This window comes from Hibiscus syriacus, unplaced genomic scaffold, assembly GCF_006381635.1.
Source record: "Hibiscus syriacus cultivar Baekdansim isolate YM2019G1 unplaced genomic scaffold, ASM638163v2 tig00117005_pilon, whole genome shotgun sequence".
NCBI lineage: Eukaryota > Viridiplantae > Streptophyta > Magnoliopsida > Malvales > Malvaceae > Hibiscus > Hibiscus syriacus.
The window spans coordinates 2,538,785-2,610,873 of NW_024063519.1; the positions used below are offsets into that span (position 1 = coordinate 2,538,785).

A 72,089-nucleotide genomic window follows, 5' to 3' on the forward strand; every position below is an offset into this window, starting at 1 on the left:
TCATCAATCCTGGGCAAAGGATATTTGTTTTTAACCGTGAGCTTGTTCAGTTTCCTATAATCAATACAGAGTCTCAATGTCCCATCTTTCTTCTTGACAAAGAGAACTGGGGCTCCCCATGGTGATACACTAGGACTGATAAATCCCCTGTCCAACAACTCCTGGAGTTGGACATTCAGTTCCTTAAGTTCCTTTGGGGCCATACGATAAGGAGCCATTGAAACTGGGGTGGAACCAGAATATACTTCAATTTCAAACTCAACTTCTCTATCCGGCGGTAATCCATGCAACTCCTCGGGAAAAACATCAGGAAATTCCTTGACAATACGGATACCTTCAATATCAGATTGAGAACTCCTAGTATCCAAAATATAAGTAAGAAACGCCTCAGAACCCTTCCTGATCATCTTCTCAGCTACTAAAGCAGACACAACATTCGTCAGAAATCCACGGCGTTCTCCGATCATTACAATCTTTCGATAATCTGGGGTCTTCAGAATAGCTCTCTTGGTCTCAAAATCAATATTTACTCGATGTTTGTCCAACCAATCTACGCCGTGAATCAAATCAAACTCTTTCAAAGGTAACTCCATCAGGTCGGCCAGAAAAATCTCTCCATTGATCTCAATAGGGCACTCTCTATATAAATACGATCCAACACAATTGACTTGCCTAAGGGACTTTGAACTATCACCGAATGCTTAGTATTCTCAACAGGAATACTTAGACCCTCAGAAACAGAATGTGATACATAGGAATTGGTAGAACCACTATCAAACAATGCAAAGTAGGGAACTGAATGAATAGTAACAGTACCTGAAATCACATTAGGCCCATCGCGATCCTGTCGAAGTCTATTAGTGTAAACCAATGCAGGTTGTCTGGCCTCAGATCTGACTGGACCCCTACTCTTAGATACTCGGCCTCTATTAGCCGATCCTGGTGCTCTCTCCTGAGTACGACCCCCTGCTGGAGTCTGAACTGTACTATGAGAACTAACGGGAGTACGAGCTGGTGTCTGAACTGAATGAGTTAACTCTGGACAATCCTTTACAATATGGTCACTTGAACCATATCTAAAACATGTACCCAATTTCTACCTGTATTCCCCATAATGAGGTTTCCCACAATAATTACATGACTGCAAAGATTGCGACCCAGAAGATCCACCATGTCTAGAAGGCTAAAAATTTGAAGAACCATATGCAACAGGTCTGACACTCGCACCGCCTCTCCGAAATGACTCACCCCTGCCTTTCTTGCTAGGGTGTATAGAAGAATCAACAGAACCAGAAGGCCTCCTGAATCGATTTTGGGCTCGATCACTATCTCTCTTGTGTTCCATATCCAATCGCTCTATTTCCTCAGCAGTCTTGGCTATCTCAACCAATGCATCAAAATTCCTCTCCCGGTGGGTAGCAACTCGACTCCTGATCTCATACCAGAGTCCATTTTCGAATCTCAAGCATTTATCTGTCTCTGTGCCAATAAGTCCAGGAGCATAACGGCTTAATCGGATGAACTCAACCTCGTTGTCCATAACAGACATATTACCCTGCTCCAGATCCTGAAACTCCTGACGTCGCTCCTGCAAGTATCTCCAGATCCTGAAACTCTTGACGTCACTCTTGCAAGTATCTCTCTCCGATGTAGCGACTCCGGAAACGAGTTTTTAAAAAGATCCCATGTTAACTAATTTCTCGGAATACTACCAGAAATTGATTGCCACCATCTAAAGCTCTCTTTCTTCAACATAGTTAGGGCCCCTTCAACTTCTGCTCAGGTCCGAGGTTTATCTCATCCATAATCCTCTCTGTGTCCTCTAGCTAATACTCAACGTCTGTCGGGGGTCCACCAGTAATACCCTCAAATGGAACTACACCAACAACAACCAGAGAATTTGAAATCTCCACTGCAGTCATGTTACTAGGGGCTCTAGCAGCTCTCTGAAATATGCGGAAGATAGCTCTATTAATGGCGTCTTCATTCATCTCAGTATCCTCATCTTCAGTGACGGGAGGGTCTCTCACAGTAGTAAACTGATCATCATGAGAAAGAATCAGATCTACTTGCAGAACATGAGGATCACGTGGTGACATCGGATCGTCGATCGTAACAGAAGGTCGAGCAACTCACCCTTGACCACGTCCACATCTTGTCCTACGACCTCTAGCAGCATTCATCGTTGGATCTATAAGGCTCTACAGAAAGAACTTGAAACATATGTCAGATTAGCATCAGGGATCTCGAGAAAATTTTAAATCATAAAATAAGGTGACATTTTTTTTCAAAATTTCTTAAAAATCCAAAGTTTAGACAGTCCGAGTGTTTAAAATCGAAAGCTCTGATACCACCAAATGTAGCCCCCCAGACCCGGTCTGTAAGTTAGACCCAAACCTAAGTGGTCACGTATCCCATTCAGAGGTTTTTTTATATTACAATACATTATATTAATACAAACCAAAATATTAATAATACAGATAAATCCAAAACGATAGCAAATACATGTCACCAGATACAACGAAAAACATGTAGATATATATGTTCATACAAAATAAGTAGTTGATCTCTCCTGATGCCAAATCTGCTAGCTTACGGTCTGCTGTTATCTGAAAAATGTAAAAACTACAGAATGAGCTAAAAAGCTCAGTGTGCTCCATACAGTGTATAAAAACATATTAACAAAATATTTTAATAAAATTTGTTTATGCAATATGTTTTGAAAACATGAACACTACCCCCATCATTTCACAATCTGTTTATGTAGGTTCCCCAGAACCATACACCCCGCACAACCAGTAAGGCCCTGAGCACACAGCCGAGGAGCCTGCAAATAATCTTCCTCCAATAATATTCCCCCCAATGATAATAATGAACATGAATGTATGCGCGTAAAACAATGAATAATTCTTTAAAAACATAAGAATGTTTCAAGCTTGAAAACCATAAACAGAAATACAGAAATCAAAAATCAAATCAATAATGTATGGTAATTCAGATGTTGGGTAATCAATATTCAGAAAACGATATAAAATACCGTAACCAGAAATCATATCAGAAATATACAGTAAATCAGAAATCAGATACACATTATTCATATATTTATATACTTTAAAACAATAATATAACACTATCAGGAAAGACACCTGTAACAGTCTGAGAAATCAGATAGGGAAGCCTATCACTGGGTTTGTAGATCACGCTCTACTGCAACGCTAGATCCTACGAATTGGAAAAATCCATATTGGAATCCTAATATAAATAATCTTTATTTAAATAATATACGAAAACCTACGGGTAATTCTTGTAGTACGCTATTCAAGCTGATCTGACGAACGAACAACTCCAGACCTAACTTATCCTCGTTCAGGTGAAACACAGGTACCTTCATAAAATATTTTAATGAATCAATTCATTAACCAATTCTCAAATAAATAATCAAAATACTAAAATACTAAGCCTTTTTGGGTTCACATGCTTGATTCGGGGATTTTGAGTCAGAATTTGACAAAACGGACTTCGGAATCAGATTAAGGACGTCGAAAAACATAAAGTATGACCTTCCGAAATTCTGAATTCTTGGTCAAAATCAAAGTCAACGGGTTTGACTGAAGATTCGGAGACTTTCGGGTTTGAATTTTGTGAAACCGACTCCAAAAACAGATTCGAGACGTCGAAAAATATCATGATAGGTATTCTCGGAAAAGATTAACGGTTGTTTAATGACCGGTCAAAGCCGTCCAAAGTTCTGGTCAAAGGAGGTCAACAAACTGTAAATCATTTTACAGAAATATCACCCTTTTTAAAATAATTACCAAAATAGTACCCTTTTCGAAATAATTCCCAAAATAGCACCTTTTTTTCAAATTAAATTCCCAAAATAGCACATTTTCAAATTAAATTCCCAAAATAGCACCCATTTCGAATTAATTCCCAAAATATCACCCGGTCAACGGTCAACGGTCAACGGGTCGGAACCGGTCAAACCCTTTGAAAAATCGGTTAAATCGATTATTTTAGCCTTCCCCACGCGTAGTGGCGACGCGTGGGGGCGCGTGAGGACTCTTCTGACTGCGTAAAATTCACGGAAAAATTTCTAAAAATTATTTTGAGCGATTTCAAGATACTTAGATCGGTTTAAATTTTTGAACGGCGGAGAGCTCGATTTCATCAAATCGGAAACTTTGACCGCTTCACCACCACATGCGCCGCCGCCACCGGAGAAAAAAGAAGACACCGGTGGACTCGGAATGGCACAAGGAACACGATGGTGCCGGAGGTGTCGTAAACAGAGCAACGATCGGCGATGAATTTAAGATTTTCTCGACGATTGAGCTAAAAAAACGTCGAGGCTTTGACTGGAAATTCCCGACGTTTGGCAGCGTTTCGCTTCAATTAGTTTAAGGGAATTGTTCCTCACTCAATAACGAACACGATGGTGGTTTCAAAACGACAATCGGAATTCGGACGGCGTCGGGATCGTGGTTGGAAAATGGGCTCTTGGAAGGGAATTTGGGATGAATTGGTTTCTGATTTTCAGAAACCAATTCACGCATATAATACCACATACCTAACATTTTAGGGTAAATTCAGGGCTTGGTCCCTGAATTTCCTTTAACTCTAAAACAAGTTACAAAATTTTTAAAATCTTTCAATTTAGTCCCCAAATTTCACCAAATTACTTAATTAAAACCTCAAATTACAAATATTTTTTTCAAATTTCCGGGTTGTTACAATTCTCCCCCTCTACAAGAAATTTCGTCCTCGAAATTTACCTTATGCAAATAGATGAGGAATTGAGCCTCCATTGACTCCAATGTCTCCCAAGTAGCTTCTGAGGGGCTACGATTACTCCACTGAATTTTAACCATTGGAATTCGCCTATTCCGAAGAACTCGTTTATCTCTCTCTAAAACCTGAACAGGCTCCTCCTCATATGAAAAATCAGGCCTCAGCTCTACCTCATCAACTTGAATGATGTGATCTGGATCTAGATGGTATCACCTCAACATAGACACATAAAAAACATCATGAATACGACTGTGCTGGGGAGACAACTCGAGCTGATAAGCAACAGGCCCAACTTTCTTCAAAATACGATACGACCCAATAAATCGCGGACTCATTTTACCCTTACGTCCAAATCTCAATACCTTCTTCCATGGAGATACCTTGAGAAAAACCTGATCTCCAACCTCGAACTCGATATCCTTACGTCGCTTATCTGCGTATGATTTCTGCCTATCGAATGCCTCTTTTAAGTGATCACGGATCAATCTGACAATATCTTCAGTCTCCTTAACCAAGTCTGGACCCAAAGTTTTTCTATCATGCAACTCTGTCCAACATATAGGAGTACGTCATCTACGTCTATACAGAGCCTCGTACGGTGCCATGCGAATATATGCCTGGTAATTATTATTGTAAGCAAACTCAGCTAATGGCAAGAAATCTTCCCAACTACCATGAAAATCAATCACACAACCCCTTAACATATCCTCCAACACCTGAATTACTCACTCAGACTGTCCTTCAGTCTGAGGATGAAAAGATGTACTGAAATTCAAACGGGTACCCAAAGCCTCGTGCAAAGCCTTCCAGAACCTGGAAGTGAACCTCGGATCTCGATCAGATATGATTGACAACGGAACACCATGAATTCTAACGATCTCAGAAATGTACAACTTAGCCAGTTTGTCTAAAGAATAATTAATCCAGATAAGAATAAAGTGCGCTGACTTGGTGAGTCGATCAACAATCACCCAAATAGAATCATTTTTAGAAGGAGTCAGAGGAAGACCAGTAACAAAGTCCATTGTAATGCGCTCCCATTTCCACTCAGGAATCTTAATTGACTGCAACAATCCAGATAAGGTCGAAACACCCGATGCATCAAATCCATAAAAGCAGCAGGGGCATTCGTTAACCCGAATGACATCACTAAAAACTCATAGTGCCCATACCGAGTACGGAAAGCAGTCTTCGGAATATCCGAATCTTTCACTTTGAGTTGATAATAACCAGACCTCAAGTCTATTTTTGAAAAGATAGAAGCCCTTCGAAATTGGTCAAATAGATCATCAATCCTGGGGAAAGGATATTTGTTTTTAACCGTGAGCTTGTTCAGTTTCCTATAATCAATACAGAGTCTCAATGTCCCATCTTTCTTCTTGACAAAGAGAACTGGGGCTCCCCACGGTGATACACAAGGTCGGATAAATCCTCTGTCCAACAACTCCTGGAGTTGGACTTTCAGTTCCTTAAGCTCCTTTGGGGTCATACGATAAGGAGCCATTGAAATCGGGGTGGAACCAGAATATACTTCAATTTTAAACTCAACCTCTCTATCCGGCGGTAATCTAGGCAACTCCTCAGGAAAAAATCAGGAAATTCCTTGACAATACGGATACCTTCAATATCAGATTGAGAACTCCTAGTATCCAAAATATAAGCAAGAAACGCCTCAGAACCCTTCCTGATCATCTTCTCAGCTACTAAAGCAGACACAACATTCGTCAAAAATCCATGGCGTTATCTGTTCATTATAATCTTTTGATTATTTAGGGTCTTTAGAACAACTCTCTTGGTCTCAAAATCAATATTTACTCGATGTTTGTCCAACTAATCTACGCCGAGAATCAAATCAAACTCTTTCAAAGGTAACTCCATCAGGTCGGCCAGAAAAATCTCTCCATTGATCTCAATAGGGCACTCTCTATAAATACGATCCAACACAATGGACTTGCCTAAGGGACTTTGAACTATCACCGAATGCTCAGTATTCTCAACAGGAATATTTAGACCCTCAGAAACAGAATGTGATACATAGGAATTGGTAGAACCACTATCAAACAATGCAAAGTAGGGAACTGAATAAATAGTAACAGTACCTGAAATCACATTAGGCTCATCGCGATCCTGTCGAAGTCTAGCAGTGTAAATCAATGCAGGTTGTCTGGCCTCAGATCTGACTGGACCCCTACTCTTAGATGCTCAGCCTCTATTAGCCGATCCTGGTGCTCTCTCCTGAGTACGACCCCCTGCTGGAGTCTGAACTGTACTATGAGAACTAGCGGGAGTACGAGCTGGTGTCTGAACTGAATGAGTTAACTCTGGACAATCCTTTACAATATGGTCACTTGAACCACATCTAAAACATATACCCAATTTTTTTCTACATTCCACATAATGAGGTTTCCCACAATAATTACATAACTGCAAAGATTGTGACCCAGAAGATCCACCATGTGTAGAAGGCTGAAAAGTTGAAGAACCAGATGCAACAGTTCTGACACTCGCACCGCCTCTCCGAAATGACTCACCCCTGCCTGTCTTGCTAGGGTGTGTAGAAGAATCAACAGAACCAGAAGGCCTCCTGAATCGATTTTGGGCTCGATCACTATCTCTCTTGTGTTCCATACCCAATCGCTCTATTTTCTCAGCAGTCTTGGCTATCTCAACCAATGCATCAAAATTCCTCTCCCGGTGGGTAATGACTCGACTCCTGATCTCATACCGGAGTCCATTTTCGAATCTCAAGCATTTATCTGTCTCTGTGCCAACAAGTCCAGGAGCATAACAACTTAATCGGATGAACTCAACCTCTTAGTCCATAACAGACATATTACCCTGCTCCAGATCCTGAAACTCTTGACGTCGCTCCTGCAAGTATCTCTCTCCGATAGCGACTCCGGAAGCGAGTCTTAAAAAGATCCCATGTTAACTGGTTTCTCGGAATACTACCAGAAATTGATTGCCACCATCTAAAGCTCTCTTTCTTCAACATAGTTAGGGGCCCCTTCAACTTCTGCTCAGGTCCGAGGTCCATCTCATCCATAATCCTCTCTGTGTCCTCCGGTCAATACTCAACGTCTGTCGGGGGTCCACCAGTAATACCCTCAAATGAAACTACACCAACAACAACTAGAGAATTTGAAATCTCCACTGCAGTCATGTTACTAGGGGCTCTAGCAGCTCTCTGAAACATGCGGAAGATAGCTCTATTAATGGCGTCTTCATTCATCTCAGTATCCTCATCTTCAATGACGGGAGGGTCTCTCACAGGAGTAAACTGATCATCATGAGAAATAATCGGATCTACTTGCGGAACAGGAGGATCACGTGGTGGCATCGGATCGTCGATCGTAACAGAAGGTCGAGCAACTCGCCCTCGACCACGTCCACATCCTATCCTACGACCTCTAGCAGCATTCATCGTTGGATCTATAAGACTATACAGAAAGAATTTGAAACATATGTCAGATTAGCATCAGGGATCTCGAGAAAATTTTAAATCATAAAATAAGGTGACATTTTTTCCAAAATTTCTTAAAAATCCAAAGTTTAGGACCCATATACAGTCCGAGTGTTTAAAACCGAAAGCTCTGATACCACCAAATGTAGCCCACCAGACCCAGTCTGTAAGTTAGACCAAACCTAAGTGGTCACATATCCCATTCAGAGGTTTTTTTATATTACAATATATTATATTAATACAAACCAAAATATTAATAATACAAATATATCCAAAATTCTGAATTCTTGGTCAAAATCAAAGTCAACAGGTTTGACTGACGATTCGAAGACTTTGGGTTTAATATCGTCGAGGATGGGTATTCTCGAAAAAGATTAACGGTTGTTTATTGGCCGGTCAAAGTCGGTCAAAGTTTTGGTTAAAGTAGGTCAAGAAACTGTCAATCATTTTACAGAAATAGCACCTTTTTAAAATAATTACCAAAATAGCACCCTTTTCGAGTTAATTCCTACAATAGCACTTTTTCGAATTAAATTCCCAAAATAACACATTTCGAATTAATTCCCAAAATATCACCCGGTCAACAGTCAACGGGTCGAGTCGGAACCGGTCAAACCCTTTGAAAAATCGGTTAAACCGGTTATTTTAGCCTTTCCCACACGCAGTGGCTGTGCGTGGGGGCGCGTGAGGACTCTTCTTACTGCGTAAAATTCACGAAAAAATTTCTAAAAATTATTTTGAGCGATTTCGAGATACTTACATAGATCGGTTCAAATTTTTGAACGGCGGAGAGCTCGATTTCATCAAATCGGAAACTTTGACCGCTCACCACCACACACGCCGCCGCCGCCAGAGAAAAAATAGGACACCGGTGGACTCGGAACGGCACAAGGAACACGATGGTGCCGGAGGTGTCGTAAACGGAGCAACGATCGGCGATGAATTGAAGATTTTCTCGACGATTGAGCTAAAAAAACGTCGAGGCTTTGACTGGAAATTCCCGACGTTTGGCAGCGTTTCGCTTCAATTAATTTAAGGGAATTGTTCCTCACTCGATAACGAACACGGTGGTGGTTTCAAAACGACGATCGGAATTCGGACGGCGTCGGGATCGTGGTTGGAAAATGGGCTCTGGGAAGGGAATTTGGGATGAATGGGTTTCTAATTGCATATAATACCACATACCTAACATTTTAGGGTAAATTCAGGGCTTTGTCTCTGAATTTCCTTTAACTCTAAAACAAGCTACGAATTTTTTAAAATCTTTCAATTTAGTCCCCAAATTTCACCAAATTACTTAATTAAAACCTCAAATTACAAATATATATTTTTTTCAAATTTTCGGGTTGTTACATTGTTAATAGTTTAGGGTAAGAAAAAATTATAAAGTTTAAAAGATTTGAATCATTTGAATTATTCCCATGATCTTCGCCATAAGAAGGGTCTTCTTCTTCATCCCCTTCTCCATACCCACCATCATCATTGTCGTCTCCATCTTTCCCAGCATCAACTACTGCTTCAGATTCATATGCAACCATCTCATACTTGTATATTTAAGACAGATTACTGCAAACAAAGATGAGTAGGCCAAATTTTTATTTGTTGAAAAGCTAACATTTGTTTGTAGAAATAAAGTACAAGTTTAACATCAAAATAAATTGTCGTACCATATTAAAAAAACTTCCTAAGGTAATACATATTGGTCGGTTTCGATTTCAGTTCCGAACATTGTACACTTCACCAACAACAGCAGTGCAAACTACCAATCACAGATAAATAAATAAACAGACATAATCACATAGTGTTAACTTTATGGACTTAATTTGTAATTAGTAAAAATAAGTAATACAAAAACCTCAATTGAGATGAAAAAAAAGGTAGAGTGAAGCATAGCTGAGGAAACGAGATGGCTGAATAGAGTTCCACTCGGTTCTCGTTAGCAAGTCATGGTTAAACATCAACTCGACGTAACCTATTTCTGGCCTCCATTTGTACGGCACATGAAAAAAAAATCCTAGGGACAGAGAAATATTAACATCAATCAGTCATACTACCGTTAGATCTGGGACTAATGGAACTTGTAGTAATTATTAAAATACATTAAGACAAGGAGATAGAGTTGGATAAAAAAAAAATCATGTATCTTACCGGGAACAGTTAAAGTTAGTTAACAGAAAACAAGAAAAGCAAATATACCTGAAAATCTTTCTGGATGTTTGGAATTTTTTTCCTGGAAAGGAGAGCCGAACGTAAGAAAACGAGAAAGTTAAGCTAAGGATGTGTAGTTTTTTTTTTTTTTTTTGAAGGAAAGAATGGGGTAGTTGAAGTGCAAGAAAAAGTTTCTGAAAAGAGAGAGAAACGCAAGGGAAAAAGTGTTCTTTATTTATTTATTGTCTTGTTTCATAAAATGGAACGAAGTTTAGATCCAAGGACTTGATTTTGATTTGATGCAAACATTAATAAAAGTGAAACTTAGTGTGTTTTGAGTCGACTTTCAAGGTTGATAACTTCGTTATTATCAAACTAGGATTATGAAAAATTCAAGATATCAAATACACATGGCAAATGCGATCTTTTTCTGTATATACCTAAAATTGAAATGTGGTGAAAAAAAAGAAGATATATTTATCTAATATTAATAAAACATAATCTTAAAAATGTCATCCAAAAAACCTTAATGCAAAGGGTAGTCTTTAACCCAAGGGGGCTGAATGGCAGAAATTATAAACAATTGAACATTAATGGACCTAGCCTAAACAATATTTATGGTTTGGAATGTCACCAGGCCTGCTTTCGCGCCTGTTCTAGTATTTACCACAAAAGTTCAATTATGTTGCAGGAAATTCAGCTGACAAGCAGCCAACTGGCCTCTGAACACACTTAAAACCAAGAGTAAAAGATCAAACGAAACAACGTGAAAATTAATAAAAAAATAAAAAATCATCAGCCAAGAACGTGACTTAAATCCATAAAGGTTTGACCTATCAAGGTCATCATCAATGGATCATGAGTTATTATTGCAAATCCCAAACTTTCAACTTTATTTCTGGGATTTTTCTGAACACGAATTCAACTGGCCCTAAGGCAGGCACTAGGCCACCAAGGCCGAGGCAGTCGCAATGCTTTACCAATCTCTAGCTTTGCCATGCCTTCTCAAGTTTCTAACTGTGAAGGGTCCCTAACCCCATCAAAGAAGTTATTCTCTTGCCTTTACAGCCTTGACTGGACCATAAGCCGAAACCATAACATCTTGGACAATGGTCCCTTAAACCATAACCAACATTAAATAACGGCTGGCCAACTTTGAAGAGAGAATCGTCAGGCGTGAAAGATCATTCATCGCTTAACAGCTCAAGAAAAAGACCAGTTATATATATAATTGAAAATGGGGTGTTCATTAAAGTCAATGGGCTAAGATATGCTGTACAGGAACGGCTTCGACTCGCAAAGGATTGAGTTGAGTTGTATTTGGATTGGAAATAGGCATTTTTGGGATTTAACTCGTTAACTTGAAACTATTGAATTTTACAAATATTTGACATTCTGCCACTTGGAACATGACGAGGTAAGGTCTTTGATCAATGTGGAATTCCATAAAGGGAAGGAAATTGTAGTTAATCAAACCCATAATCATGAAATGAGAGATTATGCCCCCTACACGGATTTCAATGGATACACTTTCTTTCTAGAGCCTAATCCCTAAAAAACACTAGGTACTACCATTACAGTACTATAAATGCTAAGTTGATATGTTTTTATTATTATTCATGTACCATTATTTAAAAAATTATTTTTAACAATTAATTAGTTGATTCCATACTATAGAAAATACTATTTTTTTGAGAATACGAATTCGAGTAACTGTATACGGAAGGTATCTGTTAGTAATTTATTAAAAATTATAAATAAGTATTATTTTATAATGATTTTAAAAATATTATTTTTTAAAAACAATATTTATTTATAATTGTTTTAAAAATAATTTTTTTTACAAAATAACATATACAAAAATATGGACACATATTTATGATTTAAATTTTATTTAATAAATAAAATATCACGCCACATTAATGATAAAAAACATATTTAATTAAAATTACTTATAATTTGATTGATTATTATTATTTTTTGATTAATTTAGGTAAATGCATTATACAAGGTAGTATATGTTCAAATATAACTCTAAATTAATAGACATTAAATATTTATACTTATGGTATTCTTGATGCTCAAATCCAAGATCTCATGAAATGACAATAATTCATTTATTTTTGAGATCACTCTATTCATGGGATTATTATTAACTTATTATTATAAATAATTATTTGTATGCAATTTTAAAATGTTCCCTCTTTTAAGGGATGAGAAGGAGCTACAAGATATCCTGTAGTGGGAAAGAATCCAAAAGAGGAGGATTTTGGCGTTTATCCCGAAAAATCATATTTTCTATTTAATATTCCCGACCAGACACCGTTCAGACTATATTTCTCGATCTAACATCCTTTGCATGAAGGTACGCCTCCTGCACCGCGCTTTACGCCACGTGGTCAAAGGCGCGCCCCCGAGGGCGCGCCTTACCAAATGTGTAAAAAATCCGGGTGCTAGTTTTGTAAATATTTTTAAACGGGTGTCAAATACATCATATATTTCTATTATAGTGAAATTTGTGTAAAAATGTCAGCATTTTGAATTTGCAGACACCCCACTGCACGGTTTCAGGTGTTGGGTATTGTCACAAGTTAACGAAGTGGGCAGTGTGTATAGTGGTAAAGTTTATTAGTATTTTAGTGTCATAAGTTTATTTTTTATAATAATAAATTTTTTATAAATTTAAAAATTATAAATTTCATATATTTTGAAAAAAAAATATTTTCTTTTAAAATTAATTGTTTAAAAATATAAAAATATAAAAATAAATTTTTAATTACAATTAAGGGATTAAATGAATTATTATTCATTAATTTTTAGTTTTTAACAATAGTTAATAATGTTTATTCATTTTTAATAAATTTATTTTGATTTTTGTATTAAAATTACACAATAAGTATAATCTAGTATAGGAAAACTTTGAGGGTAAATATTTTGAAATATGAATAATTTTATAAAAGTTTTATAACTAGTATTTCTTTTACAAAATGATGATGATGATAAATATTTTATAATTTTAAAAATTATAAATTTCATATATTTTTGAAAAAAATTATTACCTTTTAAAATTAATTATTTAAAAATATAAAAAAATATTAAAATAAAATTTTAATTACAATTGAGGGATCAAATGAATTATTATTCATTAATTTTTAATTTTTAACAACAGTTAATAATGTTTATTCATTTTTAATAAATATAATCTAGTATATAAAAACTTTGAGGGTAAGTATTTTAAAATATGAATAATTTTATAAAAGTTTTATAACTAGTATTTCTTTTACAAAATGATGATGATGATGATAAATATTTTATAATTTAAAAAATTATAAATTTCATCTATTTTTGAAAAATATAAAAAATATTAAAATAAACTTTAAATTACAATTGAGGGATCAAATGAATTATTATTCAATATTTTTTTTTCAAAATATATGAAATTTATAATGTTTAAAATTATAAAAAAAATTATTATTATAAAAATAAACTCGTGACACTAAAATAATAAACTCAACCACTACATACACTGGCCACTTCATTAAAATCCCAACGAGTTCCCAACCTGGAATCCTGTCGTGTGGGGGTGTTTGCACAATTCAAAATGCTGACGTTTTTACACAAATGTCACCATAATAGAAATTAATGACGTATTTGACACCTGTTTCAAAATATTTATAAAACTAGCATCCGGGTTTTTTACACATTTGATAAAGGTGTTCGATCGGGAAATATAATTTGAACGGTGTCTGACAGGAAAATATATAGGGTTAGGGTGATATTCGGGAGAAACGCAGAGGATTTTGTTAATAAAAAATGTTTGGCTAAGGTAAGCGGTGCAAACTGATCCCTCATATTTCTCAACCATCAATATTAAGTAGGCTACAGGGCCTATTTTCCTAGAGGAATGTTAGCCTCTAGTTGGCCTTAAAAAAATTTCTTGGGATCCATGGGAAGATACAAATTTAAAAAGTTAAATTATACAGTTAACTAATTAGTTATTTAGTCATTTTATTTTTGTCGTTAATCTTTAATTTATGCCTCATTTTATTTTTGTCATCAGTATTTTAATTTAGTGTAAAATATTATTTAACTATTTAATTTGTTCAATTAGATCATTTATCGTTAATATTTGACAAAAATATTAACATGGAAGTTTATCAATCTTTCAATTTACACCTCATTTTATTTTTGCCATCAATCTTTCAATTTAGTGTGAAACATCACTTAACTATTTAATTTATTCAATCAGATCATTTATCGTTAATATTCGATAGAAATATTGACATGACAGTTAAAAGAATTGATATATTTATACATTTAATCCTTTAATATTTATATATTTTCTCAATTTTGTTCTAATTTAAATTTAATTTAATAAATTAATTGTTTATACATTTAAAGTTAAGTTAAAGCTAAAAGTTTAAGAATTAGGATAAAGTTATAACCGTATGTAATAAGGAATCGTTTGTTATTATGTAAATGTTATTAATTATTATGTCATTCTCAATGGAGGAAGAGAAAACGTCATGAGCTCCAGGGCTAGGTTTTCAAACAGGAATGGTGAAGTGGAGAGACATACTCATATCTACACATGCTTCATGGTTTTCGTTAATTATGTTAGCAAAAGGATTCATGTTTCCTCTCTTAAGGAAGCGTTTCAGGCCTATGGTGTTGTTTTGGATGTGTTCATTGCGTATAGGAGTATGAAAAGAAAATATGTTGGATCTACATTTGCATTCGTAAGGTTCAGAAACATATCTGAAGCAATCTTAGCGGTTAGGAGAGCGGATGGTAAGATGATGGATGGTTTCAAGATCAGAGTTTTCCATGACAAAACGACTGAAAGCCAAAGTAAGAAGGTTGATGTGGAAAGAATACTTAAGAAGGTTTGGAAGCCAGCTTTAAGGGACGATAGGTCATTTAAAAAAGTTCTTGGAGGTGCGCAGGAAGAAGGTGGGAAACTGTATGAAAAGACTGATGGTCAGTATGATGGAATTCATAGTGGTTCTGTTATAGTTGTGCATGTAAATGTTGCTGATAACAGTGAAGCAAGTTCTTTATCAGCCCCTGATGTCAGAAGCATGAGTATTCTAATCCCTAAGAAAGAGCTATCGTGGAAGGAAAGAAGTTTGGTTGGCAAATTTAATAACAATTATAATGATAATATTATCCAAACAACATTTAGAGCTGAAGGCTTGGATGTGAAGGCTAGCATTTGGCACGATCTACTGATGATTATCCAATTTAAGAATGAAATCGATCGCCAGGCTTATTGGATAAAAAGGTATGAATGGATTCGTTTATGGTTTGATGAGTTGGAATTGATGGAGGGATATGAAAATAGAGTTAAAATTAAAGTTTGGGTCTCTCTGAAAGATGTTCCTCTTTCTATTTGGAGTGTTAAGCTCTTTAACGATATTAAAAGCTTGTGAGAAAGAGTCGTAATGATTGATAAAGAAACTATTGATCGAGATAGGTTTGATGTTGCAAGAGTGTTGTTGGAAGTTCAGTCCGAATCACTTATCCCAAAGAAAATCTCCATTATCTTTAAAGGGTGTTTATACTCCATTAAAGTTCAAACCGATGTGCACGAAGAGGCTAGAGCCTTTATCGATGAAACCATAGTGGGGGGTAAAGCATGGTGTGCGGATGTCGAAGAATGAATAAACTCTCCAATCTTCGAGGATGAGGTTGTTGTGGGTGTTGGTATCGAGGGAGGTATTAATGAGCAGGAGCAGGATGAGTCGTTTAGTCAGAGGTGTGGCAATGATTATGGCTTTCTGGAAGGTAGATCGATGCATGCAGAAGATATCGTGGATTGCATGGGTGTTTCTGTAGAGGGGATGCATGAATTTCCTATTACTTCATTTAACGGGCCGGTTGAGCAGTCTATTTTAGATGAAAGTGTTGGGCTAATAGTTATTAATAGGGAACCGGATCTAGTTTGGGTGACCCAATCCATCTCCAATACCTCTACGCTTTTAGATGTGCCAATAGAAGAGGTGTCATCTCTCAAAATTATGGATGAGGTACATCCGGCTGATAATCGAGCAATCAGAATTGGGAATTCTCTAAAGAGGACCAAAGACCCACTGATTTTAAGTGCTGATAGCTTACCAAAGTCAAGTATGATGGGGGCGAGTAGGGTCAGCCTTAAAGTATCGACGCGATTCAAGAATGGGAAGAGGAAAAAACATGGAATTAATGGTCGGGATGGAAGGCAGAATGTTAGCAACAGTTGGAATCAAAATGAAGCCATAGGCGGGGAGCTTTCTGATGGCAATAAGAATGAAGCCATTGAAGTTGAGAAGACTCTAACTGTTGCTGAAGCTTTGGGGGTAGAGTTTTCAGGGCTGAGAAGGGATGCACTACAAAGGTTGGAAAATATTGTGTAAACGAGTTAGTGTTGGGTCTGAATTTTTTTACTGTGTGTGTTTGTTTAGGTGGTGTCTCAATTTTATGGAACCTAGATTATCAGTTTTATTTTGGAATGTCCTAGGGTTAGGAAACCCGAAAATATTAGACATGTTCATAGGGTAATTGAATCGAGTAAGGTCAATATTGTTATGCTTCAGGAGTCTAAGGTTAATGAAATGAGTGGGTATCTCCTAAGAAGATTAAAAGAGAAATTTGATAAGGAAATAGATTTCGCGTATGCTGAAGGGGCGTCGGGTGATCTGATCTCATTGTGGGATAAAAAAAATTTAATGTTAGTTGTATAGCAGTACATAGAAGAATGATTGCTCTAATGCTCTTAAAGGCATAATAGTTAGTAATAACATGGTGTTAGGGATTATCAACGTGTATGAACCGAATGTGCAAGGAGATAGAAGAGAGTTTTTCGAGCAGTTGAGTTCTATTATTTCTAATTGGAACGTTCCAGTGATAGTGGGGGGGGATTTTAATATTGTTAGGGTGGCGTCCGAAAGAATAGGGAGTCAGGATTAATTACCCGCGTCGAGAACTTTTGAAGAGTTTATAAATGCTTCTGAGCTGGTTGAGGTGCCTAATCAGGGTGGTTTGTTTACATGGTCTATGGGTGGTGGTAATGTGGTAGTAAGCAGGCTTGATAGATTTTTGGTTTCAACATAAATTTTCAGTATGTGTCCCCAATTGATACAATGTTCACTGTATAGGGGCTCATCTGATCACAAACCAATTGTGTTGAAAGAGAAGAGGTCAAGGAAGATTATAAGACTTTTCAAATGGTTTATTTATTGGGCGGATGACCTATTTTGGCGTAGAGGATCAGAGAAATATGTGCAGATAATAAAGATGAAGGTCTTGAAAAAAATTCTTTTGCTGATAAAGAATGCGTCCAAAGATAGAGATAGAGAAGTTAGAGACTTGAATCCCGATTCTGCAAAGGAGATTGCAAATAAGATTAATTAACTAGAAGAAAGATGGTTATCGGATCCGGGCAATATGAACTTACAGTTGGAGATTACATCGTTGAAGGCAAGACTATAGGCTGTTGAGAGAAATAATGAACGCGAATGGCTACAAAAATCTAGACTGGGGTGGTTTAAAGAGGGCGATAAAATTTCAAAAAAATTCTATCTCTCAGCCGCTTCAAAGTGTCAGAAAAATCAAATTACTAAGTTGAAGTTTCAGAATTTGATTTATAAGAATCGATTGGGTATTCAACAAGCTTTTATTAAATATTTTAGTGTTGGATATAACGAGGTGAAAACAATTCTGTTGAAGAGATTCGATATCCCCCTCAAAAGAAAAATGCTGCCACCAGAAGGATCATCGAGAGCCCTCATCGAGAGCCCTCAAAAGTCGTCCGATGGATCAAGAGCGCCATGACCGGACGGTTTCAATTTGGATTTCTTTAAGAGATTTTGGAAGCATATCAAAGGCGAAGTTATGAAGTTTATAGAGGATTTTTACTGGGCAGAGTAAAAGACTGCTATTTTAATAAATCCTTCATTGCGCTTATTCCGAAGAAAGCAGAGGCTATTTACCCTAACGATTCCATACCAATTTCTTTGGTTGAAAGCATGTACAGCATGATAAATTACACATCATTGTCTGATTTGAGAGATATTATTAAGGGATGGAGCTCTCATTTGGCTAAATTCTTGGATGTGATTAATTATTGGACTTATTCTGGAAACAAGAAGCCAAAGAAGCTCAATATTACAGTTATCAGAGACGAGACCGCGCCACAACAAACGCAAGAAGCCAGAGGGGATTGTGGTCCTCTCGTATGCATGTGCTTGGAGCGTTTGACGACAGGAAGTACACAGTTTCTACCTCCCACCGATAGAGATAGAGGTGCAGTAGGCTTGTGGTTTCGGCATTTTATGGCTAGAACGATATATGCGAGACGATGCCTACCTGCATCCGCATTATGAAAGTGTCCATAAACAATTGGTAAGTCAAATGCAAGTGTTGTTAAGTACCTAGAATTCAATATAATTTGTTGTTTGTTGTTTTAGATGTGTAGAAAGTGTTGTTTGAGCAAATGTTTGGTTTCTGCAGGTTAATCCTGAAGTGAGCTGCGTGAAATTGATGTGCATAAACAACTATCTGGGGTACACTTTTTTTGATTGTAATTGATTCTTAAAAGTCTGACTTGTTTAATTGATGAGAAAAATAATATAATAAGAGTTGATTTGTTTAATTGATGTGTAAATAATTCTTATTTGTTTAATTGATGTGTAAATAATTCTTATTTGTGCTTGTTTAATTGATTAAAAGTTGATTATTGATGTGTAAATAATTCTTATTTGTGCTTGTTTAATTGATTGAAATGTAAAAGTTGATTTGTTGATTTCAATCTGCATCATATTCGCGTTGCGATAGTCTAATACACTTTGCGATTTTCTCGTTGCGATAGTCAAATTCCCGTTGCGATAATCAAATTCGCGTTGCGATTATCTCGTTGCGATAGTCAAATTCACGTTGCGATAGTTAAATTTGCGTTGCGATAGTCATTTTCGCGTTGCGATAGTCATTTTCGCATTGCGATTATCCCATTGCGATAGTCAAATTTGCGTTGTGATAGTCATTTTCGCATTGCGATTATCCCGTTGCGATATTCAAATTCACATTGCGATAGTCATATTCGCGTTGCGATAGTCATATTCACGTTGCGATAGTCAAATGAATGTGTAATAAGTGATAACAACTGAACAAATCATAGCAATGTTCAAACTCAAGTTACTAATATACATGGGCCTAACTGAAAATGTTAAAAGTTTACACATAAAATACACATAATACAACATTTGCATTTAAAAATCACCTAAGTTAATAGTCCCAAAAGGTAAAGCCGGTTGTGATTGGGATTTTGATTTTGATTGCGATTTTGATTGCCTTTTGCTTGACACCATATGAGCTTTGGATTTTGATGATGATCCATATTTTGGTAGAGGAAAAGATGATTGTGATGGCACTGGTGATCCACATGTCAACCTTGTATGACCACTTTCCTTGCACCGACTACATGTCGATCTCTTCTTCTCTTCACCCTTAGACGGTATACGATCGTGACTTTTTGGTCGGCCAGGGTAGCCTTCTGTCCATGGCTGGTGGCAAAACTGTTTGTAAGTTATATGGTATGTCCCACTCAGAAGGATGTGGAATAGGGTAGATAATCTCGGCATAAGTCTGTCGATATACTTCTATAGTGTAGCAATCCATAGCATATGCGCTTGAATCATCTTGGTTTAGATGAAGAGCAACTTTTATAACATGGCAACACGGATAACCAGATGTTTGCCATTTCATACAACTACACGTCTTTGCATTTAGATCGACAAACCCATTTAAGTTATTATCCAGTACTTCAAACAAAGTGTTTGAACATGGTTCAACTCTCCATGACGTTGACTTCACAACACGTTTTGTTATCTTTTTTTCAGTCCATGGTGTAACACGATGTTCCAATGTTCCTGTAAATTTAAATAAATAATACTTAGTAAATTATATGATAAGTTACGAATTTAAAGAAATAATACATGCATGGTTTCTTTTCTTGTAGTATCATTGTTGAATAGAGGCTCGAAAAAACTCCATTAACATAGTAATGGGTAATTTTCGAGAATGACGACTTAGAGCGTTGATTGATTCTGCACTATTAGATGTCATGAAACCATATCTTGCTCCAAGTTAATGTACTCTTGACCATCTTTCAAACCCGACATCTTCTAGTGTTTGAGCACACTGAGGTAAAACACGTCTTAAACAATTTATATGCTTATTAAAATCCACTTCCCGATAAGCTTTTACAGCCTTCTAGTATGTCCATTTGTGATTTTTTATACCAGCAACCTTGATTTTATATTTCTATACAAATGAACACCATAAAGTCCATGAAAAGCATCTGGGAAACACCTTCTAACAGCGTTGTCAATTGAGTTTGCCCTATCGGATATGATTGTCAGATTGCTAATAGGACCTATGCAATCCCTAAGATGCCCCATAAACCATGTCCATGAATCAGATGTTTCAGATTTGCCAACCCCGTAACCTATTGGCAATATCCCATTATTAGCATCCATGACTACTACTAATAAGTTTACTCCAAGGTATCGACCTTTCAAATGTGCTCCATCAACTATAATAACTGGGCGCATGCAAGTAATAAAAGAACGAATCTACAAAATAATATACACAAAAAATATAATCATTTAAATGTGAAATGCATGTAACTAACAAAAATGAGTCAACAAAATTATATTGATTTACTAACCGCAGCACCAATGGAGATAAACAGCAACTCAAAGCGTCCATCTCTATCTGTTTTGATATTAGTTACCGACCTAGGATTTTTCAGCTTTAAATTGTGACAATAAGCCGGCAGTTGGGCAAACGATGCTTCTGGCGACCCCCTCAACAATTCCAAGGCATAACATTTGGCTCTCCAAGCTTGAGAATATGAGATACTAATCTTGAACCGAGCATTCATGTCAGTCATAATTTCATGTCCCCGATATACCCTGCCATTCAAAAACATTAACTCAGCCAGAAAACCACCCAACACCTTTTTGTTTGCCTGTCTATGGTGAGGAAAAACTTGGGTTCTTGAACATGTATGTTTATCAATAAAAGTCCTAACTTGAAACATTTCGCAATCTTTTATCCTCTTTGCAATCATACGCCACGTACAGTTTTTGTCAATCATACACCTTGTTTCGAAACGATCTTTTCTTGATTTGTTAACTTTTAGTTGATAGTCATCTTCCACACATTTTGTATACAAAGCTATCTTCAAGTCTTCCTTTGTATCAAAACAATCATTTTTCTTGATACGAATAATTTTTGTGTAAGAATCAACTGCTATCTTTACCAACTCTTCTTCCGGTATCTGAAGTAATTTTGGCATATTCCAGTTATACTCCCGTGGCATTTTCTTCGGGGATTTCTTCTTCTTCTTTTTCTTCTTTAGGGTTATATGAATTACAGAATGGATGTTCAATATGTTCATTCATAGTCGTAACTTCTCCTCATTATCATCAACAACATCTTCCTCGGCAGTGGCTGTTTCATCATCAAAATTCAGGTATTGACCAATATCAAAATCATTACACGCAGGGTCTGTTTGTTCTTCTGAAACATCATCAAAATCCGAGTATTGACCAAGATCAAAGTCCGGGTATTGACCAAGATCAAATTTTGAATACCGACTAGTACTCACAATTTTTTCTGTTGGCTCATCATCGTCTAACTGGTTAATACGAAAATCAAAATTTGGTGCTGAAAGTTGATTGGGATTTGGATTAGGGAAAGGTTGTGGGTTTTGAGATTGTGTTTGGTATTGGAAATGTGGTGAAACAAAATTTGCTTGGTGATGAAATTGTGGTAGAACCATTAAATTTTAAGCACCATAAACTGGGGTTGAAAAACTTAGTTGATTACTACCCGCTACTGACTCAACTTCACTACTTCTAGGTTCAACAACATACAATGTAACATCATCTTGCGAAACACTAATGTAAGCAATGAATCGTTCAACATCTTCATTGTCGGTTAACAAATAAACTTTACCTTTTCTCTGATAAGATAGCCTAAATCCACTTAAGGGCTCTAAATTCAATTTATTTGCAACACGTAACATTAGAGTTTCATAAGTTAACTTTTTTAATGACAGTTTTAGTTGAAGATTCATGGGTAAAGGCATATATTGTAAAACACCATGAACATTCTCCCATGACCCTCCAAAACACAAATCTATCCAAACATGATCAACATTAGATGATTTCATTATTGTAAATTAATTTACTAAACAAACGAGCTGCGAAACTAAAACCTGTTGCCGGATGGGGAAGGATGTCGTTGGATATAGGAACGGATGTCGCCGGAGAGAGTGATAGATGGAGATGGAATGAGTTGCGATTTAGGGATTTAGGTTATGAGTTGATGCTGTTGCGTAGTAGTTATATACTCATTTGTGTTGCGAAACTAAAACCTGTTGCGAATTTGAAATTCAGTGATGCGTTAGTCAGAATCGCGTTGCGATAGTCAGAATCGCGTTGCGATCACGTATTATCGCGTTGCGATAGTCAGAATATCGTTGCGATAGTCAGAATCACGTTGCGATCACGTATTATCGCGTTGCGATAGTCAGAATCACATTGCGATCACGTGTTATCGCGTTGCGATTTACATATTCGCATTGTGATTTACATATTCGCATTGCGATTATCTAAAATCGCAACGCGGATTTCGAAAATCACAATGCGATGGTCAAAATCGAGTTGCGAATTTGGAAACTGAATTGCGATAATGGAGATCGCGTTGCGATTTAGAGATCGCATTGCGATTTTGTTGGTCATTTTGACAAATCGTAAAAAAGTTGATTAAAATCGTATATTATAAGGAATTTTCGGTCACTGAGGTTATTTTCTCTAATCAAAATTAAAGAGGGTTCGTGTATTCGAATTCAATGCTTATTCTCAACCTTTTGTCGTCGTCCATGGAGTCGTCTTCATCATCGACTAACTTGAATTTTCCGTCTTATTGGAATTATCTCAATTTTTCCTATTTCGTCCGGTTCTCGCTGTGCTTTTCGTTTTCTCCTTCATTATTCTCTGTAATTTTATTTTTCTCTCAAAAACTTTCGCGACTCTTTCTTGTCGTGATTTAAGGGTTCCGTTGGTTCTGGTTCACGTCCCATTGCTTAAACCAAAGCCTCCGATTTATAACAGCATCAACGCTCATAATTCCACTTCTCAAAAGGTATTTTATTTATTTTTAATTTGTTGCAGCATGTTGTGTTAGCATGAAAGAGAGATTGAAATGTTTAGTTTTGGATTGATTATCTGATCGTTAATTAAGCATTAAGGGAAGCAAAAAATTGATTAGAGGATGCCAATTAAGGTGAAGTTAATGTGATGAATTGCACCATCGCATGAGGGCTCGTCGAGCAAGTAGAATCATTTACAAGATTTATAGCCTCAAGACAATCCGATTGAATCAAGAGCAGCTCAAAACCATAGTTCCAAACGAATTCCAAGCCAAGGAAGATCGCCCATAATTCAGCTTGGAGGGGGGTTGTAATCCCAACCGATTTATGAAATCCAACGAATCCAGTTACCTTCACAGTCTCGAATGACTCCACCAACCGAACCAATCTGAGTGGCGCTGGGAACGGAACCGTCAACATTTAGGAAGAACCAGCCTGCTGGGGGTTTTTGCCATTGAACCAAGGTTTCCTGTCGATCACACCTCGGAGTTGGGCTCGATAGGCCGCCATAGAAAAAAGTAGCCCATGCAATACTTTTAGGATCAAATGGTGGGGACGCCAATAGTCCTTGAAGACGATATCGTTCCGTTGCTCCCAAATTTGCCAAGCAAGAGAGGAGAAAAGGATACCCCAAGGAACACCGAAGCCTGGAACAATGTTGGTGTCTGCTACATTTTGGATTAGCCACTGCTCAACATTAATCGAGAAAAAAGTAGTCGCGTGATGATGAGGAACCACGTTATTCCAAAGGGAGCGAGCATGAGGAAGCACATGGATCACGGATTCGACAGGAGCAGTGCAAATCTTGCAAGATGGATCATTATTGATATGAGAGAACCCATCAATTATATTAATTTTTTGTTGTTGGCTTATGAGTGCAAAATTGCTTGTGCTTTGTATATATATGCATGCCAGAAAATTTTCAAACTTACAATTAATCACTGTGAAATTGGATTATTATAACTTCGGAATGATTAGATATGTAAACAAATCAATCTACAAACCAAGTTCACGTTGAAAGAGGAATCATTTCTTATTTGAACTCGATTTTTAAATTTAAAGTTTGAAACTTAACTATTACTTAAGTTTCATTTTTAAAACTCCAAACGTGCAAACTTGTTATTACAAAGTTATTGTGATTCACTTGCTCAACTTTAAACTTGATTGTTTATGATTAATTTCAAATTCAGATTTTCCAAATCTAAATAAAAGAAATAAATCCAAGTTTGCTATTGCCACATTTCTGTTGTGCAGACTGAAGGTGATTTGGGGTCTAAACAAACATGTCTTGAACGGAAAACTGAAATACCATAAGCCTACCCGAAGCAACGGTCGATGCTTATTATGTCTGTTGAGAAGATCAATGCAGCCAATGCTTCACTCGCCATATACTAGGAACTAGTTGCCAAAAACACACTGATATATAACTCGAACATCTGCTAAATGAAAACGAAAAGATAATCATGGAAAATGGACGTGCAAGATGAACCACACTAAAAATGGAACCATTGATTTGATTTTTTTTCTTTCCGTAAAATTGACCATGAGCACCAACAAGCTATTTCCTGCGAAATCGAACCCTCTTGAAAGAAAGGAAAGGACGAAATATCCTACTAAACAAATCTTGGAAAGAATTAACAGAACCCTACCCCTTCCATGCCAAACGTATCAACTTTCTTTCCAACATAAAGCATCAAAAGAGAGAAAATATGAGAGATAAAAAGGGGGGAGGAGAACCCTAATCATCTGCCATTAATATTTTGAAACTTCCTTGAATTTCAATATGCAAGGACAGAAGAAATCAAGCTTCAGATCTGGAGTCAGATGAGATTGATTCAGAAAAAACTCCGTTCGACTTGGTTGCAAAACATTCAGCCAGCTTTGGCAGCGTGCCATTGCACAGTTTCATAGACGGCCTCAGTTTCATGTACTGCAAAAACAAAATTAATAGACAAAATAAGCAAATGACAGGAAAAATTTCATAACTTATGATTTTATATCTTTGTAACATCCCCTGCCTTAAAATGACGAGAAAGATACTGACTAGCCATTGAATCATATTGCAGATAAAAAGCATTACAAATAACAAACCATCATAAACTATCCAGTGGCTAGAAAGAAAAACATATTGCGTTATGTTTGCCATCCAATAGATAGATCATTACGAGCACCAAATATTTTTTTTTGGTATATATGCTTCAAGGTTCACTAGGAACATTAATACTAGGAAACAAATCAGAGTAACTTCCATTTAAAAAATTATCGAATAAAATCGTTATACAAGGGAAGGTACAACAAAAATGAAGAAAGATGTATAATACCTCCTGGTAAAAAGCATTGATCTCCTCCTCTGTAAGACCTTCATCCTCGGCAGAATTTTCTTCCCAGCCAAGAGATCGAAGGAAAGCAGCCTCTTCTTCATCTGGATAAACCATAAAATCCTTTTCGTCATCATTAGAAAATCTTGGAGGCTCTTGACAGACATCACCATTGCTAGTTGATGTAATAGCATGCTCATTAGCATGAGCTGTCACAGAAGCACCAACTACTTCCTTTGTAACTTCAGATTTCTCGGTGGGAGAAGATGAAATATGAGGGTCTGAAACTGAGAGACCAGCAGAAGTGTTTGACGAGGTCTTCTTCTTCAGGAGATTAAAAAAATCATTTCGGCTCTTGGTTTGAGCCAAAGAAGGCCTCTTTTCCACAGTGAACCCAGCTATTGGATTCAAGGCAGCTGCCTTGAGCTCCCCAGTAGAAAGTTTCGAGTTGTTTGAGTTTCTGGCAGAATCCAATGAAACATGAGCAATGACATGTTGGCTAGTAATAACTCTGCTGTTTGCAATTGTTGCTGGGCTGGCAGTATCTTTTTGAGCAGATGATGAGACCCCATTCTCCCATCCTGGTTTGAGAACCAAAAGCTTACCAGATGCCTTTGGCATATCAGACTTGACGTGTCCACTATGAGATTGATTACCATTATGAATAAAAGAAGGATGCTGCAGCCCACTCTTCAAAGCAATATTCACCTCACTTGTTCTCAATGCTGGTTTGGCTTTTGATTTATCCACTGAATTGAGAACCTGATCAGAAATTAGGTAATTATTACCTTACACTTTTAAATGTCTATTACCTGGAATTTTTAACTATTAATAAGATGTTATTTTATCCATGCAGTGGCTAGGTAATGAAAAAAAAATAGAGCACTTCAAGAACACTTCATGAGCTGACAGCATACTAGCTTACTTCAGTTAATCTTAACATTTAAAATTTCAGTGAAAATATACAAAATCAGCACAAGTCTATATCAGAAAAATCAGATGATAAAGAGAAATCCTTATGGACTTCCAACCAAAATCCAGCATAAAGAAAACCAGTTTTGGAAAAGACACGGGTTGCATAGGTGATGGATGAATAGGTAGTCAAGCATACCTTTTTTTTTCTCTTTAAATTCTAATAGTGACTAGGCTCCTTGGAAAGTTACACTGAAAAGAGTTATAGAGAATTGACCGTATTTAATTGATGATACTAATTAAACAAATTGTATCAGACTTAATTATGTTCTCTTCAAAATCTAATTCTTTTTCTTCCATTGTGATTGGAGAAAATGATCAAGACCAACAATCTCAGCGTACTCTTGAAACACAAATAATGTAAATCCATATCAACTCTAAATAAAAATTTGCTGCAACTTAAGGCAGCATCATATATCTGGCAACATATTCTCATGCAACTGTTGTTTTAAGAACATTCAGAGAATTATGGAACTTCTGTCAAATCAACTAATAATCTGAATCAGATAAAACAATAATATATCTGGATAGTATACTGTACACTTCAAAGAAAAAAGTGGTAAGTTGAAAACTACAAAAAAAACATAAGAGATGAATGGCCGAGAATAAAAAAATGCAAAGGGGAGGGAAGGAAGGAACAAGCAAGGGAGAAGGGGGTATGATGGACATGAAAAGGAAGTGCCATTTTTTCCAATATTCTCATCAACATTATATAGTCCATTGAATTTTGGTTTGTTTTAACCAGTGGAAAGAACAATAACCGATAGGGAAAAAGAGCAGCAGGTTGCAATAAATGAGATTATGTGATTCTGATGTAGGAGGACAGGGGATCAAGACAACTTTGCAGGCTACAATTTAGAGTAAAATGTCTTTCAAGTCACAAAGTAGTGAAGGATTTGGAAGAAGGTTTGAATTAATATTCAGTTTGATAAGAAAACTACAGATCTACAGACATGTTTGGGTGCAACTAACAGCAGTCAATGGCATAAATAATTCCAATGATTTAAGTGCAAACATGAGGGATTGCTGATGATAAGGGTTACAAGAATGTATAAACAGAACTATCAAACGTAAGTTAATATTCAGGTTTAAAAGCAGCTAAAATCTAAAGACCAAAAAAAATCTAGCTTGACACATTCAGGTCTTCTATGGCTGCAGAATGACATTAAATGTAGAACATAAATTCAGGTTCTCATAAATTTAATGTTTCTATTGGTGTATCGAACTCATAGAGGAAGACTAGCATTCAAGTTCCAAGAGAAATAAAAACTAGGAAACAATAACAAAATCGTGTATTTAAAGGATAAAAATCCGAAAGAAACAAGGCATAAGCGATTGCAAATAAGAAACAACAAAAAATGGTCATCATAAAGCATCCCAAACAAAAAATAGTATATTATTTTAACCAAGCCATTGTAAATGTGAATTAATATGATCAACAAAAAGAACAAACATCTTTTTTGTTTGATCAAAATTTTGGTGATACTGGATATAGTCCAGCACAGAAGAATCAACATATAGCTTTCACGTAACATATAAAACCTAAATGCAGATAGACAGGTATTAGATATAAAGAAATATGCGGTATACAATGTCTAATTGATATAAATTATGTAAAAGGCAGAAGGAATAGGGAAGGGAACCAATATTGTTTAATAGGAGTAAAACTACAAATCAAATAGGGCAAGCAAACTATATTTTTCTGAAATCGAAGGCAAGCTTACCGAACCCTTAGGCATTGAAGGTGTCACTGGTATTAGTTGCCTTGATTGCTTAATGGCCAGCTCCTTACGCCTTTGAGTATTGATGGATAGCTGTACCAAATACAATAGTCTAGTTAATCACAGATATAAGTTTTAACTTATACATGCCATAAGAACTGTCTGAGCCAGTTACCTGGGGAGCAGTACATGCTCGTGAAGGAGCTTGAACTAGAGCCACTGCCATATTAAGACCAGATGTGACACTTGGAGCCCCAGAAACTGAGGTGGAAACAGTTAGGGGGGCAGACAAGGAACCTGTGCTACTACTTCCAACCACACTAGGTGATTCTGCCAGAGCTGAGGTCCATCCTTCCCCGTCAATCAAAGTTGAATTGCCAACAGATAAACACTGAGAAACTGAGCTCAAACCAGGAGATGGAACTCTAGCTGCCTCAGGCACCGACTGCCTCTCTTCAGTTCCAAGTGACAGAAAATCTTTCTGAAGGGCAGCCTTGTGGATGCTACTCCCAATAGCATCCCCAGAAACCAGACCATGGTCATTGTTATTGCTACTATTGCTACTGTCTCTTGAGTCCACTGCAGTCCTTTGAGGTAAAGGCTCGGCGTGTTTCCTAGAGACCATAGAATTAGACCGCCGAAATGTATTTATTTCCACCCTAGATGTCGAAAAACCTCCTAATTTCTCAACCCTACTGGTAAAAATACTTTCTAAAGGGTCTGAAGAATTGAAGTCCCAACGATCACCAAAGCTTAGCCTCTCCTTTTCCCTTTCTCGACCCTTATCTCAATGACTCCTACTAAAGCTACCATAAGCATGCCTTGAAGAACCATTACTAGAACTCCTCCCTGAATTCAACGAAGATGCCTGATCTAAAAATGCTAAACAAGGGGAATCAAAATCACTAATACTCCTATAGTTTCTACTTCTCCCATGATGCAAAGGTGAAGAAACATCTAACATAACAACAAGAATGCAGTCATTATATGTTTCCAAAAACAAATACAAAAGTTAATACAGTGACAACTACTCAGTATCAATGCAATGAAAAAGAGACAGGGCATCATATTACTAAATTGTTGTTGCAGTCAACGTGTCATAACGTCGACATGATTTACTTCTTAAAAATAGCAATGATTTTATATTGCGGATGCTGTATCGGTGACCTTGAAAAAGGTTAAGATGCGGCCGCCACACTGCGTTAATTTAATACTATGCAGGGCATAAAAATGGAAATAAACAGTATATAGAAGATACATGTTCAAAAGTATCATTGTAGTAAAGTATAAATGGAAGGATTAACGCAATGTGTTTACAAGGGTACCTAAATGAGAAGAAGAGGAAGCAAATAGGTGGGCTGAATTGCCACCCCCACTAACAGTGCCAGCACTTCTCAACCATTCTGGAACTAATTCTGGTTCACTTTTTTTCATAATGGACACTGAACATGACCGACTGGGGGGCAACCCTTCTTCAACCTTCGCCGAACTTTAACCACCAAATTAGTTTTTATTCATAGACAAATGAACTCTTGACCCTGCCCCCAGTCACTTAACTAAACCAAGGCTTTAATGGGTTATTCAGCAAATTGAGAAGCAGGAATTGTTTGATCAAAGGGAACAGAATCTTAACACAAGTGTGAATCCATTGCAACGAAAACAAAAGCAATGGAAATAATGAGGTTGTATTTTAATCAAATCTCTTCTTAGATCCACCATCTTTGAATAAAAGATGGACTCGAAGATTGCTGTTTTTCCGGTCTCAAATGACCCTCATATTTCCCAATAGGCGACAAAAAAAGAAAAGAAAAAAATAATTAAACACTCATAAACCAGTTAAATAACAGTTAACTTTGAGTAAGATTAAGAACCCTAGATTAAATTTCAATTATAGGTTTCCAAAAGGACACGGAAGAAAATTTCCCCAAGTTCTCTAGACAAAATGATAAGATGGCTGATTAAAGAAAAGGGAGAGTCCTAACTGCCAACACTAGCCCTGCTACGATTCTGGCGATTGCCTAATTTAAGTAACCGTTTTTTAAAGAACCGTCACCCCAATCCAGATAATGCGTTAATTTTTCCGGGAAGATATGTAAAATAATGAGAAATAAAATGAGAGAGTTTCAGTAGGACTGAAAGTGAAGCAAGCGAGCGAGCGAAGAAATTGACAATGGATTAGCAAAAATGCCAGATTTTTTTTCTTTTATGGAATGGCCCAAAAAAATTAGGGTTTTGTTTCTTCAGTTTGTTTCATAGATGGTAGCGTAAATTTTCTCTGTTTGTTTTCGGTTGTTCTGATAAAAAAAGACCCAATATATTAATATCTCATTTTAATACTATTGATTATAATTATTTCTTTTACTATATTCGGATAGTTAAAAAGTTTGAATAATAAAAGTAGTTTAGAAAAAAAATTAATTTTTTTTATTAGTGTGTTGTTTATCTCTTTTCTTTTTATTTTTATTGATCGACGGTTATATCAATTTTAATGTTATTTATCGATTATTAATATTATTTTTTTTATTCTCTATATGATATCTTTATTTTTTTGTTTTTTTTATTTTTAATAAGTCTACATGTGTTACACGTTTTCAGATGCCTTTATGATACATTTTATAATGATTTTTGGCATATTTTTTGATTTTTTAACCGTTTTTTCATTTATATTTTTTTAAGTGTTGATTTGATATCAATACGACAGATCAAGATGGTGTTTATCTGATATATTGTTGATATTTCTTGCTTTTGACCCTCATATTAGATTTGGATATCCGATTTGCGTTCGTAGATAGCTTATTACGTCGCTTGAGTCTGATTTACAGTTTTTCAGCGGCATTTCAATAGATTGATCCTCTTTTGTGGTTCGTTTGCCGATGCAATCAGATTTATTTGTATCTATCTTTGATCGAGTTTCTTGGTTTTATTTAATCTTTCCTTGTATGGTCCTTATGAATTATGTGTTTAATTTACGAATGTGATTGTAAAATTTTATTATAATTTGAGATATTTCTTATATTGAATAAAATTAGTTACTTATGTCAAAAAAAATCTTGAGTCTACGAATGTTTATTGTTAAATGACTGAGAACTTTTTAAAAAAATATTATTTTATAATCATACTATAATTGAAAAAAAAACCCTTTTATATTAAACTTGTAAAAAATATCAAATAAATATTAAACTTTCAATTTTATTATAAAATAGACCCTATATTATTATTTAATTAATTGAAATATTGAAACATATTAACTTAATAAATAATATATAATTTAATCTTTTAATTATAATTAATTAATATTTTGAATAATAACTTTTTAAAAAATTTATAATTTTTTAAAAAAATATAAAGATATTTTTAAAATTATATTATTATAATTTTAAAAATATAAAATATTTAATTTATTTTTAAAAATATAAAATTCATAATTTTTTTAAATTATTGTACGTTCACATTTAATAAAAAAGAATAATGTGATTTCTAAAGAAGGTTTAAAATTAATAAATTTGCTCATGTAGAGCAATGGGAAAAAAAGATTTTTTTTGTATAAAAGACCCATAATATTATTTTTTTGATATAGAGTCATTGTTACAGTGTCAAAAAGAGGATGTCGAGAACATTATACGACTTTAATTTTTTCGGGAAAAATGCATGAACTATAGTACGTCTTCTTTATCACCGACTAAATTTTTTATGCATTTTTATGGTTATTGTTTGGAAAAGTCGAAGACGCACCACCGAAAAATTGAAGTTGCATGGTACTATCGGTGTCATCCCTTTAACATTGTAGCAATAACTTTAAATAAAAAATTAATAATACGATAAAAGCCTTATATGGAAAATTCCCATTTTCCCGCTTCTCTACAGGAGCAAAATTCCATGTTCAAATTATGACAAACAAAGCAAAGGAAGTGAAAGGCTTTTTGATGAAACCAAAACAGGGATTAAAGGACTTGTCGACTCAAATGCCGTGAATATTTTGGATTTTTTAATTCAATTCATCAGCAACATGAGTTTTCTTTTAAGTTGTTGTACCCTTGTAAAATCTATTTGGTAAAATTAATATTTTTCTAAAATTTATTTCAATAGAAGTTTTGAAAGAATATCTCCTAAAATAAAGTTTCATACATCTAACACATCGAAAGTTATAATATCTAAATGATATTTGATAGATTCATGAAATATACCAAAATAAATATACTCTCAATTGATAATATATTTTAGGTTTACTAATTTAAGAGTAGTCATAATGATTCAATCTCTAACATCGGTTAAGACTGAAATAAAGGATGAAACTATGTCCTCGATTACGTCTCTTCTTCTTCTCTTAGAGATGGAAGATTTTAATATCAGCCACTGACCATATAACCAACAGCTACAATTCTTCAATCAAATTAAAAAGAATAAACAATTAATGATGGATTCATTTATTTCCCATCAACGCAATTGATTAAACCATGGAACTCCTGTTTGCATTATGGACAGCATGGTAGAAGGCGTAAGTGGGTTCCATGTAGAGGTGGGTATACGGCCCGTTTAGCCCGCGAGTTTTGACGGTGTGAGTTTAAACGGAGTGGACTAAAAAGCCCGCATTCATAAATATTTTGATTTTTAAGATCCGCAGCCTGTCCATTTAACCCGCGGGCTAAACGGGCTTACTTGCGGTCCGTTAAATAAAAATAATTTTAAATACTTTAAATGTAATAAAAATAATATTTTAATTTAATACACCGTTAATTAATATATATATATATATAATGATATAATTATTTAAACTCAAATTAAAAAAACAATATTACTTATATCACCAAATTGAAAAACAAATATGACAATAACCACATTATACTTTTATAAAACGCGATTATTCAAGGCTATAATATAAAGACACAAAAGTGTCTTAAAGCATAAATTCAAACATAAAAATTCAACAAAGTTAAACATTATATAAATCTAACTAGAAAGTTGTCAAGTGGTCCTAATAATTATATTTTATGGATACTTTAGAGAAAGACTAAAACATAATATGAAAATATAAAATAAAATACTTATAGTATAAGAGTAAATTTAAAAGATATAGTTATACTAAAATTGATAAAATATAAGTCATTAATTTGTTAAAATATGTTTATTTTGTAAAAGTCTTTAAAAGTTAAAAAAAGATGTTCTTAATTTTTTCTTTTACTTTTCTTTCTTATTTTTAATCAAAATATTACGTGTCATGTGATATATTATTAGAATATCAAGTGACTTTTAGTTTATTTTCTCTAAAATTTTATGAATTTTAAATTAAGTAGACTTTAGTGGATTTCGCAGATAGCCTACGATTATACCCATTAAACCCGCGGGTTTAACGGTCCGGGCTAAAAAGCCTATAATTTAAATGATCTTCAATTTTTGAAATTTGAAACTCGCATGGATCACGAGTTAAACGGGTAGCCCACGAACCTTAGCCCATATACCCAGCTCTAGTTCCATGAACAACAGGAGGATGAGAAGATGCAATGGTAGGTGCAGCCATGGCCAGGGACTATAAGCAGACAGGTATTCCTGCAGTAGAGATATGCTGCAAAATTATTTAGTTTAGAAATAAAAATTTAAAGTGCAAATGTCGGAATAATGGGTCCCATCAGAAGTCAAACAAAATTTATATTTACCACGTGGCAGCGCGTATAATCTCTTTATCTTTCTTCCTCACTCGCGACGACGTTTATTAGCATTGTTTTGAAAATTGAATCGGGGTTTAAACGGTTCAATCAAGAATCGTTGTCTAATCCGGTTCAATCTAGATCGATTGAACCGTTACTAGTGAACCGGTCAGAACCGTTGAATCGTTCAAATCGGACCGGCTGAAAATCAGGAAAAACTGCCAATTTTTTTTTAATTAAACCAAACGACGTCGTTTGTTAAACGAGCCAAGTCGAACTCGAGTATTGTTGAGCTAGACTCGAACTTGAAAAATTTAAAAGTAAGCTCAACTTGATTCAAACTCACGAGCTAAAAAATATGAAGTTTAACTCGAACTCGAAATATAATATTGAAACTTGAACTCGAAAAGGCTTGAACTCAAAAAAAATTAAAAGCTCGATTGAAGCCTAAAATTCGAACTTGATTGAAGTGAAAGAATAGTTCACTTAATGCTTACCAAAAGGCTCAATGATTTTAAATGTCAAATTACCTCTATTATTTATAGAAGTTAGTTGAGATGATCTTTTATGTTTCTTAGTCACGTGAGATTGATTTAATATGTTTTACCTTAAATATTATGTCGTAGTTAATTTGAATCATTTTTTTTCACTTGATTTTATGGTTTTGAACTTATATATGTTATGACTTATTTTGAATATGAATTACGATATAAAAAATTATTTTTATTAAATATTTTTTGTATTTTTATTTAATTTTTTAAATAATTATGACTTCATTCAATTCTTCTGATCGATCGAACCGATTCGACTGATTAGACTAATAAATCGGTATCATGATCGGTTCCTAACCTAGTCTCTCTGCTCTGTCTCTTTTGTTTTTTTCTCTCTCTCTCGCTCTCTTCGAGTCGGCTCATTTTCGCTCCAATATTTCTCTCCCACTTTTTCCCTCCAGGAAAGCTGCGAATCTCTCCCACTTTTTCCCTCCAGGAAAGCTGCGAAGAAAAGAAAGTTCTGTTTTCCTTCTAAATTTATATTTTGGAAACTCCAGAGTACCTCAATTGTTGAGATTTTAGATGGATTTGTCTCCACATGCTTCATTTACCTCGATTCTTTAGTTATAGAAGCTCAATGAGTTCCAAGGGCGGCCGAAGAAAGACGAGACTCGACCGCCGTAAGCAGCGAAGCACATCGACTATGATACAGCGACTTTTTCTTCGTCTCTTGACTCTCCTCCTCCCCCTCTTCTTCTCTAATCACGCGATCGCTCAATTTGTCAGATAAAAAAGCTTCCGTATCCAAGGAACCGATGGAGAGTTCGATTTTATTTGTCGGACCTTGGGCCTTTTGGGGCCTGAGATTTTCCCATTCCACCCGCCGCTTGGGAGGCCCGTAAAATTCGATCGTCGTCGTCAGATGTTTTGCCTTTATCCAAATTGAACCGGCTGGATAGTCCTAAGGAAGAGACAGACAAGATAAAATACGACACTCAAATAATAGTCTCTGAATTAGCTGATAGGGTTTTGGCTACTGATTTAACCATAGATGACTCGCCCGAGTTAAAGTTAAACGAGTGTTGACGTACCGATAGAAACTTGGTGGATGTTGCTACTGCAACTAAGTTGAAATCAAACGCATGTTGGGCTTTGAATGTTTCGGATGGCGGAGGGGGTAACGGAATTAAAGGGAATATGTCACCGGTTTTAAAGCCGCCTCCGGGGATTAAGCTGCCGATAGTCGATAATGCGTGCTCAACTTGGGATCTGTTTAGGGATTTCACCCCCGAAGATTATAAAGGGTGTCTGGATCCGGTTCAGTTACATTCATCTTCCGATAAAGAAGATAAAGGAGAGGAGGGTGAGGGCAATGAAGAAAATGCTAAGGATGAGGAGAATTTAATGAAAATTGAGAGACTACAGTGGTTTCTAAGTCGTGTTTGTGTACGACTTCAAATGATGATGATTCATCAAGTTCTACTACAGAGTCTACGTCAAATATTTCCCCTAATGGTAGGTTTAAAAGAACAATTACTTATTGGGAGAAAGGTGAGCTTCTGGGGCGTGGATCATTTGGATCAGTTTTCGAAGGGATTTCTGAGTAAGTGGTGAAATATTGCCCTCATACTTCACTTCGAGGTTCTTCAAATGCTTATATTAGTTTTAAAAAAAATAAAGTTAATTTATCTTTTATATGTAAAAACTAGGAAGGGAACCGCCTCAAGTGCAATAATCATAATTTTGTCACTTGGGGTCCTGGGAGGCACTCTTTTAAAGATTAGAAAGCTTCTAGTGTTAAGAGGTGTTCTTGGTGTTAGTTAAGCATCCCGAGAAAGGCGTTGCTACTTCTTCCCCATCAGCCTAGTTCATGTTGCCCCTTCCCTTAGTTCATTGGAGAGCAACGTTTTACTTGTTTTGGGGTTACGTTTTAACATTGCTAGATGTCGTCAATATGAATGTTATCCTTTTGGTTGATCTGCCTTTAAGTTGTACTTCGTTTGCTGATTGAAGTTTTGCATAATTGACGCACTCCTTGCTCTTGTTACAGACAGTATATTGCTTCCAATGATCCTGTAACACCCCAACCCGTACCCAACCCGAATACGAGTATGAGGTGTCACATTGACTTTTCAAACCTTGACACTTAAAGAAAAAATCCCGGGGAATTTAAAACTTGGTTTAAAACAAAATACTTTAATTTACATAAAAGAGTCTACAAAATACAAACTCGATCAGAGTGCTCATAATTAACGACTTATTACATGCCAACACTCTATACACAAAAAAATACATACTTTGTCGATTACTTCTGATCTGATCTTCTAGTAATAATATTGTCCTTGCCACTTCTATTCTTGCTCTTCACGTTTCTTGGTACGTACGTGTAAATCACTTACACGCTAAGTCATAGACTTAGTGAGGCAATAAATAAACATGTAACAGTAGATTCATGAATATGCATTCTTACCATTTGATCATGATATTTCAATATGCATGGATATATTTCCTATGACATATATAATCAAGTCATGCACACATGAAACTTACCTTTTTACATCACTTTCACTTTAATTTATATTTCAATTGCTGTTGTTGTTGCCCATGTATATTATTGAGAATAGAGGTATGTGAGTACATTGAGGTTATGCACTAATGCTGTCACCACAGCTCGTATAAATTCCCTCATGGGACACCAAACATTTGTTCAGTATTCGTTCCGAAGGACTGCTATATATGTCCCGTAGGACCACTACGTCCCGAAGGACTACGTCCCGAATGACTACAATACCCTCGACTCTTGGCATGCCAACTATACCTATAACTCTCGTATCATATACTATGGGCATTTATTATGAATATATTTCTCATCACTTGTTCTTTCTCTTCTGTCACATACCACATGTATATGTAACCATATATTTCATATCATATCACATATTGCATATTCATATGTCATTTCATATATTCACATAGCTTATTTCATTTCACATTGGTCATATCTCATAGCATATATCACATATGCATATAATCATGTATATCATATTATATATCTTATGTTTCATGCTCTTATGTTTATGCATATCATGTATTCATGTACATATAAGAATCACATATCAAAAACATTTTAGGAGTCACTTCTTACCGTAGTAACTCCATCATTGGCTCATCGCAAGCCAATGTTCGTTCAATAATATAAGAACAATTAAAATTGCACTCACCTTAGCCTTGTTTGATTTGAATCAATTCTAATCCTTTGATTATTCCAGAACTTGTTTAGGCTCAATATCTACATAAATATAACATTTCAAAACAATTATCAGAAGTCTAAACCTTAAACTTGATGTTAACAACTTAAGTCAGATTATTGAACCCAATTTCATTTTTACCCCCTGGACATTCTGGAATTTTTCGTCCAAGAGGGAGAATCGATTCTCATTCATAGGGTATCGGTTCCCTCTACCCATAAATTGTATTTTAACCCCGAAAATCATCAATTCTTCACTTAATTCTTCTATTTTAAATCCCTATCATGTCATTAAACTCAACTACCATTGCTTAAACCAACTTATATCCATGAAAATCATCTATAACTTCAAAATCCTATCCTTCATATGTAATTCAAGAATCATACTCAAATTTCAATATGTTCTAAATACCATTCTAACACTTCATATTCCTTAATTAGCATGATGACAAGTCAAATTTAACTTCAAATTCAACTTATCAACTCTTTTCCATGATTTCATATAAAAACTCGTTTTCTTAAATCTCTTATAACTTCTTCATCTTTTTGTTTTAAAACAAATTAAGCTTTCCTTAAGCTTAATTATCATCTAGTGATCATAATCCAACTTTTAAAACAACAAATAACCAAGAAAATAGAAAACTCACCTTTGTTGTGGCTTTCTCTCGTATAGAATAACAAATAGGAGAAGAAGAGATATTCTTCTTATCCCTTTCCCCCGTATATATCCTCAACCTAATACAATTTAATCATTTAATGGTTAAATGATCATTTTGCCCTTTAATTCTTTTAATAATTACTAACAATCCTTCCAGATAAATCATTGAATTATCCAATTATTCTACTTTAATCACCAAAATCTGAAGTTTTACAATTTAGTCACTAACCCGTATTTTAGGGTGTTACAGATCCTATGTGGTTAGGAACTGTTCATTGGAGATATCTTGTTGTATATCTAGTTTCAAGATGGCGGTTTTAGTTGTTTTGTCAAAGTTCCTAATCTACTCTTAATCTTTCCAACCATAATCTGCTTAACACCTGTGGAGAACATTACATGCCTAACCCTTCCCAAACCCACAACCTCTAGGACTCCATGATGTCCATCAATAATATGCATAACATATGAGCTTGTACTTGGTATGAATTTAATTTTTGACTATTCATTATTTCTCAAGAGTCAAAAAATGTAGGGAAAAACATTTTACTAGGATCTTTGAGATATGGGGTTAATTGGTGAGATTTTGAAATATCTAAGGCTCTGGCCTCAAAGCTATTTGTTGGCTTCTTCTCAGAGTGACAGAAGGTGTCGCTGTTAGAAATACTTTCAGAATGGTAAGGAAATGCATGTTTGATCATATTAGCAACTAATCTGTTGTCTACTTGTCCAGTAGATTATGTCTTGCATTTATTAAGAGGAGATATTTTCCGTTTAGTCACGCAATATAATTATTTATTTAATTTATTTCCTTGTAGCAAGGGATTCTTTTTTGCCATGAAGGAAGTTTCATTGCTTGATCAAGGAAGTCAGGGGAAGCAAAGTATTATCCAACTTGAACATGTAAGTCAGATTTTTGTCTTTTGATTGCTTAAATGTTCATTAACTTGAAATATGATATGATTTCTTTGTTCCCTTCCTTTTTCAGGAGATTGCTCTTTTAAGTCATTTGAACATGAAAACATAGTTCAGTATTACGGCACACATAAGGTACTAATTTCGGACTTTTACCTTGGCCTAATAGACCTTGTAATTTTGCTTCTTAATTGTCTAATGTTTCTTTTGATTTTATGGTTTTTTGCAGGATGACTCCAAATTATACATCTTTCTTGAGCTTGTAACCAAAGGCTCCCTTTTAAATCTATATCAGACGTATCATCTCAGAGATTCTCAGGTCTCTGCATATACAAGGCAGATTCTGCATGGATTGAAGTATCTTCATGACCGAAATGTGGTTCACAGGTAAGTCAAGGGACCTTATATTACTGCTCAATTATTTATGCACCACTTAAAAACATTTTTTTTTCTCTAACCAAATATTAAAAATGATATAAACATTTATTCAATTAACTGATAGAAGTTTTTAAAATCCTTATTTCTATTGGGACCTGTTGCAGTGAATCATTATCTGTATGCATTTATATTATTTCTTCTTGGAAGACATTTAAAGTCAAGAAAATGATGATATTTGATCATAGAAATTTTTCTAGGCATTTTAATTAATATTTTATTTATTTTCCCTTAAGATTGGGTGTCCTCTTTATCTCTGTTATGACCTTGAAAGTAAAATTATCTTTTCCTATGTTTTACCTAAATCGCCAGACACTTTGAATATTCTGCTCTCAAGGCTCGTTTACTTGTCTGGTGATACAGGGATGTTAAGTGTGCAAACATTTTGGTGGATGCAAGTGGCTCGGTAAAGCTCGCAGATTTTGGGTTGGCAAAGGTTTTTATCCAATCCCAAGACTTGGTCATCTTTCTTGTTTTAGCATCTTTTTAAGATGGTCAAATCAGCGTAATTGGTGATATTGGTGCTGGTGCTTGTTTTCAGGTAACCAAGTTGAATGATGTTAAATCATGTAAAGGGACAGCTTTCTGGATGGCCCCTGAGGTTTGCCTCTTATTTTTCTCTTTCAGATGTGATAACCTGTAATAGCTATTTGATGTGCGTACAATATCAATTTCTTCTGTATGAGAGATACTGCTTGAGCAGGGGTGGCGCAATGCACCCCCACCCTTCTCTTTCCCCCACTTAAAAAGAGGTAAAATTAAGGTTTAGTCCCTGTAGAAATCGTTAACTTATAAATGAATACAATGGTAAAGTTTCATTTCCCCTCCTTTCAAAATTTTTAATTCAATTCAAACAAATAAATGATGGCATACATTCTTAGTAAATATTTCTGTTCTATATAAGGATGATCAAATACATTCTTTTCAGATATATCTGTATAGTGGACAAAAGATGCAAATCACTCTTACTGATCCATCATAACTTTTCTGATGCTTCATTCATTGCCTGGATCTTAACGTTTAGCTTACAATGAACACTTCTCCGTTTATCATTTAGGCCACCAGCACTTTCCTAGCAGTAGTAGTATTTGATTTGGCAATTTTCATGGACTGATAGCTAATGCTGATAATGGCAGTTCTCCCTTTCTGAAAGACTGCTGGCCCTTTTCTAAATCATACATTTTTCCCCCAGTTCCTAGTAGGATTGGTGTTCTTGAATTCTGATTATCAACTGTTAAATTACAGGTTGTCAATCAGAAGGGTCACGGGTATGGACTTCTTGCCGATATATGGAGCCTTGGTTGTACTGTGTTGGAGATGTTAACTCCTCAGATTCCATACCATTATTTGGAATGTGTATGTACCACTTCTTCCCGATAAAAACATTGGTTATGCTTATAATAAGTTTATATAAAATTTAAATGAAGGAAAAAAAAGAAATTCAGGAAATTTCCTGATATGAACATTTGTTTCATATAATTTCCTCCTTCCACAAGAACGATTTAGTTTTTGATACTCTCCTTTCTCAAGGAATTGTTCTCTCTTTTAATGACATATTTGGTGTAACTTGAAACAGATGCAAGCATTGTTTAGAATTGGCAGAGGTCAGCCTCCAGCAGTTCCCGATTCTTTGTCAAAAGATGCACACGATTTTATGTTGCAATGCTTACAAGTCAATCCTGATGCTCGCCCAACTGCTGCTATACTCTTACAGCTTCCATTTGTAAAGAGGACTCTTCCAACGCACTCAGGCTCAGCATCTCCTCATATTGGTCATCGGAGTTGAATATTCAGCCTTGAAACTAAAGCGCAGCAAGTGATCAGGTAACAATACATTTTCCCCTTATCACATGTTTATATCTCCTTATTGATCCTAGACTCTCACTATATATCATACCCTAAGTTACATGAAAATTACCCTTAAACAATGGGTACATTTTTTATATTAAGTTTAAGCTTCATTCCATCTTTGTTATCGAAAGGCCAAAAAGAAAGGAACTTTGTTATCCCGACTGTGTGCTGAAAGTTGCATATCCGATTGGTATTTAAATTTTACATAGTGATTTAGCCTCATTTTTTTTTTTTTTGCTGTTGCATGCAGCTTGGTCCGTCATGAGGAAGAATAAAAGTTTGCTTCCTCGGGCTCCAATGTTGCTACCTTTAGTTTTGCCCCTAGGAGCCTCAAACCTGGTAGGCTGAAACAATTCTGAAGCATTGAGTGTGGCCTATTGGCGTAATGGCACTGACATGGATCTAAATCTCCATGACCATGAATTCCCACAGATGCTGTAGAGAGAACCACTGCTCTTAATGTTAAATTATTTGTTATATTTTTGAAAGGTTTGGGATTTTGATTTAGCCTCTATTTTTTTCTTTTTTGTTTTCTGTAGTTTTTTTTGGGGTTATTGGTTGAAACATTAGGTGTAATGGAAATTGCTGTAACAATCAGAGAAGCATATCTTTGTATGTGTATCCCATCACTGATGCAAAGAAATAAATTCTAGTTTGCTCATATATTGAATATACGAGGAACACGTCGCTTTATGATTTTGATATATCGTAATTGATTGTTATTACCATCGAGATTCGTGAACTAATTTTATGACCCTATTATTTTTATTTTTAGAAGGATAAACTACATAAATGATTCGTTAACTGCTTACATAGTCAGTTGACCAATCACTAATTCAATAGAAGTTGTTGACCTTTTATGGAAATTACTTCTTCTTCCCCTCTCCCTTCTTCTTCCCCAGAGAAGTTGTTACCCTCAAAAAGGCCAAAGTCAGATCTCTAGTATAAAGTTGCCTCTCCATAATAACTTGTTGGGTATCTCGTTGTTCACAACTCATTCACTCTTTCTCCTTCTCCTTCTTCACAGCTCATTCTTTGCTCCTCCTCTACCTCCACTGTATTCATTATTTGTCTTAGTTTCGGATCCAAAAACAAATCATCATTTTGGTTTAATTTACACATTTATACACCAAAAACACAGTAAAAAAAAATCTAATGGGGATCTTCTCCTTCACCGCCATAGCTTTATCATCATTTTTTTGGACTCCGTCATTGCATGTCCATCGTCCGACCGAGAAGCATTGTTGAGTTTAATGGTACACATCGTCGCCGTCGCTGAGTTATGGAACCCTCGTTTGCTTACCGATTTTACCAGTGGAATTTCCTGGATCCGCGTCCTCCTCTCCATCTTCAACACTTGTTCCATGGCTCCCTCTCTCGCTCCTCTTAGTGAGTTTACCTGTGTATCCCTCATTTTGTTCTTTTGCCTTGAATTTTCTCGAAATTTCGATGTGGTTTGGGAATTTTCTTGAATGTACGAGGGAATATGTAGCTTCCTTAGGCTTTTTAGCAGCAACCTCAGTTTACATTTAACTACGGCATGCTATGTCTAAATAGTTTCACCTGGAAACTCTGTTTAATGCCATCACTGATACTAAAGCTCTGCCTAAACAATTGCATTGCCGGGAAATAATACCTTATAAACGAGTCCTTAAATTTTATTGAAGGAAAAACATTTTTGCTTTTTCATTCAATCTTCGAAGAAGTAAAATATTCATTCTTGTATATTTGCAGGAAACTATAAAAGTAATGGTTTTCTTAAAGTTTCTGCAATGGGGGCTTGAATCATATGGTTTAGTAGGAATTAGGAAATATGGGTTTGAAGCTTTAGAGATGCCTTCAGTTAGCTGGTCCAATAAAAAATACGGGGAAGAAGAAGCAATTTCCATAAAAGGTCAACGACTTCCATTGAATTAGTGATCGGTCAACGGGCAGTTCAACTTTTAGTCACCTGCAGTAACGGCAAAATGTCGTATTTTTCAAGTCGCACGGGAAATGTTATGACAGTTTGACGACTCTGCGGGGGACTTCGAGAGTAAGGCCATAAACGATTATACGTTTTTTATTCTTGAGAATTACGAACTTATATTGTATTTGATTTATGATCCTTTTGTTTATTTTGAGTTTCAACATATCATACATTATATTATTTTTAACTAATTAATTTTTTATTTAAGTGATCTTTAGAGATTTGAACAGATTTTCGGAGCTTGTGAAAGTTTCGTCTTTTGTTGTGTTTTAAAGGTTTGTTTCTCCGCATACACAATACGTGCATTTAAATACCATAAGCTCACTTACGAGCTTTGTTGTTTTTAAGTTGAGGTGAAAGGTTAGCCTACGTGAGATAATTTGTTTCTCTGTATGGGTTTTAGCAAGTAATCTTTGGTGTTCATATACCTTATGTCTACGTGAGATAAATTGTTTCTCCGCATGGACATAAGGGAATGTATCCTCTCGAATTGAACTCAATCTGCACGAGCCTATAATGGGTCAGGATTGAGGGTTTGGCAGCCCAATGGGACACTTGACATTAAGGATAAATCGAGTACCTTTTTCTCATAGTGCAGAAACACTACATATAGTGAGCCTTAGTAATCCACCCCAATGAAATTCATACCGAACCTCTGTCTGTCAATAGGTACCCAAATTAAGTGTACACAAAGGAGAAATATTTATGAACCTTTCCTTTTGCTTTTAAATTTTGTTGAACAAAAGCATGCGAACTAGATACGATGCGGTTAGGATCATTTCATTGAAATTAATCATTTTTGGGTAGAAAGCATGTTCGGGTAGGATTGTTATCTATATAAAGCATGCCCGGGTAGATATTATAATTGGATAGGTGTTATATTTATCTTTAAATAACATCTTTCAATTTTATTGATTATTTTGCCCACACTAACTTATCTTGTTCCTTTTCTTATGTCATTTTTCGTCCCTTGTTGCATTGTATTTAAGAGGATAATTAATTTTGCATCTGCATTTGCATCTTCGCATAATGCATAATGCATTGCATGTCAGAGGATCATCACTTTTGCATCTGCATTTGCATCTTCGCATTCTGCATGATCATCATAAATAAAAGAAAGGTGTTAATTAATCAAGTAATCATTAGATTAGAAGAGCGATCATTGAAATGGAAAAGAATTTTCATAACAAGAAAGAACCCAATCCAACGGTTCGAGCTTAGTCCGAAGAAACATAAATGGCAAAATGAGACAACTTACCTGGGGATTATGTATCACAGATGTCAACGTCAGTTTCAAACAGAATGATCTACAAGAGCTGATAGATATTTGGAGAATAGTTACCAATGAGAAATTTCACGAGAAATATGGAGGCATGGTTTATCTCTTTCGTAAAAGATAGATGATCTGTTGCTTAAAGCTCTGGTCCGATGTTAAATTCCGCATACAACTGCTTCATTTTCAAACAGACAATATTTAACATTAACAATAGAAGAGTATGCAATTTTATTCAACTTCGAGAACCTCCAGGTAGATAGAATTCATTCCAAACTACCGAAAGTCCAATCTTCATAAGCAAGTTGGTGAAGATTACAAGTATGAAGATTGGATAGAAGTGCACATTCAACAAAAGAAAGTGTTTTTCCGGGGCATTTTCTCAAGAAGATTTCTTTGACAGATTAAAGAGGTATAAGTCATGTACTACCTATCTTTGAAGAGACTTTTCGATCCTTAAATGATTGCCATAGATTGGAGGGAAAACGATTCAGATGTTGCTCTCAACTACTCACCGTGAGGATTTTGAATTATCATAACTGCATTCATGGATGGATCTTTTTTGTAAAGATGAAAGTTCTTTTGGAAGAATGAAACTCTTTCTAGGAATGATTACTTTTGGAAATCGATACCTTTTGCATTTGCATTCTGCATTGCATTCATTCAAGCATTTTTGCATACATCATTTATAAAAGCATGTAATTAATCTGTGGAGGATTCGATGAAGTGGTCCTAACCATGTGATACCACATGGAATGAAGAAGAAATCAATACAGTTGGAGCTTGTTCAGCTGGTTGTAGGACTGAGCCTTCCAGAATGATCTGAGAAAAGAGTCTACATATCCTGAGGGTTACGATGTTGATCTCGTACAGTTACCAAATAAGCTCATGATATTCCTCCGACAATTTTAAGGCACTGAAGCTCAAACCTGATAAATTGAGGGGCATGGACAATCAAAGAAGAATGGGGGCATTGCATTTACCATTTTCATTGATAACATTGTTTTGTGTGAACACATTTTGTTCTGTCTTTCATTTTTGATTAATCTTTTAAATGATTGAATTTATGCTACCTTCTAAGGTGGAATAATTGAACGAGTTTTAATCTTTAGTTTTTTAATACCGAATGAATTAAGGATTCTTTTAATTCTTCAAGAATTATAGATTTTTGACATATGAAAAGATTAAACCTTTCTTATCATGTCCAAAGCCAAAATAAAATGCCTTGATCCTTTACCCAAAATAACTCATGGTCATTACCAAAAGACCAAATTTTGACATTACTTTCCCTTGATACAAAAAGAGTCATACCCATACCTTTATTTGAGTCAATAAAGTCACACCATCATCTTTTTAGACGCAAAACTGACATCTTCATACCAATAAAACCTAAGGCATTGAGTTGTTCGCTTGAACATGAACTTTCCTACCAGAAGGCACAACTTGGGGCATCACGCATCAATTTTCTGAAGATGAGCTTGAACATTGAGACATGCTGAGAGCAAGAAGCAGAAAAGATGAGAATTATTTCGAAATAATTATATCATGCATTAATTACATTTTTTTTCATGTGAATAAAATTAATCTTGAAAATCTATCCCCTTGGGATACCTCTTTTGCAAGGACTTCTGTGTATGAGATGATGAACGACTTTATTTCATTTATCCATATATGTATATATATATCCCTTGTTGTCCCCTTTTGAGCCTATAGTATTTTTTTCTAATTCAACCCTAACCAAGGATCACCCTCCACACTGGGGGGCAAAGTGAAGGAAATCTGCTCACATGAGTGAAGACATCAATCCAAAGGAGATACCAAAAGGTGAACCAAATGCCCAGTGCGAAGATCCAATCAGAAAAAAAAGAGAAAATAAAGAAAATAAAGCAAAGAGAAAATAAAAAAGAGCAACAAAAAAGAAACAAAGAAAAAAAGAACAAAAAGAAAAAAGGGATGAGAATCGAGTCGAATGGCGCATCGAGCTTCAAACCATGAGATTGATCAAGCACAATCATTCTAGATCCACTTCACTCAAAGACCAGGGTGCATCTAGAGAACATCAAGAGAAAGACATACGAGCATATTCAAATTGAGCAATACAAGATTGAAGGCATTAGAAGGAATTGATCCTTGGTTCAATACCCTTAAACACTTGTTTGGGCCTACTTATCCTTTCTTTCATAACCATGAACCATGACCTACATTACGTGCCTTAAAAATTCCCTTCTAATCATACATGGATTTCTAAACAGAAGAGACTATCTTCAGATTTCATTCCGCCCACCAGGATTAATCTTTATTTGCAAAACGTTTTCTAAAATCTTTAATGCATGATAGAAAAAAATAATATAAAAGGGGTTCAAGATGTAAATTATAAATAATATCTTGAAACCAAAGGAGGGTTCGAGTTGAAAACCTGAAAAGGCGGCTCGAATATAAAAATTGCGCAGCTGAAGTGATCGGACAAATTCCTTGATAAGGCATTGCACAATCCGAGTGTGACCTTGAGAGTTGGGAATCGGAGAACACTTCCAGTAGATGAGCATACAAGCTACCCCATCAGATCAGTGAACATCAACTAAATAAGATGGCCAAACCATTGACCAAACACAATAACCTGAGACTTTCTTATCATTTCCTTACTTAACCATTTTCCAAAGATAGCTTTAATCTTGACACTTGTCAAATAGCTATAATTTATTGAATGATTAACAGTGTAATTAATTCTTTGATATCCAATGAACTATTGTTTTATGATTTTGCCAATTGTAAAACATAGAAAGGGGTAATATTTTCAAATCTTTGATTAAACATTTTTCAAAACTCTTCTAATTGATATTTTTAGATTTTGAAAATAAAAGAAGAAAAACACTTTTCAAACAAGACAATCTCTCTAGAGTGGATCTTGGTATTTGACATGTGGCTCTCAGACACAAAGCTCATGCTTAGATTAGCGTTGAAACAAGCAATTAGGAACATTTGGGCATCTTTAAAGATTCAACAGCAAATGTTGGGGCATATTTGGAGATTCAACATTGAATATTGGGGAATCTTTGGGGATTTAACATCCTGATGTGAACGATCAGATCTTCTAAAGGCATTCCCTCCACCAGCAGGAACAAACAGTCTATCAGTATCCTTTGATATTGTTTCTCTTAAAATTTTGTCTCACTTGAGACAATTTCTCAGAATAACTTTTGTCTCGTTTGAAATAATTTCTCTATGAGATAAAAGTTTTGAGTTTGTTTCACATGAAATAAAATTGATCACCTTTGAAATTGTTTCTTTGTAAACAAATTTTTGTCTTCTTTATTGACAGTTTCTAAAAAATCTTTGAGTTTGTTTCACTTAAAACAAAGTTGATCTCACTTGAGATTGTTCTCAAAACAATTTTTGTCTCTCTTGAGATAGTTTCCTTTGAAAAATCGTTGAGCATGTTTCTTTAGAAACAAAATTTTGTCTCTTTGGAGACAAGTTTCTTGTAAAAATATCCATATTTGTGTCTTTTTTTCTTAAAACAAATATCTTTGAGATTGTTTTCCTTGAAATGAATGTTGTCTCTTTAGAGACAGTTTCTTTTGAAACATATATCTTTGAGTTATTTCATATGAAAAAAAGTTGTCTCCCTTGAGACAGTTTCTCATAAAATACTTATCTTTGAGTTTGTTTCCCTTAAAACAAAACAAAAATCTTTGAGATCATTTCCTTTGAAACGAATTTGGTCTCTCTTGAGTCAACTTCTCTTGAAACACTCATCTATGAGATCGTTTCTCTTGAAACAAATTTTGTCTCTTGAGACATTTTATTTGAAAGGATCATCTTTGAGTCGTTTCTCTTGAAACAAAAGGTTTGTGATAAACAATAACGTTAGTGATCGATTTATGACTTTTGATAGTGGTGAGAATAAAAACTTACTTAACATTAGTGACCATTTACGCAATTTACCCTTTTTATAAATATAAATCACCGTGCTGTAAAGTTATTGTTAGAAGCACGAAAATGAAAGTCTACGAATATGATTGTAATTATAAATTATTACCAGAATTTCCCGTATTAGTTGGGGTTTAGAAAACTTAATTAAAGATACTTAATGGTGGAAGAATTGTGATATTTAAATTTATAATAATGGGTTATGATTTAATATAATTTTTTTTGAAAATACAAAGTGATTATAAGGTGACATATGTTTATAATTTTATTTAATTATTGACAATATATATAATCTGTCGATGTAATTACTCAAACCTAGAATCTTAAAAGAGAATAACATTATCTTTAACCATTAAAGTTACTCAATGATTCAAGATTGAATTTGTTTCCTATCAATAGATGAATACAAAATTTATATCTTTTACAAATGTGATCAATATTTTAGAATAGGGTAAATTAGACGGGTAACCATTAAACTATTGTAAAAAATCACTTTGACCACCGTTGTTTCGTTTTAATCAAACAAACCTTCAACTATTTAAATAGTTCATTCAAGTCAATCTCCATTAATTTGTAACGGAGATATTGACATGTCAGTTAATAAAATTCGCATAAATATACATTTGGTCCTTAATACTTACACATCTATCAATTTACTCATAATTTTAATTTAATTTAAAAAATTAACCCTCCAAACCAAAGTTGCCACATGTCAACATATTATTATGACTCGTGCCATTATATTATTGGAGGTTAGTTTAATTAATTTTAATATTTTAATTAAATATTTTTTCTCACCAATCAGGTGTCACCACATATAAAGAGAAAACAAATTAGGATAGAAATGTTAAATGGGAGAATCAATCTAGGGACTAAGGGAGTCCTTAAGGACACCTTTGGCGCTAGGGCAAACCACCATTTTCCAAAATGCATAATCTTTTATATATTTTGTGTGAGATTATTTCACACACACATATATATAAAATTATTAAAAACATATCTAATAAATAAATTATATATATATAAATTATAGTTAATAAAAATTTAAAAATAAAAATGAGTTTAATATTTTTATTTTTTAAATTAAATTATTTTTAAACAATTGTAGACACACCATTTCGTCCCGATTATACATGTTAAATATTTATAATATTTATATATATTATATTGAACATATATATATATATATATTTATTATTTTTATTTATTTATATGTTCCGGGTCCAATGTTACAAATAAATTCAAACCCCAAGGCCCAATACAGGTAAACCCAACAGCCCAACAATGATCCAGAAGCAGTCCAAGACCCGCGACCCGAATCTAGTGGAGCAAACTGAATTGGTGGATTAGGGTTTTGAAACCCTAGTTAGCTAGCTTCCTCAGCGTCGCACACCCGTTCCAGCCGCATTCCCCCTCGTCTGAAGGGGGAGGTTTTCGAAGGTTCTCACCTAGATCTAGTCTCCCCCGAGGCATTTAAATAAAACAACTTGATTTTCGAAAAGAGGGGGAAGAGTTTTTTAAAAATGATTTTTTTGTTGGTCACTGCCTGTAACACCCCCAACCAGTATCCGACTCGAATACGAGTCTGAGGTGTCATATTGACTTTTCAAATTTTGACACTTAAAGAAAACAGGGAAATTTAAAACTTTCATTAAAATAAAAGCGGTTTATTTACATGGATTGACCAAAATAACCAAAATCGATCAGAGCATTCATAACTGACACTTTACTTACATGCCAACATACTATACACGATAAAATACATACTTTATCAGTTACTTCTGATCTGATCCGCTAGCAGTGCTGCTGTTCTTGGCACCCTATTTCCGCTCTTCCTGATTCTTGGTACCTACGTGTAAATCACTTACACGCTAAGTCACAGACTTGGTGAGGCATATCATCAAAGTATGTATTCACATGTATAACCATGAATTTATGAACATGCATTTTTACCATGAATCAGGACATTTCAATGTTCATGTATCAATTACACGATAACATATATGATGATAACATATACATATAACACATACATTCTCATGTCAATTCCAATTTAATTTATCTTTGGATTGCCCATGTACATTATTGAGAACAAAGGTATGTGAGTACATAGAGGTTGTGCATTATGTTGTCACCACAGCTCGTATAATTCCCTCAAGGGGCACTGAATATTTGTCCCGAAGGACCACTGTTAATCCCTCGACTCTTGGCATGCCAATTATACCTATAGCTCTCGTATCATATAACATGGGCTTAAATATGAATACATTTCTCATTTCATATCTTTTTCATCACTTTTCATATAAACACATATAATCATTTCCATTAATCCACATACCTGGATTGTTTATCTTGTAATGGCATTCGTTCCCATAATATCATATTGAAGCATAATGAATTATACATGAAGTCACTATAAAAATAATACATGTATGCATGTACATGAATCTTAAATCATGAATTCAATTATCAGAGATAAACTTATCACAAGTCTTATCTCTATACACTTTAACTAGAGAATGCACTCACCTTGGCCTTGCTTGTTTCGACTTGATCCTAATCATTTGTTTGTTCCGGAACAAAATTATGTTCTATATCTACATAGTAATACATTGATACTAATCAGTATATTAATTAATATATTCTAAACTATCACTCCTTAGGCTAAAAAGAAAGCTATTTCCAACTTTTAATAAAGGTATGCATCGATGCACTACACCATGTATCGATGCATCCCCTGACATGTGCATCGATGCACTACCTATGCATCGGTGCATAAATCCCATTCGATGTTTAATTTTAAATGAGTGCATCAATGCAATTCTTATGCATCGATGCATCAATGGCATTCGATGTTCATTTAAGATTTCTAACACAACTCTTCTTATTTCACTTCCTTTAAGATTTCTAACTCGCATACATATGCTTACACTCATTACTACTCAATAACCACTTCTTTAAACTTAAATTTCAATCTTCCACATAGAATTCAAGAATTTCACCCCAAATTCCAACATGTTCAAAATCTAATTCTAACTCTTCATCTTTCTTAATTAGGTAGGATGACAAGTCAAATTCAACTTCTTATTCCAATTATAGACTCTATTTCGAAATTTCATTCAAAAGCTCTAAATCTTTAAATCCTTCTACACTCTTCATTTTGTTGTTTTACAACAAACTAAGCTTTCCTTAAGCTTAATTAGCATCTAAGGAGCAAAACCAAACTTAAATTTCAGCAAACAATTAGCTTATGAAGAATCTCACCTTTGCTATAAGTCTTCATGTTTGGGAGAAAAGAAGAGAAGAAGAGAACTCTAGAACCTTTGTTTTTCTTTCTTCTCTTCCACGTGGAGCTAATATATATATATATATATAAATCCCTTCTTAATTATTTTCCTTGCTAAAAGACCATTCTATCATTTTATTCCTTCTTCCTTGCAAATTAACCCTATATCAAATTACAATACTATTCAATTATTCTACTTTAATCACCAAGTTCTGAAATTTTACAATATAGTCACTAACACGTTATTGAGGCTATTACAAATCTCCCCCTAAAGAAAATTCGTCCTCAAATTTTCATTGCACGAAGAGATGGGGGTATTGAATCCTCATATCTTCTTCACGCTCCCATGTTGCTTCCTTTATTTTGTGATTTCTCCACAATACTTTGACTAGTTTAATAGTCTTGTTTCTTAGTTGCTTAATCTCGTGAGCTAAGATTTTAACCGGTTCCTCTTCATAAGTCAAATCCAGTTTAACCTCAACCTCTTCTGGAGTCACAATGTAGGAGGGGTCAGATCGATACTTCCGAAGCATTGAGACGTGAAAGACATCATGAATCTTTTCCATTTCAGGTGGCAATGCCAATTGATATGCCACTGGTCCCACTCTCTTTACAATCTCATAAGGTCCAATGAACCGATGACTCAACTTTCCTCTTCATCCAAACCTCAAAATCTTCTTCCAATGAGACACTTTGAGAAACACTTTATCTCCAATTTGATATTCTATCTCTTTTCTCTTTAAATCTGCGTACGATTTTTGCTGCTGCTTTGAGGTTACTTTGAATTACTTGAACCTTTTCTTCCACTTCTTTGATCAACTCCGGACCGATAATTTCATTGTGTTTAAGCTCGAACCAATTTTAGAGGCGTACGACATCTTCTTCCATAAAAAGCTTCATAAGGAGCCATGTTGATGCTTGATTGATAACTATTGTTGTACGTAAATTCAGCAAGTGGCAAGTACCTCTCCCACGATCCTTTGAACTCGATAACACAAGCTCTCAACATATCCTCCAAAATTTGGATTGTTCTTTTGGATTGCCCATCGGTTTGTGGATGAAATGATGTACTAAAGTTCAATCGAGTTCCCAACGATTTATGTAATGACTTCCAAAACCGTGATGTAAACCTAGAATCTCGATCCGAAACAACAGAAACAGGTACACCATGTAAACGTATAATCTCTCTGATATATAACTCGGCATACTTATCCATGGAAAATTTAACTCGCACTGGAATAAAATGAGTTGACTTAGTCAATCTGTCTACAATAACCCATATCGAATCTCTTTATTCGGAGTCAAAGGCAATCCCGTTACGAAATCCATTGTTACATTCTCCCATTTCCACTGAGGAATAGACATAAGTTGCAACAGTCTTGACGGAACTTGATGTTCATCTTTAACTTGTTGACACGTCAAACATTTGGATACAAATTCTGTAATATCTCTCTTCATTCCAGGCCACCAATATCGACTCTTGAGATCCATATACATTTTGTTTCCTCCCGGATGCATAGTCAATGGACTGTAATGAGCTTCCGTTAACAAGTCTTTCTTTAACTCATCATCTGGAATCACCAACCTCCCTTGATAATATAAGTTTCCAGCAGCTTTTACTTCACAATCCGTAACCTCTCCATTCTTTATCTGCTGTAGTTTCTTTGAACACTTTTCATCTTTAGCTTGTAATTCTTTAATTTGATCTAGCCATGATGGCTTGAGAGTCAATTCCGCACATATGGTGCCGTCTCCTCTTAATGATAGTATGGCATCCAAAGCTCGTAATGCTGCAAACGTCTTTCGACTTAAGGCATCTGCTACCACATTCGCTTTCCCTGGATGAAAATTGATCACGACATCATAATCCTTTAAGAATTTACACATCTTCTCTGTCTTAAATTCAATTCTTTTTTAGTCATCAAATACTTTAAACTCTTATGGTCCGTATACAGGTAGCATCGCTCGCCATACAAGTAGTGACGCCAGATCTTAATAGCGAACACTACTGCATCCATTTCCAGATCGTGTGTTGGATAATTCTTCTCGTACGGTTTTAGTTGCCTCGATGCATACGCTACCACTTTGCCTTCTTGCATTAACACGCATCCCAAACCGTTATGAGACGCATATACACTACAAATTTCTTGTCAGACTCAGGTTGAATCAACACTAGAGCTTCTGTCAAGACCTTCCTCAGTCTTTCAAAACTTTCTTGGCACTCTGGAGTCCATACAAATTTTACCTCTTTCCTCAATAATTTAGTTAAGGGTAATGTTATTATCGAAAAGTTTTTAACAAACCTTCGGTAATAACCATCTAACCCCAGAAAACTCCAGACTTCTGACACATTCTTTGGAATTCCCCACTCTAAAATAGCTTTGATCTTTTGAGGATCCACTCGAATTCCTTCAGCAGAAATCAAATGTCCAAGGAATGTCACTTCCTTCAACCAAAATTCACATTTGGAGAGGTTGGCATAAAACTTCTTTTCTCTCAAAGTCTGTAGAACTGTCTTCAAATACGAACTATGCTCTTCTTCCGACTTCGAATACACTAATATATCGTTAATGAATACCACAACAAACCGATCCAAATAGGGTTGAAATATTCAGTTCATAAGATCCATGAAAGCAGCCGGGGCATTCGTAACTCCAAACGGCATCACAATAAACTCATAATGACCATACCTCGTTCTGAATGTTATCTTTGGAATATTATCTTGAATCTTCAATTGATGATAACCAGAACGTAAATCAATCTTTGAAAATATTAAAGCTCCCTTTAACTGATCAAATAAATCGTCAATTCGGGGGAGTGGATACTTGTTCTTGATGGTCACTTTATTGAGTTGTCTATAATCAATACAAAGACGCATGGATCCATCATTCTTTTTGACGAACAAAACTGGAGCTCCCCATGGTGAGACATTCGGTCTAATAAACCCTTTGTCCAATAATTCTTGTAATTGGATCTTAATTCTTGTAACTCTTTTGGGGCCATTATGTATGGTGACATGGCAATAGGTGTAGTTCCCGACATTACTTCAATATGAAATTCTACCTCTCTATCTGGCAGCAAACCCGGTAACTCTGCAGGAAAAACGTCAGAAAACTCTCTGACTGTAGGAATTTCTTCCATCCCTTTCTCTTTCGCTCTCACATCAAGGACACTTGCAATAAACCCTTGACATCCCTGTAGCAATAACTTCTTTGCCAACATCACTGATATTACATTAGCCAATGGGTTCATCCTTCACTAAATATAATAACCTCTATACCTTCTGAACTTCTCAACGTTACTCTTTTCAGTCTATAATCAACATTAGCATAGTAATGATATAACCAATCCATCCCCAGTACCACCTCAAATTCGTCAAAAGGTAATTCCATCAGATTACCAGGGAATTCAATTCCCTGAATCCGTATGGGACACCCTCGACACACCATATTAACTCGAGCACTACGTCCTAACGAATTAGTCACTATTACTTCATTGCTAGTAGATTCTAACGGAATATTTAATTCTTTCACCAACTTACTACAAATATAAGAATATGTGGACCCCGAATCAATCAATACAAACACATTCTTGTCATACAATTGGAAAAAACCTACTATTATTTATGGGTCATCTCTATCCTCGCTAGTCCTGAGATTATACACACGAGCTGTACAATGTATTTCTTACAGAGCTGGCGACTCTGATTGACTTCTTCCTCCTCTACCTCTCTGTGTAGCCGAGGCAGACCTCTCTGGCTGAGCAGATTCACCCGCTAACATGGGACAATCCTGAACAAAATGTCCAGTGTCCCCACATTTAAAACAGGCTCCAAAAATCATATTGCATATCCCCGAATGGTTCCTTCCACAATATGGACATTATCTGACTTGGCTCGGGTTAGATCTCACAGCTCCAGATCCCACTGATTGTGTCTGTCAACCCCTCATCTGATTTGATCCCCTTGCAGAAGATGTAACTGACTCTAATCTCGCTTGGGGTCGAGGACTAGTATATCTGCCCCTTTTTGATGATGTCGAACTCGATGATGCACCTGTTCTTTTTGATGTCTAAGCCCACAAATCTTCGAACCTTTCATTCTGAGCTCTTTCTAGAGCTTTAGCACGGTTCACCACTTCTTGAAATGAGGATAGATTTAACACAATTAACATCTCTTTCAAACGAGGACGTAATCCCTCCACAAACCAATCGCAAACATCCTTTTCGGTAGGGATCAACTCCGTAGCAAAACGGCTCAACTTATTAAATTCACATTCGTACTCATAAACTGTACGATTTCATTGCTTCAAATTCATGAACTCTTGCTTCATATGTCGGATGAACTGATCTCCGATATATTGATGCTTAAATTCCTCTAGAAACAAGGACCATGTTACCTGGTCACTAGTCATTCTCAGTGTAACATTTGTCCACCATATCCGTGCTTGCCCTCTCAACAAGGAAACTACTCCATCTAGCTTATTAGCATCGGAACAATGAAGTCCCTCAAGCATGATTTTCACGTCATTAAGCCAAAGGTCCGCAGCAACAGGACCTTCTTCGACTTCACCTCTAAACTCTGGTGCTCCTAAACCCTTCAACTCCTTTGTAACATTCATTCTTGGAGTTGAAGTAACAGAAGGTTGAAAATGTATCAATACCACATCCAATGTTCTGAATAACACATCTTGATCATTTACAGGCACTCCAGAGGGTGTCTGATCTTCACTCTCCCTAGCCAGGGCAAGTGAATTCCTACTTTCAGCGGGCCTATCATCTCCCGCTTCACTTTTAGAGCTATCATGTATGGACATCTATAAAAACATACCCATATCATTCTATCAGCAAAACATCATACTTACTATTATATCATATCAGAAGTTTTCACTATTTTGTTGGCATGTATACTTTATAGGACACTCTAGACTTCGATTTATACCGAGAATCGACTAAACCGTACCATTAAATATAACACCCCCAACCAGTATCCGACCTGAATACAAGTCTGATGTGTCAAATTGACTTTTCAAATTTTGACACTTAAAGAAAACAGGGAAATTTAAAACTTTCATTAAAAAAAAGCGGTTTATTTACATGGATTGACCAAAATAACCAAAATCAATCAGAGCATTCATAACTGACACTTTACTTACATGCCAACATACTATACACGACAAAATACATACTTTATCAGTTACTTCTGATCTGATCCGCTAGCAGTGCTGCTGTTCTTGCCAACCTATTTCCGCTTTTCCTAATTCTTAGTACCTACGTGTAAATCACTTACACACTAAGTCACAGACTTAGTGAGGCATATCATCAAAGTATGTATTCACATGTATAACCATGAATTTATGAACATGCATTTTTACCATGAATCAGGACATTTCAATATTCATGTATCAATTACATGATAACATATATGATGATAATATGTACATATAACACATATATTCTCATGCCAATTCCAATTTAATTTATCTTTGGATTGCCCATGTACATTATTGAGAACAAAGGTATGTGAGTACATAGAGGTTGTGCACTATGTTGTCACCACAGCTCGTATAATTCCCTCAAGGGGCACTGAATATTTGTCCCGAAGGACCACTATGTCCCGAAGGACCACTGATTATTCCGAAGAACCACTATGTCCCGAAGGACCACTGTTAATCCCTCGACTCTTGGCATGCCAATTATACCTATAGCTCTCGTATCATATAACATGGGCTTAAATATGAATACATTTCTCATTTCATATCTCTTTCATCACTTTTCATATAAACACATATAATCATTTCCATTAATCCACATACCTGGATTGTTTCTCTTGTAATGGCATTTGTTCCCATAATATCATATTGAAGCATAATGAATTATACATGAAATCACTATAAAAATAATACATGTATGCATGCACATGAATCTTAAATAATGAATTCAACTATCAGAGATAGACTTATCACAAGTCTTATCTCTATACACTTTAACTAGAAAATGCCCTCACCTTGGCCTTGCCTGTTTCGACTTGATCCTAATCCTTTGTTTGTTCCGGAATGAAATTATGTTCTATATCTACATAGTAATACATTGATACTAATCAGTATATTAATTAATATATTCTAAACTATCACTCCTTAGGCTAAAAAGAAAGTTATTTCCTACTTTTAATGAAGGTATGCATCGATGCACTACCTATGCATCGGTGCATAAATCCCATTCGATGTTTATATTTTAAATGAGTGCATCAATGCACTCCTTATGCATCAATCCATCAATGACATTCAGTGTTCATTTATTTGAGAGTGCATCGGTACACCTTGAAGGTGCATCGATGCACTCAACCCAGAATTGCCATTTTCAACACGAAATTCACCCCTTTCAAACACAACTCTTCTTATTTCACTTCCTTTAAGATTTCTAACTCGCATACATATGCTTACACTCATTACTACTCAATAACCACTTCTTTAAACTTAAAATCCAATCTTCCACATAGAATTCAAGAATTTCACCCAAATTTCAACATGTTCAAAATCTAATTCTAACTCTTCATCTTTCTTAATTAGGTAGATGACAAGTCAAATTTAACTTCTTATTCCAATTATAGACTCTATTTTGAAATTTCATTCAAAAACTCCAAATCTTTAAATCCTTCTACACTCTCATTTTGTTGTTTTACATCAAACTAAGCTTCCTTAAGCTTAATTAGCATCTAAGGAGCAAAACCAAACTTAAATTTCAGCAAACAATTAGCTTATGAAGAATCTCACCTTTGCTATAAGTCTTCACGTTTGGGAGAAAAGAAGAGAAGAAGAGAACTCTGGAACCTTTGTTTTTCTTTATTCTCTTCCACGTGGAGCTAATATATATATATATATATAAATCCCTTCTTAATTATTTTCCTTGCCAAAAGACCATTATATCCTTCTTCCTTGCAAATTAACCCTATATCAAATTACAATACTATTCAATTATTCTACTTTAATCAACAAGTTCTGAAATTTTACAATATAGTCACTAACCCGTTATTGAGGCTGTTACACTGCCGATGAAGGGTGACCGGTGAGGTGACGACCGGGTTTTTTTGGGTTTTATGGCGGTGTTCTTCATCCCATGAAGAACACTATGAATATTTTTAGAAAATTCAGGGGTTGATTCGTTTTGGCGTGTAGGAGAGAAATGAAATATGTTTCTGGAAAATGGAATTTATACTCAACCCGCTAACCCGCGCGTCGACCCGACCGAGCTCTAGGTCCGCGTGTTTTTGAGGTAAAAAGGGAAAATTCCTTTTTCGGCCCCCATTTGTTTTAAAGATCCATTTCGACCTTCTAATTCTATATTTTTCCGATTTCCTTTTAAATTTCACCCCCGTATTATTATTATTATTTAATTTAGTCCCTTCACGTGTTAATTTCTCTTTTTTCTTATTTTTATTTATTTAAATACTATATTTAATTATATTATATATAGATGTTTTTTCCCTTTCTTTATTTAATCTATTGATTTAATTAAACATTAATATATATATATATATATATATATATATATATATTCTTTTTTTCCTTTTCGTTTGTTTCTGTTTTGTTGTTTTTTCCTTTTTCCCTAACATTTTTACTTGTATATATATTTTTCCATTTTTATTATTTTTGTTAATGTTATATATATATATATATATATATATATATATATATATATATATATATTTTTTCCCTAACATTTCTTTTTTTTTGTATTTTACTTCATCTAACATCTTTCTGACTTTTTTTTAAGGGTATGCTTTTGAATCCACTAAAGGTGAGTAATCTGGATCAAACTTTACCTTTTTAATTTATTTTATCATTTTTTCTTAATTAAGACAACTGAAAATTAATTAGTACCGAAAGAGCAGTTCAAGGGTGCTAATCCTTCCTTGACTGTAACTGACTCCCGAATCCGACACATCTTTGGTAAGACGCAGATCAGGTAAGATGGTCTCCGATCAGCCTAAATATTGTTTTAAAATAATTGGTGGCGACTCTAACCATTTCATTCAAATCGAAGCCCAATTCTGGACCCACCCGAAATACGGCCACGACAACAACAATATATAAATTATATTAAAAATAAAATTATAAAAAAAATATTAGAAAATCCAAAATCACAAAAAAAAACTTAAATCATAAAAAAATTATAATCTGAATCTTAAATTTTTGTCTTCAAAACTTTTTTAATTATTTCTCATTTATTTTAAATTTATAATTATTTAAAAATAATTGTGAAAAAAGAAAAAAATTAATTTAATTTAAAATATAAAAATATTATATTCATTTTTATTTTTAAACCTTTCATTAACTACAATTTAATATATATGAAATATAATTTGTTTGCGAAATTTGTTTCAATGATTTATTTATGCCATTAACATATATATATATATATATATATATATATATTATTTATTTTTAAATCTTTCATTAACTACAATTTAATATATACCTATATATGAAATATAATTTGTTTATGAATTTTGTTTCGATGATTTATTTATGCCATTAACAAATATATATATATACATATATTATTCGTTTTTTCAAAAAAATTATATTTTATATTGTTCAAATTTTCGAGTGAATAACTCAAAATTTCAAAATAGTATTTTTTAGGTTTAATTTCATAAATTTTAAACAACATTTAAAAAATCTAATTCAATAGAACAGTAATAGAATAATGAAATGAGTTTGTCAGTGTCAAAGATGACTATTAAAGACGTTAAAAATAATATTTTTTGTGAAGATTGAAAATGAGGAAAATCCTCAATATTGATAAAGGAGATATAAATGAAAATGCATAAAACAATGATAAAATTAATATCAAAACTATATGTCATTTGAGAGTTAATAATTTGATGATCTGTTGACAAAAAGTCAATTTAGAAAAATTAATGATAATTAAAATATTTTATAGTTTAATGATTAAAACAAGACACCCTAAACCCGATAACTAATAGTGTAAGTTTTATCCTTGAATCTTTTTTTATTTGTCTTACCAGCGTTGAAGTGATACTTATTCGAAAAATATGTATCTAATATATTATATTTTTCATCTAGGTATTGAGAGTATTAGTCAAATTAGATACTTATATATACTATTTTTCATCTAAATATCTAAAGTATCTTTTAGTTAATATAACTACATGAAGCATATCATCTTTTCCATTTAGGAATCTAAAATTGACACATAATATTAATTTTAGGGTAAAGTATAGTAATGGTCACTGAACTTTTCTAAACTTGCATTTAGGTCTCCCAACTTTTAAAACTTGTAATTTAGTCCTCCAACATTTAGTCAGTTTGCAATATGGTCCCCGATCGTTTGACGCCGTTAGTCGTTTGCAATATGGTCACTGAACTTTTCAAACGCTTGCATTTAGGTCCACCAACTTTTAAAACTTGCAACACAGTCCTCAATTTCATTTTAAACCCTAAATTCCAAAATAATTCAATTACATTTTAAACCCAAATTCTAAAAGTTTTGATTAAGAAAAAGAAAAAAAAAATAGATGGTTTTGGTTCAAAACTAACACTGAATATCCAGATCCTTAACATGCAGTTTCATAAACATAAAAATTATTATACTTTACCTTTATTTTAATTAGTAATTAATATACTTAATAATATATTATTCTTATTTTAATAAATAATTAATATAATAATAATTTTATTTTAATAAAATCAGGGATCTGTATATTCAGTGTTAGTTTTGAACCAAAACATCTAATTTTATTTATTTCTTCTTAATCAAAACTTTTAATACTCTTTATGAAAGATATTCAGTCCATTAGATTTGAAGTGAAAGAAGGTCCTAGGCTATTTTTTTATCTTCTTATTTGGTTTTTCTTTAAATTAGGGAATTGGTTGTGAGTATCGACATAGTGAAATCGCCAGACTCAATCCGAGAGACTGCTGGTACTAGTTTTCTGGGAATTATAATGATCTGACCTATGTTTTCAGCATTTGTGAGCTCGTATTCTTTTTAATAAGTTCATGTTGATTATGAGACTGATATATCGTGAACGAATTGAATTTTTTACATGTTTTGGAAATTTTACAGTTGAATATGTATTGAATTATAGCTTTAGAAGACAATTCTGCATGCACACAACTCGAAAGACATCATGACATGGTAGTATATTTGGAGCAGCTACTTGATATGTTGCCCGGTCATTGCATATTTGCACCTTCATTTATGGCATATATATGTTTGTTGCAGCGTCCTCTATGTTTTACAATGTCTTTTATTGTTGACATGCCATGAATTTACAAGAATTATGGGGTCTTATTATTTTAGTTCCGCTATCTGCTTTAGATTCTCATCATGTTTGGCTATTTAGGAACGTTAAACATGGAACATTATAAGCAATTATATGTTAAAAGGGTAGGCCATTAATGCATTTGCAACTGGTAATGTTGTATTTGGCATCTAATGTCTATCTTAAACAACCCATTTGACGCCATAGCTTTTGGAGTGACTATGAACGAAACTCTTTTCCTTTATTTATTAAGTCCTCATTTTGAACGAGTTATTAATTGATATTCTTGGTTTATTTTAGTTATTGTTTGGTTGTATGTTGTAGTCCTATGAACTAAAACTCTTTACTATTTTCGCAGCCGTTGGATGTGCATGCTTAAGTTCCATCCAAACCTATTGGATTGTCATACCAAAGTGCGGTAGCTACGAACAAGACAAATTGAGCTTGTTACTTTTACTTCAACGGTTTATGCAATAATTGTGATAGGTGCACTCTTCATGTTCAAAGTGCGATAGTCGTTGGATGTGCATGCAATAAACCTTAAATTTATATTGAATTAAACACTGTCAATTAGCAAATTCATGTTCAAAATTCCAAAACACTTCAATTACATTATAAACCCTAAATTGAAGTATTTTAGAATTTTGGGTTTAAAATGTAATTGAATTATTTTGGAATTTGGGGTTTAGAATGAAATTGAGGATTGTGTTGCAAGTTTTAAAAGTTGGGGGACCTAAATGCAAGCACCTGAAAAGTTCAGTGACCATATTGAAAATGTACTAACGGCGTCAAACGGTCGGGGACCATATTGCTAACAGACTGAATGTTGGAGGATTGCATTGCAAGTTTTAAAAGCTGGGGGACCTAAATGCAATTTTTAGAAAAGTTCATGATCATTACTATACTTTACCCTTAATTTTAAAAGATAACTTAAATACATAATATGACCCCTTTGGTATTAATTCATAAGAAATTGAATACTGATCATACGGGTGAGTTCAGACCCATTTCGTGTTGTAATGTGGTGTATAAGTGCATTGCTCGTATTATGATTGCTAGGCTCAAATATTTCCTCTCGAGTTTATTTCGGACAGTCAAAGTGCTTTCATTCTCGACAGAAGCATAATGGATAACACTTTAATAGCACAAGAGCCGGTGAGTGGTTACAACAGTTCTTCCATATCTCTTAGGTGTGCTTTGAAATTGTATTTCCAAAAAAAATTCGACTTTTTTGATCGGGAAATTTTGCTTGTTGTTTTGGAGGCACTCGAGATGCCGAGGGTGATAATTGTTTGGATAAAGAAATGTAGTACTACCCGTTCATTGTCCATTTTGCTCAATGCCGAGATCACCGATATTTGTAGTGGTAAGTTGCAGTTAGGTATCTTGTTATCCCCCTCGTTACCAAGAGACTCAATTCTAGGGACTACTCTCTTCTAATTGAGAAGATCGCGGTTAGAATTTAGGGGTGATAGGCCAATCTACTGTTATATGCATGTAGGCTTAGTTTATTCGTACTGTCATTTATAGTATTGAGAATTACAGGAGTAGTTAAATGATGTTGTCAAATACTGTAATCAAAAGAATCAATCAGTTATGCTCCAAGTTTTTCTTGAAGGGTGAATATAAGTCTACTAACGGTGCCAGAGTTCGGTGGTCACATAGTTGCACCCCAAAATTTGAGGGTGGTCTTGGTCTTTAGAATCTTAAAACTTGGAATCAAGTTTGTATGGTCGGCTTGATTAGGAAGCTGCTCTTAAATGATTGTTCTATTTGGGTTGTTTGGGTTCATGCTTATATCATAAAGAATTATTCGTTTGGTGGTTTTCTTGTCCTTAGAATTGCAGTTGGACTTGGAAGAATTTCCTACATCTTCGCCCTACGACAGGGTTGATTCAGGCGTTGTTGGGGGTCTCCTTTTTCTCAACCCGCGAGATATGAAATGAATTGAGGATGAAACATGGAAAAGTGCCTTGAGAGAAGTTACATGTATGACATTAAGGCTATATTCTAAAAGCTTCTGTTACTACTTGGATGGTTGTTCTTGACAGGTTGCCCACTAAGAGCAGGCTTATATCATTTGGGATGTCTATTAGCGGTCTTTGTGAGTTGTGTTAGATAGAGCAGGAGCTTAGGGATTATTTGTTCTTCGGGTGCAGTTTTTCTAAAGTTATATTAGAGGATATTTTGTGACTATGTCAAATGCGACGTAGTAACTTTTGGTTTGTTCTCATTTAAAGGGGAAGTCCTTGTTCTCCTTTTTGTTTAAGCTGACATGAACTGCTATGTGACTTATATCTGGTGGGAGCGAAATCGAAGGTCTTTTCGAGGTTTGACTGCCACTATGAATGATCTGGTGCTGCAAATTAAGAAGCTGGTGAAGGCCAAATGTAATGGGATTAAAGTTAAGTCAGGTCTTTTGAATAGAACTGTGTGCAAATGAGGGCACTGAATCTATGGTTATCGGGGATTGATTTGTTTTTGTATTTAGTTTTTGCTTTAAGTTAGTGTAAGTTCTTTGTACAGGGACGTTATAGGATAATTGTGGTATCTTTGTATTGTTTGGCTTTTTGAAATACTAGTATAAATTCATCTAAAAAAATGTCATATATCTTATTTACTTATTTCTAAATTAAGGATGGAAGTAAGTGTAAATATGAGTTTTCATGGGTTGGGCCCACCTATAGATTTGAAGAAAAAAATAAAACTCAAATTGGGCTAAACCAGAGCCTTTTTCATTATGCAAAAACATATTTTTAAAATCTAATAATTATAACATATATATTTAAAACCTTATGTACTTCCATTTCTTGAATCAAATTCATTTTTATATATAAAGTTATATATAAAGGGCGGGGGGGGGGGGGTTTATAATGCAGGGATCCGGTGGTTCATATATATATTTGTTAATAATTTTTTTTATTAAGCTAAAGTGATTATAAAATAGTATTTTTTCTGAATACTCTTAAATATTTAATAATGAACGTTCAATCACTCTACTGCAGCCGCTGGTATTTGAACCTGTGATCTCTAGTAACAACAACGATTCCTTTAACTATTAAAGTAAGTTATTTGGTATATTTTAAGAGAGTATATAAATGTTAAGGGGTTTACAGTTCTGCATCATATTTATGTTATTTGCATATAAAATCCTATATGGAGTAATATATTACCGTATAATAAAGAGAGAGAGGCAAAAAGCGTGTGAAAGTTGCCCCTCAATCTCTGGGGACCTTGTACCCTTCTTCAAGTTCCAGTGACAACTAGTCATTGTGTCTGTTGGCGGCAGCAGTCTACCCGATACCATAGTGGCTCAAACCCCCCACCAAAGGGCCAATGTCTCTCCTTTCCACTTGACCCTTCTCCATTTTCACACATTTCTCTTTTGATTACGCATTTTTCTATTTATGATTTTGTTTAAATAATGATATAAATATAAAATTATAGCAATTTATCCACTTTAATTTTTTATATAATTCCGATACTTACTAAAAAAACATTTATTTAATATAAGAGCGATGGGAAAACAAAAGCCGTCGATATCAATAGATTTATAACGCAATGGAGCAAATCCTCGACGGACCCATTTCCTCTTGACACTTACTATCCCCACGAGCCTATGAAAATTACTTCGTTTTCTCACTCGAAGTAGATCCCAATGAAAAATAACATATAGTGGAAATTAATCAGGAAAAGATAGAAGAGAGAATATTGTCTACCTTATCTTCATGATTATGGCGGCATTTGTCGATAATCGACAACTTAGGGGCCTTGAACCAGCTTTGAAACCCGGTTCCTCAACAGACAGCCCTGTCCAACATGTTTTGGCGAAGATGAAGAAACCGAGATAATAGACTACTACCGGCTCATGATTATCGAATCCAGCAATGAGGTTGAGCCCTCCATCTTTGACCCTAGAGATGAAGCAACCGCTAATAACTGGATCCAGCTTAACCCTTCCATTGTCCGTCTCACAGGGAAACACCCTTTCAACTCTGAATCCCCCTTGAACCGTCTCATGCACCAAGGCTTTATCACCCCAATTCCTCTCCACTACGTTCGGAACCATGGCCCGGTTCCTAAAGCTTCCTGGGATAACTGGACCGTTGAAGTAACCGGTTTAGTTAAAATACCGATGAAGTTGACCATGCATCAGCTCGTGAACGAGTTTCAAAGCCGTGGCCCGTGAGTTCCCGGTTACCTTGGTTTGCGCCGGCAACAGAGGGAAAGAACAAAGCATGGTGAAGCAAATGATAGGTTTCAACGTGGGGAGCTGCTTGGGTCTCCACTTCGGTGTGGAGAGGTGTACCGTTGTGTGACGTGCTCAAAAGAAGTGGGATCTTTGGCAAGAAACATGGCCTTTTCAATGTGTGCTTTGGAGGGGCTGAGGATTTGCCCGGTGGCGGCGGATCCAAGTACGGTACAAGCATCAAGGAGGAGTTTGCAATGGATCCTTCTCGTGATATAATCTTGGCTTACATGCAAAACGGAGAGCGTTTAACTCCTGATCACGGTTTCCCGGTTCGGATGATCATCCCGGACAAGGATGGAGCTCCCTTGGGCCCATGTAAAATTATTTTATATTCGATAGATTTTGATATAACAATATTTTAGTTGATGTAAAAATAAGTATTTAAATTAATATATATAAGAATTTATTATATTTTTAATCAAGTAGGGGTGAACTAAAGAATGATAATCCAATATTAACAATCGGTTGGTCTAGCGGGATAAGACATTAGATCCCTTAAGTAGGTCGAGGGTTCGAATCTTGGTAATTGTTAATAGAGCAAACTGGGTTGGGAGGGTCGCTCTCGCCTTTAGCAGTATCCAATTCGAATTAATCAATTAAATGATTAGAAACAAGTGGTTATACAAAAAAAAAATGATAATCCAATGTTCTCAAGATTTTGCCAATCAACTCGTGGACTACTCAGCGGCGGTACACTTTGGGGGCTATACATATATTCTGGTGAGTTTTCATTCCCCGGATTCGTTTAGCTCAATTTTCTCCAATTGAAATCAACTGTAAATACAAAAGCACCAGAGATGTTTGCTTTTTAGTTTAGGTCCATCCTATCAGACCACCAGAGAACTGTAAAACATGACAAGTTTTAAGATTGTCTTCCGGTTTAACGTCCACATTTTTTGTTTGAACTGAGAACAGGGGGTGGGAAGTAAGTAACACGACTAGAGGTTACAGTGGCCGGTGGTGAAACGTGGCAAATGTGCACGATGGACCACCGTGAGAAGCCAAACAAATATGGAAAATTCTGGTGCTGGTGCTTTTGGTCGCTGGAGGTGGAGGTGCTTGATCTTCTCGGAGCCAAAGAGATAGCCGTTCGAGAGCCTGGGATGAAACCCTCAACACCCAGCTCGAGAAGCTCATTTGGAATGTCATGGTAAGCATCATTAAGTACATATAATTGTGTTTTGTTTTGAGGGAAAAAATATATGTTCTCTAATGGAGTTAAATATATATGTAACATGGAATGAACAACTGCTGGTTCCGTGTGAAAACAAACGTCTGCAGACCACACAAAGGTGAAATCGGGATAGTTTTCGAGCACCCAACGATGCCAGGCAACCAATCCGGGGGTGGATTGCTAGGGAACGATACATTGAAAAATCAGCCCATGTAAAGCCAACCTTAAAAAGGAGTGTCTCCACTCCTTTCATGAACACTGCCTCCAAAACATTCTCCATGTCCGAGGTCCAGAAACACAACTCCGCTGATTCCGCTTGGATCATCGTTCATGGTAACATCTACGATTGCATTCGGTTCCTCAACCATCACCACGGTGGTGCTGACAATATTTTGATCAATGCCGGAGCCGATTGCACGGAAGAGTTCAACTCCATTCACTCTGACATAGCCAAGAAAATGCTCGAAGATTATCGAATAGGCGAGTTGATCACCACTGGTTACGCTTCGGGCTCATCTACGTCGTCCCCTAATAACTCCATGCATGGAACATCTAATTACATGAACTCCTTAGCTCCAACTAAAGAAATTGAGCCCAGTACTGGACCTGTAGGGCTGGTTTCACATGAGAAAATCCCATGCAAACTCGTCGAAAAAACATCCATCTCTCACGACGTTGTGCATCACGGAAAGTATATTGAGGGACCATATTCCGGCGGGGTCCAAGGACACCCTAGCGTTGGCTTGTGGGCCGCCGCCTATGATTCAGTTTGCTGTGAAACCGAACTTGGAGAAGATGAATTATGATGTTAAAGATTAAAATTTTAAACCGAACTTTGTTTAAAATTTAATACTTAAGTTTAAAATAATAAATATATAATATTTAGTTTAATAATTAATAATTTGTTTTTTATCTCTCTGCCCTGTCTCTTTTCTCTTTCATAACAGGTGGTGACACCAGCATGCTGGTAGCAGTGGTCAATATTTTCTTTTTAGGTCGTATATTTGCCCCCTTTTTTTTCTTTTTCTTTTAGAATAACTCTGTTTTTATGCTTTAATAATATATTTTTTCTCTGTCTTTTGGCACGCTTTTTTTTTCTTATAGAGTTGGATTTGATATCCTATTTAAGATGATTCTTATTTGTTATCTCGTTGATCTTCTTTGCTTTGGACTCTCGAATTGGATTTGTATACGTAATTTGATATCGCAATTAATTATCTCGTGATACTTGGCTTTGATTTGCATTTTGTCGGTGATCTTTCAATAGTTTAAATCTCATATTAGGGTTGGTTCGTTGTAGTAGTCATATATGTTCATATCTACCCGTTGTTCGAGTTTTTATGGATAAGATTTTCATCTTTTCCTGTGTGATCCTAATATGATCTTGAGTGACTAGTTTCTTAATAGTTTTAGAAGAATTTCTCAATTATGTATCCAATTTATGATTTTTTATCGTAAATTTTATTATAATTTTCGATTTTCTTTTTTATTAATAAATTTAACTACTTTTATTTCAAAAAAAATAGTAATTTGTTTTCATTGTTTAATTATAAGTTATCTCATCTTAAAATTTTAAAATTTTATTCTTTAAAGTAAAGTTATATATTTGTGCCTTCGTGTCAATACCTATATATGAAAATACATTGGGTGTTTTCAAATTTGCGTGCATGGAAACGAAGATCAGTAGTGCATGTTGTTGTGGATCTTACTACATATATAGAAAGTGAATACAAAGTGGTCATCCTTTTGATTTTTCATTCACATTGATCTAAATTTTAATTTTTTTTTCAAAATAAATATGTAGTATTTCCCTACTATCATTTTGTTAATAAATGCCTTTATCCAAAGTTTATTTTCCTTTTTTTTTACTTAAAAACATAAATAGCTTTTTATACTATAAAAACATAAATAATGATCAATAAAATACAAGAAACAGATCAAGGTAAAATCAGGTGTAGTCGTGGACAAAATCAGCCAGTTAAAATAATTTAAAGATAAATAAAAAATTATACAAAAAATAATTATAACTAACAATAATGAAATCCATGAAAAAAATAGATAGTATACCTATCTAAATCCTTCCCTTTTAAAAAAATCACTAACTCTGTTATTAAAAAAATCTCAAATTACAATGAAACCATAATCATAAATTAAGCACGTAATTATAATATTTTTCTAAAATGTTGACACAAAAACTAACAACTTAAGATCACGTAAGGATCATGCAATGAAAGATAAAAAATGTAACAAAAACTCGAACAACGATAGATACAAACAAATTTAATCGCATCGACAAATAAATAACAATAATTTTTTTACCACGGAGTCTTTGCTTTTCATCTAAATCCTTTCAAAAGAAAATCAAAAATTAAATTTAATGCTTATAATAAGGGGCTAATTAAGTTTGACATATAAACTGGAAACTGTGTTTACAATACTTTTCGTGATTTTGCTGGAATAAGGGCACTTCAATATAAAATAAAATATATATTTTTTGAATAGTTAGGGTTGATTATGAGGTAGTGTTAAAATTTTCTTAGTCAAATTATAATGTACACACATTCTATAGATATAGTTACTCGAATCCAAAATCTTTAAAGAAAATAAGATTCTATTACATATCTAAGTACACATTTAAGGGGTTCATGACTTACCTTTGTTACTTCATTGCTTCGCCATTGAACCGGATAATAACATCCAAGTCACAAGTGTTAATGGTTGTTTATCTTTTATATATATAATCATTAAAGGATCTTCGGACTCTTTTAAAAAATATATATAAAAGATCATTCGTTGAATAATCGATCAGATCCACATCAAAGATTAATATTGTTTTGAGTACCATCTTCCACATTTAATAAGCTATAAGTTTAAGGTCATATAGTCGAGTCCCCTATGTACAAATGCTCGTGGTCCTATGCTATAAGATCATCTCCAGTTATCATCTCTACTCTATAACATCTCTATCTCTACTCTAAAGATGAAACAGTAATTCATCTCCAACACTATCTCTACATTACAACTAACTCTACTTTATTCACAATATTTAACTATTATAATATTGATTTTGTAAATATAAAATAAAATATATACATTTCTAATAAATATCAAGATAAAAAGCAAAAATAAAACATTCATAAATAACATTGTGAAAATACAAATAAATAAGAAAATTATAATTCATAATAATAATGCGAAAAAATATAAGTTACCTAATTATATATTTTAATTGTTGTGATTGGGTTGTTGGTTAAAATGTTGTTTGAGTTTTATTAGTATTTTCTATGTTTTTATGTTTGTTGTAGTTTTTATGTTTAAAAAATTAGTATGTTCATTTATCTAATTTCAATGTATTTTTATTATCTTGCAATTTAATCTACTTGAATTTATAAAAAAAAAACAGAAAAATTACAAAAAATAAATAAATGTGGTGCAGCTACAGTGCAATGCCACATCTGGCGTGCACTGTTACAGATCGTCACAATAGAGCTGCAGATTGGTGATGGGCTAGACCACTCCAAAGTGGAGATATGAGCCACACTGGAGCAGTGCTGGAGATGCCCCAACATAAATATTTCACAAATTTTAAGCCATAAATTATTTTGGTTTTGATACAAAAGGCTATGTAGATCATGAGATGGTGAGTCTATTGACCCAAAAAAAAGAGATTTTGGGCCTTCAGAATCTTGTTAGAGCTGGGTTTCGAGACTAGGCTGTGTATTGCTGATAATAGTAGTTTATATCCACTTTTAACTGTATAAAGCCCTGTATTTTTCCCCTCACCAGTCACCACACAGGAAGGAACTAGCCCTCTTGTTAAGATTGTAGTTTACTGAATTTTACCCTAATGTTTAGTAGATGGATTTATTATGAGCAGTTGAGGAATTGAAATTTTTATTTTAGTAATAAATATAGAAAATATTTTTAACAATAATTATTTTTCATTTTATCATTATATTAAATTATGTTTATTTATACTTGATTCTATGGAATAAATGTAGATTCATAATATTTTTTTTGATAAATCCTCCATTAAAATTTTCTATAAAGAAAATGAAAAAACTATAACA

The 72,089-nt window shown here is 34.7% G+C and overlaps 1 protein-coding gene and 2 pseudogenes across 1 annotated transcript; 2 read left to right on the forward strand and 1 right to left on the reverse strand.

The window, feature by feature from the left end:
* Window positions 1–25,104: 25,104 nt before the first annotated feature.
* Window positions 25,105–29,386, reverse strand: LOC120194981 (serine-rich adhesin for platelets-like). Its single transcript, XM_039197132.1, has 4 exons — window positions 28,787–29,386; window positions 28,615–28,704; window positions 25,922–26,680; window positions 25,105–25,530 (listed from the first exon to the last, which is right to left on the reverse strand). The coding sequence occupies exons 1-4, from the start codon at window positions 29,234–29,236 to the stop codon at window positions 25,402–25,404; spliced, it is 1,428 nt and encodes a 475-aa protein (XP_039053063.1). The 5' UTR covers window positions 29,237–29,386; the 3' UTR covers window positions 25,105–25,401.
* A 5,837-nt stretch (window positions 29,387–35,223) lies between these two features.
* LOC120194925 lies at window positions 35,224–41,818 on the forward strand (annotated as a pseudogene).
* A 24,471-nt stretch (window positions 41,819–66,289) lies between these two features.
* On the forward strand, window positions 66,290–68,825 carry LOC120195068 (annotated as a pseudogene).
* Window positions 68,826–72,089: the final 3,264 nt, after the last annotated feature.

Coding starts and splice junctions, on each gene's coding strand:
- LOC120194981 (XM_039197132.1), bottom strand. CDS start 29,236: ATGGTCTCTAGGAAACACGCCGAGCCTTTACCTCAAAGGACTGCAGTG. Junction 26,681..28,614: donor CTTCAATGCCTAAGGGTTCG/GTAAGCTTGCCT, acceptor ATTTCTGATCAG/GTTCTCAATTCAGTGGATAA. Junction 25,531..25,921: donor TCAATGCTTTTTACCAGGAG/GTATTATACATC, acceptor TTGTTTTTGCAG/TACATGAAACTGAGGCCGTC.